General features: G+C 36.7%; 4 protein-coding genes across 8 annotated transcripts in view; 2 read left to right on the top strand and 2 right to left on the bottom strand.

Moving 5' to 3' along the window:
* The first annotated feature begins 32,191 nt into the window (after positions 1 to 32,191).
* Positions 32,192 to 43,814, top strand: LOC136201294 (kinesin-like protein KIN-7N). Of its 2 annotated transcripts, none has more exons than XM_065991926.1 (18): positions 32,192 to 32,399; positions 32,517 to 32,606; positions 32,742 to 32,860; positions 32,956 to 33,069; positions 33,150 to 33,231; positions 33,317 to 33,384; positions 33,464 to 33,541; positions 33,634 to 33,776; positions 33,900 to 34,005; positions 34,126 to 34,206; positions 34,436 to 34,504; positions 34,582 to 34,641; positions 34,751 to 34,903; positions 40,858 to 41,145; positions 41,530 to 41,613; positions 42,140 to 42,298; positions 42,388 to 42,654; positions 43,256 to 43,814. In XM_065991926.1, the coding sequence occupies exons 1-18, from the start codon at positions 32,249 to 32,251 to the stop codon at positions 43,658 to 43,660; spliced, it is 2,517 nt and encodes an 838-aa protein (XP_065847998.1). In that variant the 5' UTR covers positions 32,192 to 32,248; the 3' UTR covers positions 43,661 to 43,814. The 2 variants fall into 2 exon arrangements, with proteins under 2 accessions (XP_065847998.1, XP_065847997.1); XM_065991925.1 differs by having other exon boundaries at positions 40,852 to 41,145.
* LOC136201295 (uncharacterized) lies at positions 37,282 to 40,693 on the bottom strand. The gene is made up of 2 exons (XM_065991927.1): positions 38,488 to 40,693; positions 37,282 to 38,251 (listed from the first exon to the last, which is right to left on the bottom strand). Exons 1-2 carry the CDS (start codon positions 38,999 to 39,001, stop codon positions 38,217 to 38,219), a joined length of 549 nt encoding a protein of 182 aa, XP_065847999.1. The 5' UTR covers positions 39,002 to 40,693; the 3' UTR covers positions 37,282 to 38,216.
* An 18,213-nt stretch (positions 43,815 to 62,027) lies between the features above and the next one.
* On the top strand, positions 62,028 to 63,783 carry LOC136200602 (uncharacterized). The gene is made up of 3 exons (XM_065990991.1): positions 62,028 to 62,808; positions 62,892 to 63,009; positions 63,102 to 63,783. The coding sequence occupies exons 1-3, from the start codon at positions 62,500 to 62,502 to the stop codon at positions 63,611 to 63,613; spliced, it is 939 nt and encodes a 312-aa protein (XP_065847063.1). The 5' UTR covers positions 62,028 to 62,499; the 3' UTR covers positions 63,614 to 63,783.
* A 729-nt stretch (positions 63,784 to 64,512) lies between these two features.
* Positions 64,513 to 71,818, bottom strand: part of LOC136200652 (pre-mRNA-processing protein 40A) — a 14,958-nt gene continuing 7,652 nt past the window's right edge. For 3 of the 4 annotated variants that reach the window (XM_065991074.1, XM_065991077.1, XM_065991075.1), the window contains 22 exons: positions 71,050 to 71,102; positions 70,881 to 70,938; positions 70,448 to 70,794; positions 70,285 to 70,357; positions 69,924 to 70,022; positions 69,675 to 69,743; positions 69,522 to 69,599; positions 69,324 to 69,410; positions 69,173 to 69,207; positions 68,936 to 69,041; positions 68,307 to 68,387; positions 68,141 to 68,233; positions 68,022 to 68,075; positions 67,833 to 67,949; positions 67,601 to 67,699; positions 67,290 to 67,337; positions 67,131 to 67,223; positions 65,838 to 65,945; positions 65,616 to 65,680; positions 65,413 to 65,515; positions 64,938 to 65,246; positions 64,513 to 64,863 (listed from right to left, as the gene is read on the bottom strand). In XM_065991074.1, coding sequence (XP_065847146.1) covers positions 64,726 to 64,863; positions 64,938 to 65,246; positions 65,413 to 65,515; positions 65,616 to 65,680; positions 65,838 to 65,945; positions 67,131 to 67,223; positions 67,290 to 67,337; positions 67,601 to 67,699; positions 67,833 to 67,949; positions 68,022 to 68,075; positions 68,141 to 68,233; positions 68,307 to 68,387; positions 68,936 to 69,041; positions 69,173 to 69,207; positions 69,324 to 69,410; positions 69,522 to 69,599; positions 69,675 to 69,743; positions 69,924 to 70,022; positions 70,285 to 70,357; positions 70,448 to 70,794; positions 70,881 to 70,938; positions 71,050 to 71,102 — 2,313 coding nt within the window. In that variant the 3' untranslated portion in view covers positions 64,513 to 64,725. The remainder of the gene's footprint in view (positions 64,864 to 64,937; positions 65,247 to 65,412; positions 65,516 to 65,615; positions 65,681 to 65,837; positions 65,946 to 67,130; positions 67,224 to 67,289; positions 67,338 to 67,600; positions 67,700 to 67,832; positions 67,950 to 68,021; positions 68,076 to 68,140; positions 68,234 to 68,306; positions 68,388 to 68,935; positions 69,042 to 69,172; positions 69,208 to 69,323; positions 69,411 to 69,521; positions 69,600 to 69,674; positions 69,744 to 69,923; positions 70,023 to 70,284; positions 70,358 to 70,447; positions 70,795 to 70,880; positions 70,939 to 71,049; positions 71,103 to 71,818) is intronic. The other variant, XM_065991076.1, reaches the window with a different exon arrangement.

Here is a 71,818-nt window from a genome sequence, read left to right as displayed (position 1 = left end):
TTTATTTATAGAAAAAATCCAAATTGAGTCCAATATGATTTTGTAATCGTTTCTGATTTTTACTAACCCCCTCTCCCCGTTCGTATCGGAACGTGCATCTAAACGATAAATTTTTATGTCAATCGGCACTAAATAAAGTTGGCTCGGGTCTATTTTATAAAATAGAGTCAACATGGGTCTATTTTAATTAAAAATATAGCTGTGGGAACGAAATATTCATAGTGGTTGAAAAAAATTCGAAAAAAACTAAAATAAATTGTAAATTCTTATTCATGATGAATTACATGGAATGTCAGTTTAGTTTTTTTTAAAAATGATTTAAAAATTTCCGAGTTCGTTAAATATAGTGTTTCAGAACTTATCAGAAAAAAATAGAAAAATCCATAAAAATATAGTGCGGAGATATTAAGTAATATCTCCTCAAAATAAAATATGTAAAATATTAATATAACTTTTGAGATGGATTCTGAATATGAAATTTTGGTGAGAATTTGGTGATGCGGGGCATCTCCTTCTAGGATCGGGCCCGTACGAAGGAAGTCGGAGGAAGAACCAAGCACGAGCAACAAGCGAGTAAAGAGGCCCAAAACAGTGCCACACAACACACCAGCAGCTCAGGCACGCTCCACGTGGGTTAATGCACGCTCCGCGTGGGTTAATGCACGCTCCGCTTGAAGGAAGGTTTGATCCGGAGAAAAGTTCAGCAGCCAATCTACGCTCCGCGTAGATTTGGGCACGCACAGCGTAGAATGAATACTGATCCGGAGAGAAGTCCAGGAGGTCACATACGCACCGCGTAGAATTAGGCACGCTCCGCGTACCTTCATTTTAAGGAACTTGCTCCTTACTCCAGCTTCCTACTTAATTACAATCTTGCCACTCCTTATTTACAACCCATGCCACTCCCTATTTACCATCCATGCCACCCCTTTATATTTAACCCAATTTACCCTTATCTTGGTATTTTAATTAGTTGTGTACTTTACCCTTTATTGTAATTTAGCAATTAGGTTTTAGGTGATATAAATTCATCTCTTTCATTGTAATTCCTTAACCTTTATCAATACAAAATATATCTTCTTCTTCATTGAAGCTTGTTAAGGTTTGAAACCTTCAACAACGGGGAATCATTGATTTCTTACGGATTTAGTCCATAAAACCCGGGATTCACTCCTTCTAGTTTAGCTAGAGAAGAACATCTTTGTTAGTTTACGATTAAAACTAACACGTCCCGAAACCGATCCGTATCAGTTGTTATCAGAGCCGATTGTTTTCCTTAACAGAGACTTCTTTCGACTATGGTTCAACCAAGTTCATCTCATAGATCTGAAGACACCTTCAATAAGGGGTTGGAAAATCTCGAAGCCATCGTGAGAAGGTAGCACGCGAGTTGTAAGGAGGATTTTCGGGTGATAAACGAGGAAGTTTGTGGCATCTTTAGAGAGTCGCAAGCAAGGATACCGAAATGATTGCCAACCCACTGTTGGGGTTTAATGTCCTATAGACAATTGTTCCAGGATACAAACCTAATGTAAATGAATTGTTCTTTATATCATTTGTTTTAATAAGATATGGTTTCATAACTGTATAAAGGCAACCTCCTTTAAAGAACTAAATAAGTCTAATAAAAGGAAATCCCTAAGTTTATTTAAAGTGATTATAAAGTGTTCATACAAGCATGAAGTGAGACGAAACATTATAATAAACTAATAAACTTAAAGCCACCCCAAGTCAAGTGATATGTTTTGAATAGGGATTGACATAACACTATTGAGACTTGCATGTAACAATGTTTTCTGTCGAGACAGAGAGCTGATCTCACAAGCTTCAGATATGCAGATATCTGGACAGTTACATGGATCCAATGAATGGAGTTCATTAGGATTGGGGACCCGACTTGAGATAACGGGATGGGTAGATTTATCCTTGTCACTTGTTCATCTCATTGGTATTAATAGGTATAAGTAATCCTAAGACTCAAAGGAATGTTAATTAGTGATTCTGGATTATGGAATGTGATACTTTGATCCTGTTGTAACACGATCCATAACAGGGATGACTCTGGGGTGTGTACGGCAGACGTTGGGTATCACAGGAAGTAATTGCAGGATAGTTATACATTGCATTGAGCATTTGTCACTCCTGATAAATGGGAGATACGTCCAAGGATCGCTTGTGGAAGACTTAACTCTAAATCTTTGCAAGGTGATAGCTTAAGACTTGAAATGCAGATTTCACTTAACCTATCTAATTGGAGTTAACTCGGCCTGTACAAGTAAAACGAACGTCTCGCTATATGTGACTTGACATTGCCAATAGTCATAAGATTCAGTTCAAGGATGTAGTTGACAAAGGATCGAATTATACTGTAACTAATACGGAAAGGTCAACGACGGAATCAACCTGTCTTCTTATAGCTCTAGGGGAATGTTTCGGAACTGTCAATCACAGTTCGTGCACTCATTCCGTTATACAAAGATTAAATATAATTCTGAGAAAATTAATTTAATAGTTGTAAACGACTAGAAGCAATAAGAACCTAATGGGTCACACATAAGACTTGGAACCAAAAGAGGAATGAATGTTAATTAATAGATGGAAGCCCAATATAAAGGCCCAAATAATAAAAGGGGAAATACATGTATTATATATATACATGTGAGAATTAATTTATTTTAGTCAATTATGATTAGATTATAATTGTGGATAAATTAATTATGGAATAATTAAGTTAGAAGATTTAAAGTGATTAAATTGCTTCTAAATATTTTTTTTTTTTTGAAAGTAAACTTTTATTAATTAATGATCCAAAGACCGACAAAAAGCCATAACAGAATGAGGAATAAAATCAGGTAAAACATCAAAAGTGAAAGGGCTAGCATGTTGTGAAGCCGCTCGAGCCAAGGCATGAGCTAAGCTATTTGCTTGCCGGTAAATAAAACGGACTGAAAACCCGTTGTTGAGAGCTAAGAGGTCTCGGCATTGCTGAATAAGATCACCAAACTCCGAATGATCATCAGGATTGGAGTGAATAGCATTTACTGAAAGGAGCGAATCTGTCTCAAAAGTTACTGTTGTGTATCCCAAATTTCGTACCCACTGCATTGCTTGGATTAGTGCCCATGTTTCACCTTCCCGAATGTCCATCAGACCCTCTGCAGTATTTGTTCTTGCTGCTATGAGCTCTCCCTCTGCGTTCCGCAATGCCACTGCACAACCCGATTTACCTAGAATCGTGAATTGACTCACGTCTGTACAGCACGAAATCATCCCTGCAGGCGGTCGGTGCCATCTCTTCCGACATGGCGAATAAACATCAGCAGCATCTGTTCTCCGTTTCAATTGCGCCTGCTGCCATTCTTCGAGATTCCTACCAGCTTCGCTTACGATCACCGAGCATGGAATTATCTGTTGCTTCCATAGTTTTGCATTTCTTGCTCTCCACCAACTCCATGGAAACATCATCACCTTCTCTTTCTGTTCCTTTCTGCCTGACCTGCAAATAAAATTGAAGAAGAACAGAAAATTTTCTGCATTTTCTCCAGCTCTGTTAATTAAATCGGTCAGTCCCGCTTCTCTCCATACTTCCTGTACTTTTGGGCAGAGCACAAAAAGGTGCCAGATATCTTCCATATCCAAGTCACATACAACACATGAGCTCGGCATGTTAATTCCTTTATTACAGAGTCGGTGTCTCGTCGGAATGCAATTACGGACGAGCCTCCAGCAGAAAAATCTGACCTTATGCTATACAGCAGCCTCCCAAATACTCAACCACTCTTAGCTCATTGCGATCGGCTATCACCTCTGTCACAATCCAATAGGCGCTTTTGACAGTATAACTTCCATTCCTCGATCCTCCCCATATAAGCTGATCATGAATCCTTTCCGTCCTCACCGCGGACCTGGCAATTGCGGCTATGTCCTGTTCGACAAACAACTCTTCTAACATCTCCATATCCCAGTCTCTAGAATTTGGGATAAACAAGTCACAAACTCTGAGTTCCTCCAACCCAGCGATCACAGGAGTTGAGATTCTCTGAATGTGCGGGTCTCTCAGCCAGGTGTCTGTCCAAACATTGATTGAAGCACCATCTCCAATTTTCCATCTACCTCCCTTACTTAGAAATAGCTGTGATCCCCAAATGCTTCGCCAAATAAAGCTGGGCGAGGAGCCCAATCTCGCTTTTAAAAAATCCCCCTCTGGGTAGTATTTAGCTTTGAAAATTCTACTGACCAGCGATTCAGGAGATGACTGTAGCCGCCATCCTTGTTTTCCCAGCATTGCTAAGTTAAAGGCAGTGAGGTCTCTGAACCCCAATCCTCCACCATCCCTCGACACACATAGCTTCTCCCATGACATCCAGTTAATGCCTCAACCTCCATCTCTTTTATTTCCCCACCAGAAAGAATTGAGCATCCTTTGTATCTCCTCCGCCGTTGAGATAGGGATCATAAAGACACTCATATAATACAGTGGTAGAGCTTGCCCAGCAGCTTTAATCAGAGTTGCCTTTCCTGCTTTAGATAATGGTCTCGCTCGCCACGTCTGAAGCTTATTCCACAGTCTGTCTTTCAACTGAGAAAAAATAGCTATTTTCTTTCTACCAACAAGTGACGGTAGCCCCAGATAGCGTCCTGTGTTCAGTGGTTGATTGATCTCCATGATGCTGGAAATCCCTTCTGCTAATTGAGGATGCGTGTTACTGCTGCACAGGATACCAGACTTAGTAAAATTCACCGCTTGCCCTGATGCCACCTCATAAACCTTCAGAATCCGCTTAAGCTCCCTACACTCATCTATATTCGCTTGACAGAAGAGAAATGCATCATCTGCAAATAGCAAGTGAGACACCGGCGGTGCTCTTTTGCAAGCTCTCACCCCGTGAATACTTCCTTTTTGCTCAGAATCAGAGATTAGAGCTGACAGACCTTCCACACACAACAGGAAAAGGTACGGAGATAAAGGGTCACCTTGTCTCAACCCTCTTTGTGGAGAGAAAGGGCCTATGATTCTGTCATTTACTTTGATCGAGTATTTTACTGAAGAAACACATAGCATAATGTATTTAATCCATCCCTCCGCAAACCCCATTTTCCCCATTAGAGCTGCCAAATAGTTCCAGTTCACCCTATCATAGGCCTTGCTCATATCAATTTTAAGGGCAACCTCACCCTTCTTTTTATTAACATTCTTCTTCATACTGTGGATTAGTTCAAAAGCAATGAGAACATTGTCATGAATTGATCGTCCTTTGATAAAGGCGGATTGGGTCTCGGATATGACATTTGGAAGGAGTTTCATCAGTCTATTGGCGAGCACTTTCGAGATAATTTTATAAATAACATTACACAGGGCGATAGGGCGTAAGTCTTTCATTGTGGCAGGTTCCTCACATTTGGGAATAAGAGCAATAATTGAATTATTTAGATCTGGGGGAAAATTACCTTCCTGCAACCATTGTTGGCCTGCTTGAAATATTTCCATTCCCAATAGTGACCAGAATTTCTGAAAGAACCTCGGATTAAACCCGTCCGGCCCCGGGGCTTTATCCGGATGCATCTCGAATAGAGCACGCCTAAATTCCTCAATTGTAAATGGCGCCATCAGTCCTTCATTATCTTCTGCACTAACCTTAGGTGATATCAGTGCAATTACAGGATCAAAGTTGTTTATATCAGCAGCAAACAGCTCCTTGAAATACTCCTGCGCTATATCACAAATTTCCTCACTGTATGATGTCCATACTCCATCAGCTCTTCGCAGCTTCCTGATTGTATTCCGCTTGCGTCTTCCATTTGCAATTGCATGGAAAATCTTAGTGTTTGAGTCCCCATCCTGAAGCCACTGTACTTTCGCTCTTTGCTTCCAATGATCCTCAATCTTCAAGAGGCCATCAATTAGTTTTTGACGGATCAGCTCGTATTCTGTAGCCTGCTGACCTGAATTCGAGCTTCTTAAGAACTCCAATCTCTCCGTGCAGTATTTTATATCCTCCCTTTCTTTCGTTATCAGTCCTCGACCCCAACAGCTTAATGAATTGGCTATATAGCTCAAGCGGTCCAACACCGGCAGCGTCTGCGTGTCGTCCCACGTCTGCTGAACCTTTCCCTCCAAAGCTTCCTCGCGCAACCACTTATTTTCGAAAACGAATCTTCTTGCTGTTTTGGAACAAACTTCCGGTGATGTTCTGAGGAGTATTGGGCTATGGTCTGATACCAGAGCCATGATATTATCGCACACAACATGAGGGAACCTCTGTCTCCAGTCAGAATTAGCAAAGACCCTGTCCAGTTTCTCCTGAACTTCCTCTTCTTTCCCTCTATGTCGAATCCAAGTGAATGGGTGCCCCATCATTGGAATGTCAAAGAGCCCACAATCCCCAATTGCTTTTCTGAAACCATTAAGGCACCAGTTTGGATGATCATGGATCCTTTGCTTTTCACTAGGTGATAGGATATCGTTGAAATCACCTAAAATCGCCCATGGAAGGTTAGATGCACCAGCAATTGAGCGTAACAGATCCCATGAGTCTCTTCTTCTCCCTCTTTTCGGATAGCCATAGAAGCCTGTTATTCTCCATTTACCCTGCTGACAGTCATCAACCTCCATATCAATGTGGTTGATCGAATATGTTAGTAAAGAACATAACTGCGCTTCCCTCCAGAAAACGCATAAACCCCCGTTATGGCCTTGGCTGTCAATGTTAAAACAACAATCAAATTTAATTTTTCCTTTCAAAAACTCAATACGTGACTTGCAAACCAATGTCTCACACAAGAAAATTATGTCCGGTTTGTGAGCTCGCACCAGCTCACACAAGATAGGAACTGCCCTGGCATTCCCCAGCGCTCGGCAGTTCCAGCTTAAGATTCTCATACTAATGGGCAGACCCCTCCCTTTGGGCCTGCCTGTTCTCCGTGTTTTGGAACGGACTCCATGTTATTCTCCTGGTTATCATTCTCTCCACCTTCCCTCTCCCCTCCTACATTATCACAAAACGCTGCATTTCTACTGTTCTCTCCAACCTTTTCAACTCGGCGTCGTTTTTTAATCTCCGGACCGACAGTTAATCCTTCACTGTTCACCCCCTCCATCTGTTTCTCAACTGTTTCTGATGTTCCAGTCATCCCCAGGTTTGCGAATAGGAAGTTAAGATTGGTCGGTCCTGTCATCTGCTTACTCATCTTTTCTTGCCATAATTCTGTAATCTCATCCTCCTCTCTAAGCCATCTCTCCCCTCCTAGTGTGTTATTCCTTCTGTTCGGTGCTCGGATACTTGCATCCCATCGTCGAACTATGGCCTCTAATGGTTGTTCAAAGTATCTAGCGCAGTGTCGGTCTATGTGTCCGATCAGTCCACATATAAAGCAGAATGTCGGAAGTTTCTCGTACTTGAAAGCTGCTGTAATCCACTGTCCTCCCGCTCTTCTGACCCTCTTTTCTTTCTTCAGAAGCTGCCTGATATCCACACACACATGGATTCTCAGAATAGTTTTATCAATCATCCCTTTGTTCCTTGTATCTCCCAGAATAAAGGATCCAATAAAATCTCCAATCGCTTGTCCAACTGTTTTCGTGTGAAAAGCAGATGGTAGTCCATGTATCTGAACCCAGAAGTTTGTCTTATATAGTGGGATGTTGCTTGGATCAGCTCCTGGTGCAATTGCTTGTAGTGCAAGTAGGCTATTATCAAACGACCAGGGGCAACCTTCTAACACCCAGGTGAGATCGTGTTGATGGTAGAAACGAAAAAGGATTAGTTTTCCCCCGAGTTCCGTTATTGTTAGGCCCCATCCTGGCATCCAGATGCTTGCCATTCTGCTTTTAAAGATGTTGAAGTTGAAAGCTTTATCCGTGATTAACGATCCTACCAGGCATAGCTCGAAATTATCCCTTCCTTGCTGAAGACCTTCTTCCTGAAATTCCAACCCCTCTTCTTCGTTACGTTGATTGTCTGTCTCTTCGTCCATGGTTTATCGATCAGGAGCAATCAAACCCTACCGCCGGTGACTCTTGTGTTTTCGTGTAGAAGAAAAAACCCTAAACCCTTAACTTAGAAGGGGCGGCTCTCAACAGGAGCAAAAAAATTGTATTATGCTTATGAAGATATCAAAACTATTATATCGTTGCAGGATGCAAGAGGGCACATCTGGGATGACACATTGTGTCAAGATGATAGGCTATATTACCAAGCTTTCTAGTATTGGATTCGCGATGGATCATGAGCTAAGTGTTGACTTAGTCCTTCAATCCTTCCTAGAGAGTTATTCACAGTTCATAATGAACTACCAGATGAATGACTTGCAAACCTCTCTTGAAGAGCTTGCAAACATGCTCAAGACAGTTGAGCCCAATATGAAGAAAGACAAGGCAATACCAGCTCTTGTCATAGAGGGATCAAAGAAGTGGAAGGGGAATTTTCCCAATCCTAAACATCCCAAGAAATGCAAGAGGGTCGTGCCCGCAAAGGGGAAGCAAGTGAAGAAGCCCAAATGAGAGTGCCACTTCTGTGGTGAAGACGGGCATTGGAAAAGAAACTGTTTGGTGTACCTAGCCACCCTCAAGAAGGGAAAAGTTGGGACTTCAACATCTGTTATGTTCTATATTGAAATAAATACAATTTCACAGTCTGAATCTTGGGTACTTGATACCGGATGTGGATCTCATATTTGTATGAATATGCAGGAACTAAATCGGACTAAGGAATTGAAGAAAGGAAGCATAAACTTGCGAGTAGGAAATGCAGCAAGAGTTGCCGCACTCGCCATTGGAGATTATGCTTTGAGTTTGCCCTCTGGGCTTGTAATAGAATTAAGGAACTGTTTGTATGTTCCAGAAATGTCCAGAAACATTATTTCTATCAGCTGTCTTGTTGACGACGACTTTAATATTTCAATAAAGAACAAACATTGTGAGTTTTGTAAAGATGGGATTTTCTATTTTTCTGGGATATCACTAAATGGGATTTATGTGTTAGATGATAAAATTCTGTATTCGCAATTGATACCAAAAGACATAAGCTAGATAATTCAACTTACTTGTGGCATTGTCGTTTAGGCCATATAAACAAAAGACGCATGCTTAAGCTACATCAAGATGGGCTTATAGATTCAATTGATTGTGAATCATTGGAAACATACGAAGCCTGTTTAAAAGGTAAAATGACAAAGACACCCTTTAGCAATAAAGGCGAGCGTGTATCAGACACTCTAGGATTAATACATTCAGATGTATGCGGTCCTATGTTAGTCCAAGCAAGAGGAGGATTCAGATACTTCATAAGCTTCATAGACGACCATACCAGATATGGTTATATTTACTTGATGAAGCACAAGTCTGAAGCTTTTGAGAAATTCAAATGCTTCAAGAATGAAGTAGAAAATCAAATAGGAAAGAAAATAAAGATACTTCGATCCGATCGAGGTGGTGAATATCTTTCAGATGATTTTCTGAATTATCTAACTGAATGTGGGATATGCTCACAATGGACACCTCCTTATACAGCACAACACAATGGTGTATCCGAAAGGAGGAACCGTACCCTACTAGATATGGTACGATCTATGATGAGCATAGCATTACTTCCAAAGACATTCTAGGGCTATGCCTTAGGAACTTCCCTCTTCACCTTAAATCGAGTACCAACTAAATCCGCCAGTTCCACGACATATGAACTGTTCATTGGTAGGAAACCTACTTTCTCATTTATGAGAATATGGGGTTGTTCAGCATTTGTAAAATGAATAGCATCAGATAAACTAGATTCAAAATCTGATAAATGTTTCTTCATAGGATACCCTAAGGAAACTATGGGGTATTACTTCTATCATCCAGATGATCAGAAAGTAATAGTATCTAAGCACGCAACCTTCTTAGAGAAAGAGTTTCTCGAAGAAACAGAAAAGGGAAGCACGATTGAACTTGATGAAGTTCAAGAAGAAGAAACACCTGCTGAAACAACAAAGGCGGTTGAGGAACCCGAATCAGTCCCATTAGATGAGACTGAAGTGCCACCACCTACTCATAGATCACAAAGAGTTTGTGAACTCCCAGTTAGATACGGTTTTCTAGTAGGAGATGATGATGAGGTTCCCGTGTTAGACGACGAACCCAAAAACTACGAAGAGGCTCTCACCAGTCCAGATTTTAAAGCATGGCTTGAGGCCATGAATTCTGAGATGGATTCCATGTACACTAACCAAGTGTGGACTTTGGTTGATCCACCCGAAGGGATAAAACCCATTGGGTGCAGGTGGATCTTCAAGAAGAAGACCGACATAGATGGAAAGGTTAGTACCTACAAAGCTAGGTTAGTAGCGAAAGGATATCGTTAGAAGCAAGGAATTGATTATGACGAAACTTTCTCTCCTATAGCCATGTCCAAATCAATCAGAATAATGCTTGCTATTGCCGCTCACTACGATTACGAGATTTGGCAAATGGATGTGAAAACAGCTTTCCTAAACGGAAACCTGCTTTAGGATGTATATATGATGCAACCTGAAGGTTTCACATCAAAGGATGCAACCAAGGTTTGCAAACCTCAGAGATCCATTTATGGACTCAAGCAAGCATCTAGAAGCTGGAACAAGCGTTTTGACGAAACCATAAAACAGTTTGGATTCGAACAAAATTGCGAAGAAGCTTGCATTTACAAAAAAAAGCAAGTGGGAGCTCAGTTGCATTTCTCATATTATATGTGGACGATATATTACTAATGGGAAATGACATAGCTCTACTACAGTCGGTGAAAGTATGGTTATCAGGTAACTTCTCCATGAAAGACCTTGGTGAAGCAGCTTATATACTTGGTATAAAGATCTACAAAGATAGATCAAGAAGACTGTTTGGTCTTTCATAGGCTACATACATTGAAAAGGTGCTAAAGCGGTTTATCATGCTTGAATCGAAACGAGGTAACTTGCCCATGGTACATGGGATAAAGTTAAACAATCATCAATGTCCTAAAACCGAAGATGATAAGAAACGCATGGTTGTAATTCCATATGCCAGCGCAATCGGTTCGATTATGTATGCTATGCTTTGCACTAGACCTGACATAGCGTTCGCGTTAAGCATAACGAGTCGTTATCAAGGTAATCCGGGTGACGAGCATTGGAATGCCGTCAAGAACATTCTTAAGTACTTGAGAAGGACTAAAGATATGTTCCTAGTGTACAGAGAAGGGGATCTGAAAATAGAAGGATTTTCAGATGCCAGTCATCTCGTGGATGAGAACGATTTTAGATCCCAATCAGGATACTTGTTTATCTTGAATGGGGGCGCGGTCAGTTGGAAGAGTTCCAAGCAGGGAAGTGTTGCTTGTTCCACGACCGAGTCAGAGTACATCGCTATTGCGGAAGCGGCAAAGGAAGCAGTTTGGATTAAGAAGTTCATTACAGAACTTGGTGTGGTGCCTGACATTGTGAATCTCATTACTATGTACTATGATAACAATGGAGCCATTACACAAGCAAAGGAACCACGGTCTCATAATGCATCCAAGCATTACCTTAAGCGATACCACCTTATAAGAGAGATTGTTGCAAGAGGAGATGTGAGAATAGAAAGAGTACCTACAGAGGACAACGTTGCAGATCCGTTAACAAAGCCCTTAACCCAGAAAGTACATGATCATCATCTAAGTTCTACTGGGATAAGCTGTAGAAACAATTGGCTTTAGTCCAAGTGGGAGTATGTTGGGGTTTAGTGTCCTATAGACAATTGTTCCAGGATATAAACCTAATGTAAATGAATTGTTCTTTATATCATTTATTTTAATAAGATATGGTTTCATAACTATATAAAGGCAACCTCCTTTAAAGAACTAAATAAGTCTAATAAAAGGAAATCCCTGAGTTTATTTAAAGTGATTATAAAGTGTTCATACAAGCATGAAGTGAGATGAAACATTATAATAAACTAATAAACTTAAAGCCACCCCAAGTCAAGTGATATGTTTTGAATAGGGATTGACATAACACTGTTGAGACTTGCATATAACAATGTTTTCTGTCGAGACAGAGAGCTGATCTCACAAGCTTCAGATATGCAGATATCTGAACAGTTACATGGATCCAATAAATGGAGTTTATTAGGATTGGGGACCCGACTTGAGATAACGGGATGGGTAGATTTATCCTTGTCACTTGTTCATCTCATTGGTATTAATAGGTATAAGTAATCCTAAGAGTCAAAGGAATGTTAATTAGTGATTCTGGATTATGGAATGTGATACTTTGATCCTGTTGTAACACGATCCATAACAGGGATGACTCTGGGGTGTGTACGGCAGACGTTGGGTATCACAAGAAGTAATTGCAGGATAGTTATACATTGGATTGAGCATTTGTCACTCCTGATAAATGGGAGATACGTCCAAAGATCGCTTGTGGAAGACTTAACTCTAAATCCTTGCAAGGTGATAGCTTAAGACTTGAAATGCAGATTTTACTTACCCTATCTAATTGGAGTTAACTTGGCCTGTACAAGTAAAACGAACGTCTCGCTATATGTGACTTGACATTGCCCATAGTCATAAGATTCAGTTCAAGGATGTAGTTGACAAAGGATCGAATTATACTGTAACTAATACGGAAAGGTCAACGACGGAATCAACCTGTCTTCTTATAGCTCTAGGGGAATGTTTCGGATCTGCCAATCACAGTTCGCGCACTCATTCCGTTATACAAAGATTAAATATAATTCTGAGAAAATTAATTTAATAGTTGTATACGGCTAGAAGCAATAAGAACCTAATGGGTCACACATAAGACTTGGAACCAAAAGAGGAATGGATGTTAATTAATAGATGGAAGCCCAATATAAAGGCCCAAATAATAAAAGGGGAAATACATGTATTATATATATATACATGTGAGAATTAATTTATTTTAGTCAATTATGATTAGATTATAATTGTGAATAAATTAATTATGGAATAATTAAGTTAGAAGATTTAAAGTGATTAAATTGCTTCTAAATATTATTCTACCAAACAACCTAATATTATCTTTATATTTAAATATAACTTTAGATAATATTTATGAAGTTTTTATTTTAGAATAAAACTGTAAAGAAGTTATCTAAAACTATAGATAATATTTATGAAGTTTTATTTTAGAATAAAATTGTAAAGAAGTTATCTAAAACTATAGATAATATTTATGAAGTTTTTATTTTGGAATAAAATTCTAAAGAAGTTATCTAAAAACCATAGATAATATTTATGGAGTTTTATTTTATAATAAAACTCAAAAAGAAGTAACATAATTCTATCTAACTAAAGTTTAGATACAAGAGGCTATATATATCCCTCTTTATAGGTGTACTTTGTTAATCCCTAACAGAGAGAGAATTTCAACCAGTCTATTGTAGAGGAAGAAATTGCTCCGCTCGCTTCCATTCTATTGATTTCATCTCTTTCTCTTTATCCTTGATCTTGTGTTGATTTGTTAGAGCCAATCTATTTTGGTTGCTATTCATTGGTTGAGATTCTAACTTGTTTGATCTTGTTTTTGTTTTGTGCTCGTGAACTCGGATCTAGAGTTGAGGGCACTTCGCTTGCAACGGTAGATAGTTCGTCAAAAGGTATTTCCTTCTATCCCTCTTTATATGAAATAACGATTAACGGATCTTGGTTTAAGGAAATAGGTTAAAATTTTTATATTTCCCCTGCCAAACGTTTGCCTATTTTCCTTCACCCACCATAGAAGTTCCTCCTAAAGATCCATCACCAATCGTTTCTCCATCACCTATTGTAAAGGTAAATCCTCAACTTTCAAATTCTAATGTTGAAGTTATGGATAGTCCTATTGCTAGGGAGAAGTTGGATGTTTGTGATGTTGTTTGTAGTGTTGAGGTGGATTTAGATTCTCATTGTGGGTTATTTGATAATTATGTTGTGAATGAGAATGTGGATTCATGTGTGGATGAGGAGGAAGGGAAGTTTGATGAAATACCCCTTAAGCATAACCTTATTTGTATGATTGAGGAAAGTGGGGGTATTATTCTTGAGAATGGGGAGAATGGCTTGGGACTTGAAAGCCTCTTTGTGGAGGATGAAGGAACCACTTGTTGTGTGGAGGTTGATGACTATGGAGATGGGAGAGATGTTGGTGGTTCTACCATGTTGGGGTATAGTGTGTCTTTCGAGTCAGATAACTTGTCAAAAGGTTTAGCCGGCTTGAACTATGGAGAGAAGCCAATAGGAACGATAGGTCATGGGAGAGAACGGATTGAGGACTAAGAGGGAAGCGAAATGGCAAATGGTCAAGAAGAAGAAGAAGATGAGCTAGGAGAGGAGATTGATAGGGAAGGGAACTTCGACATTGAGCTAGTTAACGATGATGAACTTGACTATTATGAGCGAGAGTTCCGGAAGGGAATTGAGGAAAGTGGTGATGTGGGACCAACGTCCAAAGATGGGAAGTATGTGTTCTTCAATGGACAACCACAGGGCATTCTACCTTTGGGGAAGATACCGCGTGACATTGTATGGGATCCCGGAGGTCGTATGCTATGTCTTCCTCATAGTCGCATGAGCTTCAAGGAAACGGATAAAGAGTACTTTGTGACACCTCTAGGAAGAAATGAGATTCCTAACACATACACATTAGGAATGAACCGAGCCTCCAACTTGGTAAATTCGGGACTTGTTATTATGTTTTTGATTGAGATGTATGTGTTGGGATATATGTTGTGTTTGTTAAGGGGACATCAACCCTATGAGGAGTCAATGAGAAGTGATTTTATGGTGAAGAGAGTGAGCTTCATAAAGTATCGGGTGAATGGGAATGGTCGTCCAGGTGATGTAGAGAAAATAGGAGGAACTCAAGCATGGCGGGATAGTAGCCAAGTTAGTGAAGCGGAAACTCTAGAAGTCAGGAGATTGTTAACCCAAGGCAAAGAAGGAGTCGATACAAGTGTCCTTGGGATCACTATGGAGTGGGTTGACAAGCGCCGTCAGGATATTCCGTTTGATGTGGGCCATGAGCAAGGAGTGATTGAGCATGGTGGTCGGGTTAGTGAAGTGAGTGAAAGCAAAGGCCGGGCATATTCAACTCAAAACCATGTTTGGGGTGTGAAGAGTATTCAAGGGATAGCTCCAATTTGGGTTGATATGTGGCACCGGTACATGCCATTGGAGGTCGACTATGAGCAAGTGGAGGTTGAACCTAGCATCCGGGTTGATGACGTAAGGTATATTGGGGTCCGAGCATATTCGACTCAAGGCCATATTGGGGTTTTGAAGAGCCTTTGTGGGGTTGATCCTACTTGGGTTGATATGTGTCGTCGGGACATCCCATTTGATGTCGGTTATGAGCGGAATGAAGTTGTGACCAATGTCCATGTTCGTGAAGTGGAGATTAAGGAGGTCCGGGGTTGGTCGATTCAACATGTCGTGGGAGTGTGGAGGAGCTTCCAAGACATTATGGAGGATTGGTTTGACCAACTTCGTCAAGATATTTCGTTCGATGTCGGTCGGAGATTGTGGCAAGTATTACGGAGGATGAGCACCGAGGGCAAGACACTAGTTGATATGTGGGTAGAGTGCATGAAGAGAGGGACAAGCGACAATATACGGATTGGATAACACCTACCAAGTACCATCCTTATTCTATAGTTGAGTTGGGGACCAACTCTTTTAAAGAAGAGGTGTATGATACGGGGCATCTCCCTCTGGGATCGGGCCCGTACGAAGGAAGTCGGAGGAAGAACCAAGCACGAGCAACAAGCGAGTAAAGAGGCCCAAAACAGTGCCACACAACACACCAGCAGCTCGGGCACGCTCCACGTGGGTTAAAGCACGCTCCGCGTGAAGGAAGGTTTGATCCGGAGAAAAGTTCAGCAGCCAATCTACGCTCCGCGTAGATTTGGGCACGCACCGCGTAGAATGAATACTGATCCGGAGAGAAGTCCAGGAGGTCACATACGCACCGCGTAGAATTAGGCACTCTCCGCGTACCTTCATTTTAAGAAACTTGCTCCTTACTCCAGCTTCCTACTTAATTACAATCCTGCCACTCCTTATTTACAACCCATGTCACTCCCTATTTACCATCCATGCCACCCCTTTATATTTAACCCAATTTACCCTTATCTTGGTATTTTAATTAGTTGTGTGTTTTACCCTTTATTGTAATTTAGCAATTAGGTTTTAGATGATATAAATTCATCTCTTTCATTGTAATTCCTTAACTTTTATCAATACAAAATATATCTTCTTCTTCATTGAAGCTTGTTAAGGTTTGAAACCTTCAACAATGGGGAATCATTGATTTCCTACGGATTTAGTCCGTAAAACCCGGGATTCACTCCTTCTAGTTTAGCTAGAAAAGAACATCTTTGTTAGTTTACGATTAAAACTAATACGTCCCGAAACCGATCCGTATCATTTGGATTTTGGTCTGTTTGATTAGATTGGTCGTTATAGGATGATTATATTCATTATAGAAACCAAATAAAAATTCATGCTTGGCTATCCCAAAAAATTCTTAATTAGAATAGAACCGGATTATTGTAATCAGCAATAAATATATATATATATATATATTCTTCAAGCTTCCTTTCATAAATACGAAACATCCGGTCAGTTAATGAGTTGACAGACCATTTAACTTCAAGCACCTTCTTAATTTCCTGCATCTATACTATAGTTGTATAGATTTTAAAAGGGTGTTGTTAAACCCAGCCCCAAATTCCCACCCCTAGCCCCGTGAAATGACGAAAATACCCTTTCATGGATTTTGGGGAGGAAAAAGCTATTTTTTTTGCTCTCCCGACACGCGGGCGTGTGCCTATCACGCCTCACCTTGTGGTCGGGCGTGATCACTACACGTCCGACCACACGGTGAGACGTGGGGCTATCACGCCCGACCACAAGGTGAGGCGTGATAGGCACACGCCCGCGTGTCGGGAGAGCAAAAAAAAATAGCTAGTCCGCTATTGAATTAAATCCGTAAATACCTGTTACGTAAAAAAATTAGTCCGCTGTTGAATTAAACCCGGAAAAAAATTAGTCCGCTATTGAATTTAACCCGTAAATACCTGAATTAACAAAATAAAAATTTAACTAAAATTAACAAAATAAAGATTTAGTTAAACTAAATTAAACAAAATAAAATTTACAACAACTAAAATTTACAACATAAAAATTTAGTTAAACTAAATTAAACAAACTAAAAATTACAAAAAATTAATTAAATTAATTAAAACCCCTCGGGCGTATGAACATCACACCCGAACCATAGGTCGGGCGTATGAACATCACGCCCGACCTATGGTGCGGGCGTATGAACATCACGCCCGAACCATAGGTCGGGCGTGATAGCCTCACGCCCGAACCACAGGTCGGGCGTGATATTCATACGCCGGAACCGTAGGTCGGGCGTGATGTTCATACGCCCGACTGCGATTCCGGCGTTTTTAAAAAATCACCCACAGATTCAATTTTTAAGCTTAAATCAAAAAACAAAAACGGTAAATCTTATTATTTTCGCTTTCCCTTTACGGTTGTTGTTACACTCCATGTTTTGGTTCATAAATTAGTCCGGATTTGATCAAAAAGTGTATAGGGTATTTGAGAGGTTTTGTGTTTTTCCAAATTTTGGGTAAAGGGTAGTTTGGTCTTTTCATGGGGCTAGAGGTGGAATTCATGGCTGGGTTTAGTAATCCAATATGGACCATTTAACTTTGGAAAGCCTTCCTTCCATCCTTAATTATTTCGTAATTAACAGTATGTAAATGAACAATTACTTATCAATAAAAATTAGAAAGGAACCGATAAAGGCAGCTTCTTTTCACTTATTTTCATGGATAAGTATACAGTTACACATTAATGTGATAAGCAAAGAAAAGTCTTTATCACTTTTTCTTTTTTTTTTTCTTTTACTTTCTAGAAAAGGGGACACACGTTTTCTCCAAACTGTAACTAGAAAATTCAATAAACGTACACAGAAAATTCTCTATATTAAATATAGAGAATTCAAGTTCAGGATCCAATAAGTTTTTATCATCAAATATGGACCTATATATACTCCTCTCCTCACAATCCTACTTCTACTCGCATATATTCATATATATTATGGGTAATTACATATTCCACACACATTAATATGTAATGTTAAAGTTAATCAGCTTCTCGCTTTTTCTATTTCTATTTCTAGGAACACTAATCCATGTTTTTAAGTAAATTCGCCATAATTTTGCAATTCTATTTTACATTTTTTTTAAAGATCTAGAAACTATTTTAAGACAATTATTTCATATGGTAATTTTTCAAAGTCCAAACAATTAGAACTAGTTAAAAAAAATTTAGCTTTCAACATGCTAAAATTTTATTGTTTTGATGTGTTTGTTAAAAAATTAAAAGACATGTAATTTTATAAGTTTGTTTTTATAAGTACTAACTCTAAGCGGTGATATTGAATAATAAAACTTCATATGTAATGGTTTAAGCGCTGTTGAATAATAAAACTTCATTTGATTTCAAAAAAAAAACTCTAATTTTTTTTTTAAAATTATAATATTTTTACATCTTTTATTATAATTTTCATAAATTAAAATTTAATTCAGAAATGAAGTTATAAAATTAGATTTATATTAAAAAAAATTAGATTTATAAAATTTGAATCCATTGCCTGCATTAAAAGATTCATCTTAAACCAATATATATGAAGGAAAGCTACAAAAAAATGGAACTACTGCTACTCAAAGGTGGAGCGGTGGTCGGAGGGCTTTAGCCCTCCGGGCTCTAGGCTAGTTCCGCCCTTATATGTGTGTGTGTGAGAGAGAGATAATGTGCAAATTTGTTCCCAACATTTTTTGGGAAGTGCAGAGTGACCCCCTAACGTATAAAATGATGCAATTTTACCTCTAATATTGTCAAGCAAGATCAATTTTATCCTTATCTAACAGAAAATTTGAACAATATATTTTATTGTTATTTAATTATCACATCAAACCTTGCAAACATCAATTATGTCTAAAATATTTATAACACGGTTATAAATAACCTGCCGAAATGACAATATTTAAGTTTGTCGGGTACAAGTTAATCACAAAAAAAACTGCATAAAATGTTTATTGGGTTATTAAAACATGTATAAGCAACCCGTCAAAATACACATAACTGTTTTATTTTATCGACAAACTTGTTTAGAAGATTCAACGTGATGATCAAATAACTATCAAATCAGTCAGTTCAAATTTTTTGTTATGTATGATAAGGATAATATAATAAATAGACACATAATTAAGATAACTGTAGACTTGGCGTTTAAACTTGGTCTTCCTTAATTTGAATATTGAATATCTCTGTAATCTTTTGTTGTAACAAACATATTTGTACCCATTATTTATACTTTAATCAATAGAAATTATTCATTGAGAATCAAATCCTTTATGGTGTATAAGAGCTTACTATGGTTTAATAACTTTGTTTCTCTCTTTCCTTTTTGTTGATCTTCCCTCTCTTTCTATTTTTTTACGCAAGTTTTATCTCTGCACTCTTAATTCTGAAACAACCATGTCTATAAATTGTGGTACCTCAAATTCTAATATTGCTTCCTCCAATTCTTTTCTTCCATTCACAACTCTTACTTTTCAAATCTCTCAAAAACTCACTCCAATTTTCTCATCTGGAAAATGCAAATTCTCCCAATTCTCAAAGGTCGGGAATTAACCCGTTATATTGACTCTACACACAGTGCTCCCCCAAAACAATTGTCATCTAGTGCTGATAATCCTGAATTTGATAGTTGGGAACAAAAGGATCACCAGGTCCTCACTCTAATAATTTCCTCTCTCTCACCTGCTGTTATGCCACAGATCGTTGGTGCAGAAACGGCTTCCGTCGTATGGAGCAAGCTCACAAAGCATATTCTGTTGGTTCTCGATCACAGATACGTGATCTCAAACACCGTCTTCATTAGGGGTGCACATGGTCGGTTAATCAGTCCATTCACAAAAACCATTAACCAGTCCATTTAATTCGGTTAGCTTATTACTTCGATCGGTTAACCTATATTTTGATCGGTTAACCATTAGTCACTTTTCGTAGCAAATATCACTTTAAATCTATAATTATTCACTTTAAAATAAAGGCCTAATGCTTCCCCAGCCCCCTTAACTTGTCCAAATTGGTCATTTTACCCCTCAACTCATCGAATATCCTATTTACCCCCTTAACTCCATAAAAGTGGTATTTCTCACCCCCTCAATTTGTCCATTTATCCCCCCAACTCATAGAATGTTCTATTTACCCCTTTAACTCCATAAAAGTGGTATTTTTCACCCCTTACAATTCGTTATCGAAGCCTAAATTGATAACTTTTTTTAAACGTTAAACCTATATTTATGTTATTTTGTAAGTGGAACCTAAATTGATAATAACAATATGATAAAGTGGGGAAAACGATAGAAATAACGTAGAATAACCATTTCTTTGATGGTAACAAGAAGAAAGAAACCAAGTAACGAGCAGAAACAGGAAGATGAAGAACCATGGCTTCGTTTTCTAGGATTAGGAAGTTGCAGAATCAAGAGATGAAGAGGGGAAAAAGAGAAATACATTGTGATTTGGAGAAATGGTGCAGATTTCGTGTAATTTAAAGGAAGATAGGAAGATCAAAAGACTTGGAATCATTAATGGAGGAGCCAACAGCCGTTTCGCGCACCCAAGGAGAAGAGGGGAGAGAACGTTCGTGTAAGGGGAAATGGGAAGGTTAGGGGTATTACGGGAAAGTTATACAAAAACAGTCTAGATATGTAGTGGGTTGAGTAAATGGGTTAAATATGTAAATGGATCTCCCATTTGATCCATTTTTGTAATTTTTCCTTACAGATATTGAATATACATTTTAAGTGGCTAATTACAAATCTAGCCCAACTAAAAGAGGTCATTTACATATCTCACCCACTTTGCTTCCATCTCACCAAATTAGACACTTTCATCCACTTTGGACAAAATTACCCTTAGTTCTATTTGATCAATCGATCTGCTCCTGCTTCTTCTTCTTCCGCTTCTTCTTCTTCTTCTTCTTCTTCTTCTTCTTCTTCTTCTTCTTCGGTTCATCTTCTTCAATTTCTGATACCAAACGTTAGCGATTATTGAAGTATTATATTCAGTTTCCTGTAGAAATGGTATATTTTTAGCTTATACGCATGCTTTTCTCGCTGGTCTTGTCTCTTTCTTCATCTGTAATGGTATCGTATCAATTTCCTCTATTTTCCACCATTTTTCTCCATTTTCCTCCATTGTTGTCGCATTTGTGACGAAATTTATCGCATTTCGTCACAAATGCGATAATAGATGTCGCATTTCGTCGCAAATGCGACAATAACTATTGTATTTCGTCGCAAATGCGACAATTGTTGTCGCATTTGTGACCAATTCGTCACAAATACGATATCACAGCAATTCAATTGTTATATTTTTTTTTTCTTTCTCATTTTTTGAGCTTTCCATCCTAATCCTCTTCCACAGACACTAATTCTTCAAAGTTTGAACGAAACGTAATCTCTTCTCTCTATATCACCGTCTTTTTGTCGGTTTGGGATGGTGAAGAAGACGTTGAGAGTATGAGGAAGTAGGTGAATTGAAATAAGGGTATTCTTGTCAAAAGTGGATGAAAGTGTCTAATTTAGTGAGATGGAAGTAAAGTGGGTTAAATATATAAATGGACCCTTTTAATTAGGCTAGATTTGTAATTAGCCCATATAAATTTTAATATTTTAAGACAAAAATTGTTCTAGCTTGGAAAGAATTTATATGATTACGTCTGATCAATAACTTTAACATTATGTCCTACCCAAAAAAAAAAAACTTTAACATTATGGGCTTGACCGATAATAATCAATGTTATCAGAACCGGACCGGACATCAAACCGGATTGATGACTGGGTCACGGGTCACTTGGTCGGACCGGATGGCTCGGATTGGTCGAACCGGATGACGTAATAAATAAATAAATAAATAATATTTATATACATTAAATATATATAATTAATTTAAAATTATTTTTATACATTATATATATCCAAAATAAATTATAAACAACTTTTGGTTTGTTATTTTTTGTTAATTTGAGTGTTAAATATATAACGAATAAATTAAAATCAGAATAAATTAAAATATATCAACGTATTCTATGCCATAAGATCTTTTTAAAAATATATTATAAACTCAAAACGGACAAATGATGAATGAGAAATTGATGCTCAAAGTGAACCATTTGAAATGGTTTGGAAGAAGATAAAATGAAATTAAACATTTACATCCCACATAGGAAAGAAAGGAGAAACTTAACTAGTTTATAAGTAAATGGGCTTTACAAGCCTTTTAACGAATTACTAGGGAAAATGCTCTCTCACGCGCAGGGGTGCAATCGATTAACCATCGGGTTAGGGACGCACCCGCACGACGTGAGCGACGCGAATGCCACACCAAAATAGGTCCCATGACTTGACATAAAATGAATTAATTCTACCTTTTGTTTATTAGGTCCTGCCTAAACAAATACAGCCCGCCCTACATTTCCAGCCCGCTAGAATTTGAAATTCCAAACCCGCCCGTCAACTTTCAGCGCTTAAATTTTTTTTAGTCTAAGACCCGGGGTCACACCGGGTCTCGGGCCAACCCCGGGTCATTCCGGTTATTTTAACTTTGAAATAACCGGACAGGCTCGGACCGGCTTTCTCGCTGGTTCCTGGTCGGACCGGCTGGTCCGGTCCGAGCCTGATAATATTGGTAATAATGTGTTTTAGAACAAAAATGTTGTATCCTGAAACAATTCGAAGGGTCTAGATGTATATACACATGGTCAGAGTTAGTGGAATAGTTGTTTTTTTTAAGAGTGGAATCGAATAGTTAATCAGAAAAGAATCATATTATTTTATTATACAATTAGATAAACACTGACATCATTACTCCTCGAAGAAATTAAGAAATTGCTTATAACTACGATAATTGATTAATAAAAGTTTAAAAAAAGTACAAAAGAAAATATGTGTGGTTTGGTTTGTGTTCAGAATTTTGAAAATTATGGAATATTTTGTAACAATGTCATCATATTCTTTATTTTATTTTAAGATTAATTTTAAAAGAAAATAACGTGATTACAATTTTTTTTTTTTTTGCGGAAAGAAAACTGTTGTATTTTTTCTTTTTCATTTTTGTTAAATCGAGGACTTTTAAATTAAAATTGTCAAATTTAACTGTTAACTATCTTAAAAAAAAATTCAAAAATTAAAATTGTTTAGTATCATATTTACCATATAACCACATTTTTTATCTTTCTCTTTCAAAACATTAATTTTCTATCTTCTTACCTCAAAATTCAAAACTAAAAAAGGAATTAAAGTTTTTTAAAATATAATTAAAATTTTGAAATTTTTCATTTTGAGGTCATTAAATGCCAAATTCGATATTGTCATCACAAAAGTTTTCGATTTACAAATGTGAAGCACAATCCTCGTTTTAACAAAAATATTACCACAACCCTTCATTTGCAAAACAATATAACACAAAGTTTTTTTTTAGAATTAACCTTTATTTTATGTTAGAAAAAATATTGGTAACAATATATAAAAATATGAGAACATTTTTATCTAGTTATTTTTATTTATTTAGATATTTTATTTTGTTAATTCTCCATATAATCTAAACTATTTCAATTCGTAATCTTTAACAAAAATTATACTGATTGAAAATATATATTGAAATTTATCTTGGATATATTATTTTGAAATTATTGGTAAAAATATATTATATGTTGCCTTATTAAATTCAACGTGATATAAAAAGTCTTTCGATTTCAATAGTTTTATAAAAAAATAAAATTCTTTTTCTTTTGTGATAAGTTTTCTTCATACTAAAAAACTATTGCGAGTTGGTCTTTTACTAAGTCCACGTATGATTTGGATTTCTTGGCACCCTCCTAATCCGGGATGGATGAAGCTGAATGCTAATGGTACTTGTACAGGAAATCCTGAGATGACATCAGTAGGTGAGCTCTTGAGGAATGAGTAAGGGCACTGGTGTGGGGGGTTTGGATATTGGCTTCTGTACATCTTCTGTTGCGAAATTATAGGACTTGTACTTAAGGCTCCAGTTAGCCTGTGATCGAGGGATAAAAAGCTCATCATAGAATTGGATTCAAAAGTAGTGGTACAATTCATGATAAGTCGTATGCGGGCACATCACTCCTTTTCCTAGCTCATCCATAAGTGCGCCAGCCTCAAAGATAGAGAATACAATATCATTTCGCTTAATACTTCTCCAACCCCTTTAATTTGTCCAAATTGGTCATTTTACCCCTCCAACTCATCGAATGTCCTATTTACCCCCTTAACTCCATAAAAATGCTATTTCTCACCCCCTTAACTTGTCCAAATTTGTCATTTTACCCATTCTCAACTCATCGAATATCCTATTTACCCCCTTAACTATATAAAAGTGGTATTTCTCACCACTTATGATCCTATTTATTTTCTTAACTCCATAAAAATGATATTTCTTATCCCTTTATAGTAGTAAAAAAAATTGAAAAGAGAAAGAACGAATAAAAATATAAATAACAAGAACATTAATATAAACAAGTTAAATACATTATATGTAGGATAATGTACCAAAATAGGCATATGATTTTTGGAAAAGTATCAATTTAGGTTCCACTTACAAAATAGCATAAATATAGGTTTAACGTTTAAAAAAAGTTATCAATTTAGGCTTCGATAACGGATTGTAAGGGGTGAAAAATACCACTTTTATGAAGTTAAGGGGGTAAATAGAACATTCTATGAGTTGGAGGGATAAATGGACAAGTTGAGGGGGTGAGAAATACCACTTTTATGGAGTTAAGAGGGTAAATAGGACATTCGATGAGTTGAGGGGGTAAAATGACAAATTTGGACAAGTTAAAGGGGCTGGGGAAGCATTAGGCCATATCCTTTTGTAAATACTTATCAGGAAGATAACATGACAACTGGCTGATTGACGAATTTTATAGGTCCTTATCTTTTGAATCACCATAAATTTGATATATCTCCATAAAACCCTTGCAACTAATTACCAAGGTCAGTTCTTATATCTATTTTTTTTTTTTTTTCGTTTTTTGTTTCCTTGCGTTTAGCCTTTGCTTGTACTTTTTTTTTGGTAGGGAAAGGAAAGAAAAAACAAAACACCAACAACGCCCTAGTCCGAGATTAGCCTAGGAAAGCTAACCCCCACATTATCTTCAAAAAGCAAAGACAGCAGGAACTCAATGGGGAAAGAGAAAATAGACACGCCCATGGCCCTCTTATGGTCATCCGCAGCAAGCCGATCCGCCACCCGATTGTTCTCTGTAAATATGGCAAAAAGTGATAGTATCGAAAGAGGAGCAAATCCTTCTAATTGCTTTAATTAAATTCTGGCTCCCTAAACAAAGAGCTCTTCTATTTGCAATCATATTAACTGCTTCGAGATTGTCTGACTCCACGAATAGCTTTCTAATCCCTAGATCATCTGCCATCTTAAGCTCTGAAAAAATAACACAGAGCTCAACAGTAAAAGAAGAGCCCAAAAACTACATGTATAATAAATTTCACAATTCTCGAACTATAAACAGTGAAACCACGTAATAGTTTTTTAGTTTTTGACAAAAATAATAGAGTATTGTTAATTTGAAACTAGTTACGTCCCAAATTAAGACATGCATGCACAACAAGTAGTGGGGAGGAATGGAGTAGACAAAGTGGAAAGAGGTGTCTATGAACAGGTGCAAGGATTTTGTTTGGATAATTTGATTTTGTAGCCCCCATCATATCACCAAAAGTAACAAAAGCAACTTCTTCTTTTTTTTTTTTCTTTAAAGAAACTTTGAATTGATTGACTTATCAAAACCGCACACAAATATATGTCGACCAAATATAAAATACTCCTATATCAATTTGGAATTTTAATCATATGAAGGAAGATCAATCTTTATTCTTTAGCGAATAACCTCTGTTTTGTTGACTCGGTCATGTCTCTCTATTTCTTCATTTGCAAGTTCCTACTCATAATACATGCATGCATGTGTTGTGTTCAAAACATTGTACGTGCTGCTCATCAATTTTAATCAAAAGTTAGACATTTCTTTTTGACTATATAACCCATTTAAGCATTCACTTTCAACTTCTTAGCTAATATTTCTAATTCTAAATATTTCCACTACATTATATTTTATTAATAACAATACTTAAATTCTCACCCCCAAATCATAATGAGAGTCGACAAAAAAAAAAAAAAAAAAAAAACTCATATTTTCTGCGATAAATTTTGAAGCTATAGTAGCCAAGGCATTATATACCGCCTAGGAATATAAACAGTAGAGATTCTTCGTCAATTCCCAATTAGAATTTTCATGGAACAGGGAGGTTGATTGTTTTGTTCCTTGCAATCACAGAAAGAATGGTGATGGGAATAGATATCTCTATCCTATAAGGATCTCCGTCTGGTACACATCTCTGAATCTGAATCTAAAATGGATTTTTTTTTGTTTTTTTATTTAGTATGTTCAGCTCGATACATGCTATGTCACTAGAAACCAAATAAAGAGACAATTAAACAAAAAAATTGACCTATATAAGAAATTAAAATGCGAGATGAAAAATGGGCTTCTTTGCTTTTCCATTATAAGTCGTGACCTCCCTCTTTGCATGGTACTCTCAAATGATGATATGTGGTTTCTTCATTTTATTCCAATTATTTTAAGTAGGTCTAGTACATTCCCTTCTTCTAAAGTTGTGCAAAAACTGCAACACTAATCTTGAACTTTAAAACATTATAACTAATCATATCAATTTGTTTATTTGGAACAAATAATCCTCAAGTTGTTTATTGGGAACAAATAGCCCTTAAACAAAAAAAAAAACATTCAACATAATATTACAATAGAAATAGAAGAAGTCCAAAACATTTGGACTTACATCTAACTAATTTACTAATACATATAACAAAAGGCTAAAAAAACTCTCAAAATCATAGATATTAACCTATTTGAGGGGTTATTTATTCCAAATAAGCAAATTGAAGGGGTTAGTTGTAATATTTTGAAGTGCAAAAAGTCAATTGTAATTTTTGAACAACTTGACGAACTAAAGATGTATCACGCATTTTAAGTAATTTTGGGTTTTTCGATAATGTGTCATCGAATTTATTGGGTTTTTGTTTTGTGGGTTTGAAGCTCTTTATATGGCTGAATGAAGAGGTAATTCAGTGAACAGAAATCACGAAATAAAAAATCACGGAGTTAAAAGATAAAACTAAGATGGAGGAGATTGTATAAGGGAAATTACATAGTCAAAAATTGTTTGGCTGAGGTGAAAATACCCGAATAATTCAAAATTCCACGTTTTTTTCCCAATAGTCAAAAGCGTATCATATTTTTTTATTACAGGGAGGAGCTGAGGCTCCAAAGTAGAAAGGAAAAGAAAAAGAAAGAAAAAGAGAAGGCTTATAGCAAAACATCAAGACCTAATTAACTAAGGGGTGCACCCCTTTGGTCAGAGTATCCTAGATGTTAGCAAGAGGTACATCACACTCATGATAGCCAAAGGCAAAAGTCTTATGTAGTTTGTCATCCAATCAGCTGTCTTATTACCCTCTCGATAAGTATATAGAAGTCGTATCTTCCAGGGTGCTCCAATCAGTTCCCGACACTTCTCCACTAACCAGGTGAAACAGTGACTAGTAGACATGTTGTCTCTAAGTATTTTAACCAGAAATTGAGAATCAAGCACCACAAGAACCCTTATGTGACCTTTGCCCCATGCTACATGCAAGCCATAATAAAGCCCCCATAGTTCTGCCAAGATTGAGGAGTAGATTCCAATGTTATAGGCAAAACCCCACAACCACTCCCCTCCCGAATCGCGGATCAAACCTCCTGCTGAGGCCAATCCTGGCTTGCCTTTACAGGCACCATCACAATTTACCTTTATCCAACCCCCTACCGGACACTGCCAAGCGATCTAGATTTTCTGATTGAGTCTGCCATATGAAATCCTTCAGGCCGCGAACGCTCGGGTGAAATCTGCAGCCTGCGTTAGCACAAAACGAACCTGGTCTGATGGCGCTAACTTCTTCGGATAAAAAGCTGTAGGTAGTGCCATCGCCATAACCACCAACAACCCGTCGTGAAGATCACATCCCATGGCAACCCGTGGTGCAGCTCCTGCATCCCCAATTTTTTTTCCCACCTAGCAAGACCTATTAGTCGTGATGAAAGACTGCCAATCCAACGATGGCACTAATAATCTCCAAAAAGAACGGGCAGTTTGGCAATCTCCTCTTACTATTGGTTAGGGATGGCAGCGGGCAGGGTACTCGCGGGTAGTGTCAATCCTAAACTCTTACCTTTTATTTTTTTAAGGGTTAATTACAAAAATGGGTCAAATAGGAGGCCCATTTACATATTTAAACCATTTACTCAACCTACTACATATCTAGACTGATTTTATGTGACTTTCCCATAATACCCTCAATATAGGAAATGGTGAGAGAAAAAAGAGAAATTCATTGTGATTTAGCGAAATGGTGCAGATTTCGTGCAATTTAAAGGAAGAAAGGAAGATCAAAAGTCTTGAAATCATTAATGGAGGAGCCAACTTTTTGCATAACCAAGGAGATGGGGGGAGCGGTCGTTCGCGTTGTGGGAAGTGGGAAGGTTATGGGTATTATGGGAAAGTCACACAAAATCAGTCTGGATATGTAGTATGTTAAGTAAATGGGTTAAATATGTAAATGGGCCTCCCATTTGACCTAGTTTTGTAATTTTCCCATTTTTTAATTATATGTATCCGTCTCATTATCCTAGCGGATATATTTTTTGCATCTCATACCCGTCCCATTTAATTCGCTGGTACCCTTACCCGTTAAGAATCAATAAATAAAACAACAAATATTACAAATTAAAGTATAAATTTAATAAATCATCCATCTAAAAGTTGAACAAATTGAACCTTAAGGCTTAATACATCATTTGACCTTTAAACTTTCAAAGTGTCCCGCTAGCCCCCTGAACTTGCATAAAATGCAATCAATTAATCACTCGGTTGTAAAAAAAAAAGTTAAAACCAAACTATGTGTTGTATGTGCTTTAGAATGTTATTACATAACTCACAAAATATATTAAAACATATTAAAAATGAAGTTCTTACTTGTTCAACTATAAAACTTTTTCTTATCTAATATTAGAATCGCATACCATAACCTTGGTCGTTTTACTTTTTTTTTATATACATGCAACACATCTTCTGCGTTTAATTAATTACATTTTACGCAAGTTTAGGAAGCTAACTGAACATTTTATGCAAGTTCAGAAGGCTATCGAGACACTTTGAAAGTTCAAAGGGCCAACCAATCTTTTAGGACAAGTTTAGGGGGCAAATGATGTATTAAGCCGAACCTTAATCAATAAGAATAAAGTAGTTTAGTGATATTACTCAATGGTTGAAGAACAAATGGTTGAGGTTTAAATCTCATCTTTACATCTAAAAAACAATAATATCTTTTAATATATAAAAGAGTGATGACGGGTAATGGGTATCGGGTACCCTGAGAGGTATTTCCATATCCGTCCCATTACCCTAAGGGGTAATGAGTTTGATCTCATACCCATCTCATACTTTTTTATCCAGGGTACGGGTAGGCCCATTAGAGTCGGGTAGTGTCGGGTATCCACGAGCACTGCATCCGTTGTCATCCCTACTATTGGTAAATATAATAATACTTACTAATTTAATGATAAAATAATAAATAAGGAGTGAATATGAAGAGTATTATTGGAGATAACATGTCTTAGTCACTCCTCAAATCACGGAGTCAATTGAGTAATTAATTGATCTTCGATCCTCCAAACAAAGCCATTATGACCATTTCAATAAAAAAAGAAACTTGATCATTGATAATGGTAAAATAAAGAGTCATTTAAATTCATTAATAATGGGACATATTTTTATAATTATTGAAAAATAAAGTTAAAATAAATAAAAACTTTCTAAAATAAAATGAGATTGGTGGAAGTCGAACCTATGACATTTTAAATAAAAACATGCATCTTCAACAATCTCATTTAGCTTTAAACACTAGAATAATATTACGTAGAATCTATATACACTAATATCAGGGAGGCTACAAGGGACAAAACAACCCGTACTCAAGGGTGGAGCCAGTGGCCGGAAGGCTCGGGTCCCCGGTAGTGGCGAATACATGATTATTCGGTTGGAGGGGCTGATTTTACACGTGGTGTATAAATTGTTGGGCTTTGGAGACTAATAGATCGACCCAATTTAAGCGATAGACCCAACTTCATCGATCCAACTCGTAAAAAATTTTGGGCGATTAGGGTTTCTTGAGGAGTATAAATATAGCCTCTTTCTTTGTAATCCGGATCTCGAAAATCATAGTGAAATATCCTGGCTTGATAGTGCCCCCAGACGTAGTCATTCAAATTGAGTGGTGAACTGGGTAAACAATTCTTGCGTGTTTGTTTGTGTTTCGTTTATCGTAATTGCATTAGTTCCTAACATAATTTTTTTTTTTTGCTAAATCGGTGTGTAATAGAAAAAAATTCGGATTTAAAGAGGTCTAATAGGCCAAAAAAATTAGAAATTTAGGTTTAAGAAATGAAAAATTTGGATTTAATGAGTGTCTAATAAGTCAAAAAAAAATTTGAATTTTGGATTTAGAGAGGATCTGTGCCAATTTTTGGGTGCTAATTCAAGATTGATCTAAATTTTTTGGAAACATGAGGACCGGAACACCACAACACATCAAATTTTTTGGAGACAAGAGGACCGAAACTACTCGTAACCACATTGGTTCCGACGGCCGAAAGGGCCGGGACCCCCTTTCTCCGCCCCCGCCCCCGGGCCTGGATTGGCTCCACCACTGTTGATCAACCAGATACTTGTGTTCCTTATAAACAAAGGATTTAGCCTTCATCACCGGTCGCCATTTCTCTATTCCAGGAACTCGTACTTATCCCAATAACCGTGACCAAACCTGCAACAAGTTTCATCTGTTTACCAAATTTAATCACAAAAGAAGATTACCGGATTTTTTCTTGTACACAAATATTAACTACATCGATATAAAATGCAATTCTAATATCTTGTGAGATAATTAAAAAAACTGTTACAGTCCAAGATCATGTAATATTTCAAGCTTTTGCACCTTGATAATTTTGTGGGATGAGAAGTTAAAATAAAATATCAAGATGATTTTTTTTTTTTTTTTTTTTGATAAAAATATCAAGATGATATTTATCATCTCAGAGTATGCATTCTTCCATATACTTCATCTACTCACGCTGGTAATATAAATAATATAAAATATTTCAAAGAAAAAATAATTCCACCAATAGACCATATAGAAAACTAATGTTCTGAATATATATATATATATATAGTAGAAAATTCTCAAAGCAGTCCAACTAAATATGACATTAACAAATCATGCGGATTATCAACTAAAATCCAAGAAAAACATCAGGTGTATTTTAAATTGGCAGATCCCTAACGCATATATTAAGAGGGAAAGAGAGGTGAAAGTAAACTCTGCAGAAATTTAATATGCGCGAGGAGAAGTGGAAGTGAAAGAGAAGAATTTTGGTATTTTGGGAATATTTAAAATATAAATTTAGATCCGTTTGTTTGTCAAAAAATATTATACATAGAAATATTTTTTTTGATTTTCTGATATTTGTTTGCGTAAAAAAATAAATTAATAAATTTTTTTAGATTAATTAACTAAAAAATATATGGAAAAATTGAAAAAGGTGTTTTACCTTTTTATAAAACATTTCTTAAACTTCTTAAAAATTTATTTCATTTCCTCTTAACTTTTGAAAATAATAACCACTCATGAAAAACAATTTTTGTTTTTAATGTCTGATAGTTTTCCCACAAACAAACATTGTCTGAGGAAAGATGATTATGATTTTATGGATAAAATGTGGGTTTTTATGCGTAAAATCCACTTGTAAAAATGGCCCAGTTCAATTGAGGAGGGTTTTGGGCCCAATATTCATACTTCTTGGGCCACTGACTTGGGTCTCAACTTGAAGGGACATTTGCGTAATTACATACAGTTTTTGAATTGGAAAGGCTGCAATCAATCAATAATCAATAATCAATAATTAAAAACAGTAATATCCCGCCCAGAATAACTCAGACAGCGGCATTCAAAATCAGGAAAAGTTTCAAAATCCGATCGAGATGGAGAAGATCTGTGTAGCCGTTAGAGTGAGACCGCCTGTGCCTTCGTCTACTGACTTCTCAAATGGAAATTACTGGACTGTCGAAGATAATCATATCTCTCTTCGCAAATCTGATAGCACCCCTATCAACACTGTCTCTTACGCTTTTGGTATTTTCATAATCTATTTTCTTATTCCATTCCATTATTCTAAAATTTTACCTGGAACAGTTTATTCACAGTGAAATTTAGTTCATCTCTGTCTCAATTTAATTTTCTTATTGGCAGATCATGTGTTTGATGAAAAATGCACAAATGCTAGTGTTTATGGGCTTCTTACCAAGGATATCATCCATGCAGCTGTCGAGGGTTTTAACGGTATGCCTTTTTTCTTTCTTGTCTGGTTAGAATGTACGCTTTTGTCTTCAATTGCTGATTTGGATGATCAATTATGCATTACGAACTGTGCAGTTCAAAGTGTTGATTTTATGATAACCATCAAAATGTTTACAGGCACTGCATTTGCTTATGGACAAACAAGTAGTGGCAAAACTTTCACCATGAATGGTTCTGAGGATGATCCAGGAATTATTCATCGAGCTGTGAAAGATATATTTGAAAAAATTGAGACAGTAAGCTCTCTCCACTATGGCTTCTTTCAAATTGTTCATTATTTGCTTACAAAAATGTGGTTTTGACTTGACTTTACTCTCTCTCTTTTCTCCAGATATCTGACAGGGAATTTCTAATACGGGTTTCCTATATGGAGATCTATAATGAAGAAATTAATGATCTTTTTGCAGTGGAGAACCAAAAATTGCCAATACATGAGAGTTTGGAGGTTCGATACTGACAGAGTTTGTTACCTTTTCATTATGTGTTTGGAACGTGCAATTCAATTACAAATTTTTCTTTTTCCAGCGTGGCATATTTGTTGCAGGCCTCAGGGAGGAAATTGTAAATAATGCAGAACAAGTGCTCAAGCTCATGGCATCAGGAGAAGGTTTATATATGGTCGTAACTTTCTTTTGTGTTCGTCTCTAGGGATGATGATGATGTGCTTATATATGCTTCAAAAAAATTCTTAGTCAATAGGCACTTTGGAGAGACAAACATGAACGTTCGCAGCAGTAGATCTCACACAATATTCAGAATGGTATGGTATTTCATACGTTGAAGCAACAATCCTCTGATAAGTATCCGGTCATTTTGATTTTGCTTACTCTATATGCCAGGTTATTGAAAGCAAAGGGCGAGATATCAACTCTTCTACTGCTTATTCGAGCGGTGATGCTGTTCGTGTCTCAGTCTTGGTACGTGGTCTCTTAACATGTCTACATTATTGCTTTCTGTTTGGTATTTGATTCATTAAATTTAATATACCGGATTTCTATGTGGGAAGTAGAACTTGGTAGATTTAGCTGGGTCAGAAAGGATCGCCAAAACTGGAGCTGGTGGAGTACGTTTGAAAGAAGGAAAGCATATCAACAAGAGTTTGATGGCTCTTGGTAACGTGATCAACAAACTTAGTGATGGTGCAAAACAGAGGTAATTATTTCTCTTGCAGTTTATTTGTTGAATTTGATACAGAACTATGCATGAGTTTAGTAAATTCCAGGGATGCATTTGCATTGTACGCAACTGTTTTAATTTGTAAACTTATAAATGCAGGGGAGGACATATTCCTTATCGTGACAGCAAGCTAACTCGTATACTTCAACCTGCTCTTGGTGGCAATGCTAAAACATCTATTATATGTACAGTAGCCCCAGAGGAGGTAGACAGTTATTTGTTAAAGTTCTTGTCACTATCTTACTTTGCATTCTTCGCTATCATCTAATAATTTGTCAAGTTAAGAATTTTCAGTGAAAGATATCTTCTTCTTATGAACCTTTAGGTTCACATTGAGGAAACAAAAGGAACTCTCCAGTTTGCTAGCCGAGCTAAGCGCATAACCAATTGCGCGCAAGTGAATGAGGTCCGTGTCTTACTTTGTATAGCAAATTAACCTTTTAACACTTTAACTTTACTAACTATCCAATTATACTTGTGTGAACACGCTTGGCTTACAACTTGCCAGTTTGGTTCTTAGTGTGAGTTTTGTGTATGATGTAGATTTGTCAGTTTTTTCCATGAAGCTTTTTTTTTTTCTAATACTCACTTAGACTGGAATATATAATTTGCTAATCAAAGTTAAAATGTCATAGATTTTGACAGATGCAGCCTTATTAAAGCGGCAGAAGCTAGAAATAGAAGAGCTTCGCCAAAAACTTCAGGTGATGGTTATCTCTGATTTATGTTATGCTACAAAATTAGGAGAAACGAGTTTCAAGGTTGTTGAACTCTTGTTTAGGGATCTCGAGCTGAAACATTGGAGCAAGAGATCTTAAAGTTGAGAAATGAAATGCTGAAGGTAGATTCTACCGTTATTTGATGTTTAAAATTATCGAGTTCTATTACCTCTTCTCTTATATTCTATCAGTTCTATATCATTCATTTTCCGGTCACTTGCCTATTTCCAGTACGAATTGGAGCGAGAGAAGCTTGAAATGCAACTGGAAGAGGAGAGGAAATCACACAAGGAGCGTGACCTATGCATCAGGGAGCAGCAAATGAAAATTGACAATCTCAGCAGTTGTGCCAACTTTCAGGAGTTTGATGCAGATGCTGGTCAGGTATAACTCAAGGAGGCTGGTTAAATTATAGATACACCTATTTTTTTTTTGTATTTACTGCATCAGTGTGCTGGTCCATGTTTGTTTTTGCGTTAGTACCTGAAGGAGTGTAATTCTCTGTGTTTGTTATTGATATCAATCGAAGTATTTATACAGAATACAGTTCACTCAGTTCACTCTGTGGTGAACAACTATAGTCAACAACTGAACCTATATTCTAGGCTAGAGATAAGTAACCGAATAATACAGATAAATAATAACTAAATACATAGTCTAATACACCCCCCGTAGTCGAAGGGTTCGGAGGGCGAACATTGAGACTATTGCGAAAATCTTCAAATAGTGTTGACGGAAGACCTTTGGTGAAGATGTCAGCGATTTGATAGCGAGATGACACGTGAAGGACACAGACTTCTCCTTTTGCAACTCGTTCTCGGACAAAGTGAATGTCCATTTCCACATGCTTAGTGCGGTGATGCTGAACCGGGTTGCCTGTGAGATACACGGCGCTGATATTGTCACAGTACACTATTGAAGATTTCTGAATCAGACAGCCAAGTTCTAAAAGCAGATTGCGTATCCAGCATGTTTTTGACACGACGTTGGCAACGCCGCGATATTCGGCCTCTACGCTGGATCGGGACAGTGTTGGCTGTCGTTTGGCGGACCAAGAGATTAGATTGTCCCCTAGGAATACACAGTAGCCTGATGTTGATCGGCGAGTGTCGGGACAGCCTGCCCAATCGGCATCCGTGTAGGAGACCAATTGATTGGGAGAGGATGCTAGAAGTGTGAGGCCAAAGTCAAGAGTGCCCTGAACATACCTGAGGATGCGTTTAAGAGCAGCCATGTGTGTAGTTTTTGGGTTGTGCATGAACAAGCATATCTGTTAAACTGCGTATGAAATATCGGGTCGGGTAAGAGTGAGATATTGAAGAGCACCAGCCAATCTTCTGTATTCGGTGGGGTCATGGTAAGCAGAACCAGAAGAGATACTGAGCTTTTGTTTGGTGTCAACAGGAGTGGTGACCGGATTGCACGAGCTGAGTCCGGCCTTTGCAATTATTTCAGAAGCATATTTCCGCTGAGATAGGAAGAGAGAGCCAGGAGAGTGAGTCACTGATATGCCCAAAAAATAGTTCAGAGGGCCCAAATCTTTCATTGCAAATTCGGAGTTCAATTTTGACATTACTGAAGCCTGAAGTGTGTCAGAAGAGGTGATTAGCACTATATCGTCGACATACAGAAGGATATATGCCGTGTCAGAGCCTTGTTTGTAGATAAATAATGAGCTGTCAGAGATGCTATTGGAGAAACCAATTTGAATGACAAAATTAGCAAACCGCTGATACCAGGCCCGAGGTGCCTGCTTGAGACCGTATAATGATTTCTGTAGCAGACATACATGATCGGGATACCTGGAATCCCGGAACCCCAGTGGTTGATGCATGTAGACGGTTTCAGTAAGATCACCATGCAGGAAGGCATTTTTGACGTCTAATTGCCGAATTTTCCAATGTTTAGACAGTGCTATGCTGAGGACAGCACGAATAGTGGCTGGTTTAACCACAGGGCTAAACGTTTCACCACAATCAACTCCTGCCAACTGTCCGGAACCATTCCCAACCAGTCTTGCTTTATATCGCTCAAAGGAGCCATCTGACTTTGTTTTGTGCCTAAAAATCCACCAACTATGAATAATATTAGCACATTTTGGACGGGGTACAAGTACCCACGTCTTATTTGCAATAAGAGCCTGAAATTCATCAGTCATGGCTTGTATCCAGTTTGGATCACTTAATGCATGAGAAGGTGTTTTTGGAAGCGGAGATATGGTAGGTTTTGTTAAGGCAGATAGATTTAACATTCGACGCGGTTTATGGATGCCATGCTGAGCTCTCGTGGCCATTTTGTGAGTGCTAATAACTTGTAATTGAGGGGAAGATATAGAAGTATCAGAAGAAGTTTGTGAAGTATTAGGGGAGGAGATCGAAGACGAGACAGGAGACGAATCGGACTGCGTTTGCGCTGTGCGCGCAGACGAGGAGGCGGACGGACTGTTATTTGAGGACGAGACGGGAGACGAATCGGACGATCTGTCTGGATTTGACGGAACAGCAGATGACACGGACGAGCGGACAGGACTGGATTGGAGGTGAGACGACGCGGACGACTCGATTGGGCTGGACGGAGTGACGGGTGATGCGGACTGCGATACAGACACAACAGAAATGGGGGAGGCGACAGACTCGGGACGGACGGAATTGGAACGGGGAGTATGAGTTCGAAATTGGACAGCAGGTAGGAATGTACTGTCTGACTCGGCAGAAGTTTGTGAGGGAGACGCGCAATTAGGAGGCGCGGTTGAAAACGGAAGAGTTGATTCGTCAAAAATGACATGACGGGATATGATTATCTTATTTTTAGACATGTCCAGACACTTATATCCTCTATGATTAGATGGATACCCTAAGAAAACACATGGAGAAGAGCGAGATTCAAGCTTATTTCGTGTTTGGGATGGAATTAGAGGGAAGCAAAGGCATCCGAAGACACGTAAGTGGGAATAGGTGGGTTCCTGTTTATACAGAATTTTGGTGGTGATTGGTATCCTAGAACTTTGTGAGGATATATATTTAGGAGATATGTTGCTAATTCGAGAGCATGTTGCCAGAATTTAAAAGGGATAGAGGCATGATGCATTACTGTTCTAATCAGATTATTAATGGTGCGAATGGTGCGTTCCGATTTCACATTTTGAGGTGAAGTATACGGACAAGAGAACCGAAATTGCATTCCGTTTGTTTGACAAAATTGTTTAAAGGAATTATTATTGAATTCACCCTCATTGTCACACTGAAAAACTTTAATTTCTCTTTCAAATTGAGTGCGAACATATGACCTAAAAATTAGAAAGGCGGAATAGACTTGAGATTTGTGGGCTAACGGAAATGTCCAAAGAAAATTTGTGTATGAATCTAAAAATAGAACATAGAATCGATGGCCACCCGAGCTAAGAACGGGTGAAGTCCAAATATCACTGTGAATTAAATCGAAAGGCATACAAGCAAAATTGTTGGAGGACTGAAAAGATAATTTTACCTATTTTCCATTAATACATGAAGAACAAACAGAAGGATCCTTAACTTTATTACAAGAAATCAACTTTTTATTGAGCAGGGCGTTCAAAACAGGAAGCCCTGGATGTCCTAATCTATTGTGCCAAACGGCGGAAGACAAAGCAGTAAAGACAGAATGAGATGACGCGGAATTGTGGGAGCTAGAGGTGACTGGATATAGGGCGCCGGAACTCTTACATCTCATGATAATATTGCCCGTCCGTAAATCCTTCACAGAAAAACCCAAAGGATCAAATTCCACAGAAACTTGGTTATCTTTAGTAAATTGACGGACAGAAATTAGATTTTTGATAAGATGAGGTGCATGCAAGACATTGGTTAACTTTAAACGGTGATAATTAGACTCTAGATATGCATTACCAGATCCACAAACAGGCATACAATGACCATTACCAACAATTATATTTTCATTGAGGTTCGAATTGAAATAAGAGGTGAGTGTACCTTTGTCAGCTGTCATGTGTGAAGTAGCTCCTGTGTCCATGTGCCATTGATCAGGAGGTGGAGCAAGTGTCATGGTGTGCATAGCTTCTGCAATATCTGTAGGCACATATGATGGTGATTCCATATGAAGGTGTGCTTGCTGCATGTGTGGACGAGGTCCCAAAATACCAGATTGTGACAGCTGCCTGCCTGAAGTGGGATAAGGGCATGGAGGAGTAGCCCATTGTTGCGGTGGTGCCCATGGGTAGGTATATCCCCAAGGAGGAAGGGCAGCAGGTCGATAGTGCGGTGGCTGAGACGACCGATAGTGGTGTCGACCGCCTCTGCCGCGATTTGAACGACCACCGTGTCTGCCGCCGCGGTAGGAGGAGGAGCCGCGATAATTCGGAAGGCGCGGTGAGTAGTGCGACGGCGCAGCCGTAGCTTCAGCGGATGACACGGTCAATGCAACTGGTTCAGACGGAGTAGGGTTCTTGTGGATCCCCATGTCTAATTTGAGTACCAACAGTATCATAAGCCTCAGTCAGACCGGATATAAGCTATAACACCATCTGATCATTGGTAACCGGACAATCCACATTTGACAATTGATCAGACAAGGATTTGAGATGCTGACAATAGGTTGAGATGTCAGAATAGTCACTAAGTTTGGTTTTGGAGAACTCTTGCTGGAGAAAAAGAGCTCGGGAATTCTTGTTATCCGAAAAAATTTCCTGTAGACGACTCCAGGCCCTGGCGGCTGTGGAGTCAGCTTCAATTATAGTATGGAGAAGGTCGAGGGAGATGGTGCTATAGATCCATTGAAGCACAACAGCATCAATGCGAGACCAGAGATTGGGGTTGGATTGTTGAGGAGTATTGGCGGAAGGGTTTGTGGGTGATGGAGGAAATATATGGTCCAGGACCTCAAATGCTGTGGCATGGAGCTTGAACAGAGCAGCCCAAGTAGGATAATGCCCTTTTTCGACGTCTAGGGTTATTTTGATGAAGGTAGAAATATTGGAGACGGTGAGGGACGGATGGTGATTTGGGTTCGAGTCTGTGTTGTTCATGGTCGAATTTGTTTTGGGCGGGGTACCGGTGGAGGAGTTTTCTGTGTTGGTGCTCATTATCGTCGACGGGAAGGATAAGGAAGGGGTTGCGATTTGGGCGTTGATTCGGCAAGGGAAGGTTGGCCGGAATGAAAAACGGCGGCGGCGGCCGTGAGGTTAGTGACGGTGTCGCGGCGGCGGCGACGGTAAGGAAAGAGGAGGGTTAGGGTTAGGGTCTCAGATACCATGAAGGAGTGTAATTCTCTGTGTTTGTTATGTTGGGAATTTTTCTTGATTGCGACAATTTAGCGGAAGCGATAAAACAATTTTATTGAATTTATGAGGTTTACAAGAGGGTGTTCTCTAGAAACTTTCTAGAGTTACAATGAGATAAAACAAAAATAGTAGCACTCGGGTGTTTCCCAAAAATACCCAAAATAATTATCTTTACTATTTTTATCTCTCCCCAAAATAATTAGACTATCCTCTAAAATAAACTCTCAAAATTCACAAGACACAATTGTACCTCCTCTCATTACATTTTTCTTCCACCCTAACTCCCCTTCTCTTCTTTTATTTTTTTCCCACTATACTCTCTCCCTCAATCTATTTTTTCCTTATTCTACCCACACCTATTTATGAGAATTGACATTAGCTTTTATAAGCCAAGAGGAAGACTTCATGTAATTAATTGTGCCAGCAAATTTTGCTGGCACAATTAATGTTGCCATTGACCACCGAAATTAGGTGGTCAACATTTTTTTTTCTTTTAATTACAAATTACATAAACAATCCCCTATTAATACAAATTATAAAAAAGTCTCTCATTAATTGAAACTTCACAATAATTCCATTTTTTATTTAATTGTTTTAAATTAATAGTTAATTTTCTCAACATGTTATTGATATCAATTGAAGTATTTATACAGAATACAGTTCACTCTGTGGTGAACAACTATAGTCAACAACTGAACCTATATTCTAGGCTAGAGATAAGTAACCGAATAATATAGATAAATAATAACTAAATACATAGTCTAATAGTACCAGTCCCATAAAGCTTTTCTGATAGCAAGTGTATGCAGTATGGAGTAAGCTTAGTCATGTGAAAATCGGCTCAAACATTTATATTTTTTGACTGGAGAGAAACAGGTTCTCTACACTTGTATGCAGCAAACACGTATTCTCATATTGTTTTTCTCTATAATTTTTGTACACTGCTTTTAATAAATTGATATTGTCTTCCATTTAAGTGTGATACTGTTATTACCATCCCTTTTTATATTCTACTAATGTTCTTGACAACATTTGCTTCTAAAATAACCATTGGTAGGGACAGAATTCTGGGAGGCGAAGTAGCAGGGGAGGATCAAATGAAAACAAGAGTATATGCCGTGAAGATAGTTTTGGAACTCCTTGTTTTAGAGCAGCTCAAAATACTTTTGTTGCCAAACGATCCAATTATACCAATCTCTCTGGTTGTAGTCCTCTTCCAGATACTCTCAGCAATGTGGCTGATGAAGACACATGGTTGAAATTGAACAAAGGATACATAGCTGACCTTGATTTAATTCAAATGACTCCAGCAAGAAAATTTCAATCCTTTCCGTCAAGTGATACTACTCCTGTGAGTTTACTGTTTCAAATATTTTCTGCAATAAATTTTGTTGTGCAATAATTATAATATTATTATTATTTCCTCTTTTCTTTTCTTTTTTGAAAAGAATTATATATTATTTCTTTGCTGATATATCTTTAATCAAATAGTCTCTCCAAGGTTAATTAACTTCGTAGAAGTTAGAACCAAGGAAAAGACCGGAACAAAAAAATGAAGCACTTTTTGACAAGTTTTCATGTAATTTTTTCTGTACGAAACTTAGACATGATTTATGATCTTATGCAAACGATTTTTGCAGTAATACCTTCTTTCATTGAATTGGTTGATGTTATACGAAACTTCAGATGCATAATACATGTAGTATTTTTAATAGGACTACATATAATTTGTCAGGCGATTCCAAGTAACAACGACATACAGGTTGAGGATCTCAAAAGACAACTAGAATTCATAACTGAAGAGAGGAACGAACTCCAGGTTAGTATTCATTCACGTAATTTCAAATTTCCAATTGTATAAGTGGTCAATCCTTGTGCCAACAAGAAGTTGGTGGACTTCAAGACAATTCTCTAGCTATGTTCCGGTGATTCATAATTAGTTTTCAAAAATCGTTTAGAATTTTGAAATTTGGTTTCGGGATTTTGCATTGAGGGTGTAGCCCTGGAGTCGCAAGACATAGGTCACATAATGGAAATCTCAAGTATATGAGTGTCGTACTAGTACCGAATATCTGCATACAATCTGTTGCTTGTAACTTCTGACAAATGTATTAGTTATTCTATCCATTTCCAATAGTTGCTGGAGTCGCCAGTTCTGTATTCAGGTGTCCCTTTATTGCCTGTATATTTCACATTACAATCCATGCCATCTGTAAAACTTCTGGTGCTCGTTTAAATTGCATGGAGTGAAATCATATTCTTTTGCTACTCTTGAAGGTCTTTGTGGTGGATTCTATTGCCATGTCCATTTACACTTTTCATATGTTGGATGTATGTGTTCACAGAAGAAGCACTCTGAACAATTATTGTTAAATGATCGTTTGATGGAGGAGATATCAGAACTTAAACAAAAAGCATCAGCTATTCAAGAAATGCCTCAGAGATTAAGCAAATCCATGACCAGTTTTAAGGACATGTACACAGATCTTTTGCAAATGTTGCAGGTAAATTTATGCTATGTATGATTTCTCTTTCAAATCATATTTGTCAATGTTAAATTGGTAAGATTTGCATTCTTTCAATGTCTGGACAGGGTTTAATACCTGATGGGGAATCTCCTACTGCAAAATTACTGTCAAGCACAAATGAAATTGGCACAAGCCTTTTCTCAAACTTGGAATCTTATTTGTGTACGGGAAAGTCTAATCAGGAGTCTTTCCTGGGAAATGATTCTATACTCCAAGAGCAATGCAAAGTGCTTTCTGAGAGGTTAAAAGGAACCATTACATCCTTGTTTGCATCAGAGAAATTAGCTATTCAGAACAAAGAAGCAAATAAAATATGCAACTGCAACTATAAGGTAGCTGCCTGGTCACAGTCATCAAGTTTGTCAATCATGTTTTTCATTTTGGTCCTAATACTTGGATATGCTGTGTACTTCCTTAGGATTTGATGATCAAATATTTGATTGTTCTTTCCCATACACGTATATAGATTACGATGATCATGAATCACAAGTTAAAACCACAATTAAAGAGATTATAGAATTCCTTCTTTTTTTTGTGTTTAATATTGCAGAATACTGTTCTGCACTTGATTTTTTTTTTTTGTGGAAGTTGACCTTAGAAGTTGAAATTTGCTGACTTTAATTTATTTGCAGAATATTATAATCTGTTATCAAGTGTTATGATAACGTAAATCATTTAGAATATTAGATGGAAATTAAACTTGGGACCATAGTTTTGCTAAAAATGTGTTTCATTTTTCCACTTTGAGTGTTGTAGTATGTGCGTGCATTCATATTCACAGAACTATATTATCTGTCCTAATCATGCTATAAGTCATATTTCTTTCCAAGGGGGCAAGGTTTTAAAGATCTGAGAGTCTAGTTATTGAAGATTGATAGAACTATGTGAGGTTGTTTCTCTCTTTTTGAGATGTAGCTTTAATATGTGATGAAGGATTCCAGTTTGGGAGGGGAAACTGCTGCTTCAAGCTACGATCATGACAGTATCAAGGAAAAATACCAGGAATCCTGGAGGATTCTGGAGGATTCCAGAGAAGAATATAGGTGCTTGGAAAGAAATTTTCATGTATTGAAAGAAGAAAGGGAATCTTTGGTGGAAAGAGTTATAGAATTATCTGAAAAGCTGAACCTAGTTACTGAGCAGAAGGAAAGTATGTTAAAAGATTTGAGTGCAGAAGCACAAAGAAGGAAACATCTTCAACAAGAGATTGAAGAATTCAGAATTGCTTTCGCTAGCCGGCAGAGCTCATTTCTATCTTTTGAAACTGAATTTAGATCCAAAGTTGAGCAACTGGGAGCCTTAAATCATGTATCAGTATCCAAATCTCTTGGGTGTTGAACTGACCCTGGAATTTATTATTATTTTTGTTTATTTGTTAATTTATCCATGTATTTACTTGAATTGCTTCAAATGTAATTCTCACACACTGGCGATCAAGAACAAGATTATTTTCCCATAATCTTGGAGTGTTAATCCCATGTTCTATTATTTATGTAAGATAACTGCATCAGCATTAAGCACTAAATATTCCAAGTTAGGTTTCTGCTTCGGTTTTTACATATTTTGTTATGTGGAATTTTAATTGTTAGTCGTTTTAGTTGTTTAGCTGTGTTTTGATGTTTTCTGTCTGTTAGTGAGTTTGTTATTTTCTGCAAAACATGTGATGCCTGCGTGAGTGTCTATCCCTAGGTCTAACGGTTATTTAGCATCTTTTCTGTAATGAGTCTTGCTTTATGAAATGAATTTGCAGATTTCTCTCTATTTAGATTCTTCTTCCTTCATTCTTCTTTCTGAATATACTCTCTGTATCATTTGGTATCAGAGCTCTTTCCTTACCTGTGATTTCACCCGCCACATCCAAACATCACCATGGCTGAAACACGATCCCAAGAACTCAAAAAGATAGAAGAAAATCTCAAATTGTTGGTTAAAGGGATGGTTATCGAGAGCAACAAGAAGCAAGGACAGTTATTCACGGAGCTCATGGTGAAACAACAAATTTCCATTGTTACTGAACTGCAAACCTCTATTGTTGCAGATCTCAAATCCTACATCTCTTCCTTAAATCTCACTGATAGCACTTCCACCTCAAATTTTCATTCCTCTGTTAACCTGAACTCTCAGAACTCCGATCAACCCCCATATCAACCTTCTACTCGTTTTACTAAAGTGGAATTTCCACGATTTAATGGTACAGACCTTGAAGGGTGGCTATTTCGCTGCGATCGTTTTTTCCAAATCGATCTTACTCCGTTGAACTCCAGAGTCAGGCTAGCTTCACTTCACTTGGAAGGACGAGCTCTTGAATGGCACCAAGCGTACTTGAAGGGTAGAGGACGATTAGGGGATCCCCTATGGGATGAATATGTGAAGGCGGTGACTGGACGATTTGGGCAGCGGATTTATGAAGATCCCATGGCAGATCTTAAGAGGTTAACCCAAACCGGCTCATTACTGGAATACATGGAAGCATTTGACGTTTGCTCCCACAAGGTAACCTTATCAGAAGAAAAGACACTGAGTTGCTTCCTTAGTGGACTAAAAGATGAAGTGAGCTATCCTTTGCAAATGTTGGGACCAAAAACCTTACAACAAGCATATGCATTAGCCCATATGCAAGATGCTTATCTTAGTGCTACTAAGTATGGTAAGACACATCAGAACATGGCATTTTCCTCTTATTCTACACCTTTTACAACACCTATGCACAAAACACCTCCCCTGTTACCTACACCCCCAAATGCTGCCAAGTTACCTGTAACTGCCAAAACCTATGTTCAGCCTTTCCCTAAATTAAATAACCCCCCAAGAACTAGGAGGCTCACTGATGCGGAGTTAGCAGATAAAAGGGCTAAAAACCTGTGTTTTTGGTGTGATGAAAGGTTTACTCCGGGTCATCAGTGTAAGAAAAAGTATTTACTCATGATCATGGTGTAAGAGTGTCTGGATGAGGAAGATACAGAAATAGACTTTGGAGCAATGGAAGGCTCAATAGAGTCCCCTTCGATATCTCTTTGTGCTATGGGAGGAATGCAAGCTTCTGCACCTCAAACCATGAGGCTTACTGGCAACCACAAACGTAAGACTCTGCAGATTCTAGTTGATTCAGGTAGTACTCACAATTTTATCGACTTGACTATTGCTAAAGGGTTGGGATGTCAGTTGAAGGTTATTGATCCCGTTAGAATCACTATAGCTAATGGGCAGCAATTGATATGTGAGTATTTGTGTGAGTTGTTTGAATGGAAAATGCAAGAACAATTGTTTGTTTCTTCCTTTTTGGTTATGAACCTAGGAGGGTGTGAGATGGTCTTGGGAACTCAATGGCTCATGACATTAGGGGATATAATTTGGAACTTTAACACCCTTAATATGTCATTTAAGATTGAAACCCATCAGTACCAATTACAAGGTATTAATAATTCCTCAGTCAAAGTTATTAGTGAGAGCAACATGTTAAGAATGCTTCACCATGGTTGCACAGCCTTCCTTGCCCAAATACAGTCAACTGACAATGTACAACTTCCACTTCCAGCCTGTCCACCTCAATTAGCCCTACTCCTTGATGAATTCAACTCCCTGTTCAATAAAATAACTAGCCTCCCTCCATAAAGAACACATGATCATCATATTCCTCTTGTAGAAGGAACTTCACCTGTCAATGTTAGACCATATAAGCATTCCTTTCTGTAGAAGGACGTAATTGAGAAAATGGTGTATGAACTATTGGAAAACGGAACAATACAACATAGTGTAAGCCCTTATTCCTCTCTAGTGGTGTTGGTTAAAAAGAAATACAATACTTGGAGAATGTGTATTGATTATAGAGAGCTCAATAGTAAGACAATTAAGGATAGGTTTCCTAGGAGTCTGTTACGCATTTGCTTAACTTCCTATCTACTCACGAAGATCAAACTAATGATTTGTATGCCTCAATTAAAAATTTATGCATACAAAAAGGGATCCTAGTTGATTCAACCGCAGGCGAATCAATTAAAGAACCCAATTTGGTAGGTCAGGTTGATAAGGTAATATCTTTTCCCATTAACAATGAAGAACTAATCCCTAATTATGAGAAACCAAAAGTTTCAATATTAATTGAGGAATCAGTTGAAATTGAGTCTCTAGAGAAGAATCTAAAAATAGAAGAGTTCGGGTTTGCTCAATGTCCAGAAATTTTCATTCTCTTTGATTTACCTGGAGAATCAAAAAGGGAGCAAACTAAACTTTTTCATAATTTATTTAAATTTCATCCTTTTCTTTCATTAAAATTCTTTGAAACTGATAATCCGTTTTGCAGGTACAGATTATTTATTCAGGAATTTGAATTCCTAACGCGAATGTCAGCATACACCTAGGAGGGAATTCTATGTCGAGCTCACCGACTATAACGTAGCGCTTCTTGGAAGACAACCCAAGTTTTAATAAAACTTTTCAGGTTTATTTTATTTAGATTATACATTTGTGTTTTTAGTTTAGTTCCTTAGTTTTCTTTTTCGTTTTTTTCTTTTTCTTTTTTTTCTTCCCTTTCAATGTTCGGGTTTCTAAAATATATATATTTTTTTTTTCGGACCTTCTGCCTGCCAACTCGCTTCGAGCTGGGAAAAAAAATTTCCCGAAAAAATAAATTCTCGGGTACTGCCCTCCAGCTCGCCGAGCTGACTCTTTTTTTAAAATAATTAAATAAATTGTGTTGCATTGTGTTTCGTTTTTAGTTTGTTTTAGTATGTTATAATCCCAAAAATTGTACACTCTATCCGAAGTTAAAGTTTCGTTATTTGTTTCTGGGGACTGAGAACCGAATCTAAAATTGCATGACAACTAGTTTAGGTGTAGGACACAATCCTTGTATCTGTAAGCGCATGAGCTAAAGATTGCATTTAGACTCTACTTTTGAAGAAATGCTAATATCAGTACTTAGGTAGATAACTTAAGAATTGAAGACATGTGATATTGAAATTGAGCTTGGGGAGAACTAATAAACACAAAATTGAAACCCAAGAATTGTGAGTTGAATTTGAGCCCAAGAGCGAACATCAAAAAGCTCTTTTTCTTGACATTTTTGTGTGAATGCTTTGACTTGTGGAAAGATTACAGATTTTGCACCTAATACTGAGTTGAACCTGCATGCAATGATTTGAGATGATAAACGACGAATCAGCCTCATTAGAACTAACCTTTTTCTTTACCTTATTTTCTCCTTTTCATCTACTCTATGAAGCCCCTTTGAGCTTGTATTTTGTATCTTGTAGATTTTCTTTCGTTCTAACCCAATTTTTGCAAACTATCACTTAGTTTGTTACCTAACCCGAGTTTTTGCAAAGCTCACATTGAGTCTTTGTTTTCTTCTAGCGCTTTCTCTTTGTTTATGGCATTATAGTAGCAAGCCAAAAGACTAAGAAGTGAATGAGCATCATTATTCAAAAGAAAAAGAAAAAAAACGAACAAAAAGGGAAGGACTTCATTCCCTAGTTCTTAAAATTAGAACGTCTCAGAAAAAAAAAATATCTATTTATAAAGAAATAAAAAGCTCAATCACTTCATATTTGCTAAAGCCATTTTTAAACTTTGTTTTTCTAGCGCTTGAACTCCTAACCCTTGTTGTACCTTTAACCCTCTAACCACATTACAACCCCAATATGAGGCTGTTTTTTATATCATCGGAGTCATGTAGCATACTAAAGGAACTCGGATGAATGTGCAAAGTCAACGTAATCCTAAGTAAGAACATAAGCCGAGAGTAAATACTTTAGCCACTAAAATTGTGTGAATTGAGACCTATGGTGAGGTGTTTTACTTAGTTATCCTCTTAAGCTCGTTTAATTGAACATGTATCCTTTTCTTAAGAATATGACCTGTAATAATTGAAATGCGGCTTTTGGATATCGTGTCTCTACTTTGTACTTCCGAATACATGTAATTATATATTCTCGAAATTGTGTCAAGCACCTAGTAAAACCAGGAGATTTTCTAGCTTGGCTTGTGATTGCGGGTTTAGTTTTTTTAGTTTACTTGGGGACAAGTAAAGCTTTAAAGTGTGATGAGGTTTGATAAGGGTCAAAAACCCCTATCTTTTAGTATGGTTTTAGGGACTATTTTGTATCTTTTTTTTTATTATTTACTTTAATAGCAATTTATTATTGTTTTGTCAATTTTAGGTTTTTAAATTACTTTTTAGCTTTTTATTAAATATTCGTAACTTTTGTCAAGTATTTTATCACTTTTAATAAATTAATCTCTATATGTTATTTTGAGCTTTATCTGTACCCAAAATTAAGAAATTAACCTACCAAAAATAAATCAAATTTGACTTGGTAATTAAAAAGGATTTTTGGTAGGATAATTAATTAATTTTGGGTGAATTATCTAAATAATACTTTATGAGATTATGTGCAGATTTTTAGAGATAAATGTGGAGATTTTTAAGGATCGGAATCAAGGACCCACTCGGCGCATCAAATTCAAATAAAAATCATGTAGAATATTTTGGCAGATTTTTAGGAATTATCTTTAGGTTTTTTGTATTTAATAATTAGATTTTTATCCCCAAAGATAAATTATTTTTATTAGATGATATTTGGAGAGTTATTTTTCCATTAGAATAGCTTTTTATTAATTAGTCTTTCATTAGGAAAGCTTTTTATTAATTAGTCTTTTATTAGGAATAGGTTTTATTAATTAGTTTTTCATTAGGAATAGGTTTTAGTTTTTTCATTATAAATAGTTCCATTTATTAGGAACTATTTTATCTTTTATCTTTGTAAAATCCTAGCTTCCACCTTGAGAAATCCTCTCCACCTCCTCCATCTCCTTCAACCTCCACTGAAGACACCTCCGAAGCTCCATTCACCGAGGATTGCTCAAGTTCCATCCTTAAGTCCTAGGAAGACGCCTGCATTGGTAGACAGGTTCCCTGAAAGGGATTTTCCTTCTCTTTTTATATTATGTCTAACCTCTGATCCATGCTATGAATCCTAGACTCATTATATCTTCGTGATAATACTCTTCATCTTTAATATATATATTATAGTTTTGTTCTATTCAATTGTTTTATTGCTTAAATCTTTGTCTTACGCTTTGTCTGATTGGTTTAACTCATTCGATAATCCAAATATTAAGTTGGCACATATTGCGAGCTGAATCTGACCTAGTTAGTGCCTATGGGATTGACGACCCTATAGATGATTAAGCCCAAATTGTTGAGCCTTAGAGCTAGTTTCAGCCTTACAAGGGAATCACGAACTACCTCAGAAGGATAGGTAGGGTTAATCGCCTCGGACACAAGTGACTTAGATTAGGTTTTAAATCCGTTGTCTAAATAATCTATTTTCATTATTATCGTATCACCTCATGTCCCTTCAGGCAATTACATTGGTAAAAGATCACTTAGGAGTAGAATAATTTGGATAGGAGTAGAGTAACTGAACTAGGAGTAGTTTAATTTAATCAAACCAAACTCAAACCCCCCAATGCCTAGATAACACCTGAGACTGAGTAGATCGGTACTTGCAGGAATAAATCCTGTGGATTCGATACCTAGACTTGTCCAGATTTTATTACTTGATAACGACGGGGTACATTTATCCCTTAGTGAGCCTTCTACGGAGGCGCATCAGTATCCTTCCAATGTAGCTACATAAAATTACACTTTAGAACAAGTTAAAGGACCTAAGGATAAACTCGTAAAACCATCATTTTTACAATGTGAGTCTCATACTAGGGAAATGTGAGATTGTATATTTTCCATCTCAAGGTCGCTAAGCACACATGATAAAAAAATCATGAGTAAGGCGTTCTATCCTTTCCTCTTGAAAGAAACTCATGTCCCTCATTAACACCATACGAAAGCATCAGTTGTGATGTGTCCAAATATCCAACATTTGTCCACTTCAGTTTAGAGATTACTTTCAGCTATAAAGACAATCGTAAGTTATCTTCAACCTTTCAATTAAATTACACGTAATCTTTATATACAAGTGCTATGAAAAATGTATATTCATCTTTCTCCTTAATGAAATCGATTTCATAGTTCATGCAAGGCGACTTCAATATTGAACAGGTTCTCGATTTGTTCAAGAACAACCTCATCATTCTGTTTTTCATAATTTGGCATATTAAAGGAAAAAACTCGTGTCAATGAGCTACTATTTTATCTGGCATGCTCAATTATATAGCACCAAATATTTGGAAAAGATTCGCACTTATGTATTGAAAAAATCCAAATTTTATTGGATAATCATGTTCAACATTATATGAAACAACAATATGTTTAGATACGACACAAACCCTGAGACATAACATATTTTACTTCAACATTTCTCGTGACAGGTTTAGTTTGAGGATCTACAACCATATTATGAGTGGATACATATAGGGATGGCAATGTGTACCATATATGTGGTTACCCGACACTACCCGCTCTTAATGGCATTACCCGTACCATCTATAAAAGGGTATGAGACGGGTATAGGCTCAAATAATTTACCCGTGACGTGTATAGGAATACCCCATCGAGTACCCACTACCCGGTACACGCCATATATTTTACTTTTATCCATTGACTTTAACCACTAAGGTAATTTATTTTTATTGATTAAGGTTGATTTAGAATTTGAGAATTTGGAATATTTGTTAAATTTGTAGATGAATTATTTATGGATGGTTTATTAAATTTATCTTTTGTTAAATTTGTAGTATTTTTTGTTTTATGTATTGATTCTTAACGGATAAGGCCATGGGTACCCGTAATTTAAATGGGAAGAGTGTGAGATTCATGAAGTATACCCATTAGGATAATGGGACGGGTACGAGTAATGAAAAGTAAATGGGTAAAGGTTTGGGATTGGCACTACATGCGGGTACCCTATTGCTAAACCCAAATACATACTTTATACTAACTTCTTTTCATGCAACTAAATCTTTTAAAAAATGATACTTAATCTCTATATATTTTGATTTGCTATAGAATCTCTAAGCTTTAGCAAAAGCAACAACGGATTGGCTATCATTGTTAATAACTATATGAACGTTTGAGATAGTAACGTTCAAATCAGTTATGAATCCATTCAACCATACTACCTCTTGAACCACATACGAGTATCATACATACTCTGCTTCCATGGTGGATAAAGCTACACAAGTTTTGATAACTTGTGAAAAAATCCTTGATCGAAGCACTTCCCTGTGAGGCACCGTTGGGATCGACCGGGGACACTCCGATGCTAAAGTCAGTAATATTCTTAACAGAATAATCAGTAATCACAAAATAAGGTTAGAATAATGTGTACTTTTGATCCTAGGAAGCTGGGATATTTATATAGGTTTCTGTAACCTTCAATATTAATGGGGAAGTAGGTGAAGAGTCATGCCATTACTCATCTTTAATTGCTATCAATTCTCCATTAATCCCAGCATTTATCCTTGAAAATCTCAGAGTTGGGGTATTCGAATAGTCAAGTCTTTATTCCCCTTAATGGCTATTAATTGCCATTTAATTGTATTTATTCTCATTCATGGATGGTTATACATGCGCCTTTTGGTATTTTTAGAACCGTCGATGCGTATGTACGCTCTCCTTGAGAACTATGGCGAGTCTCCATTACTCGCTCTCATTGGGCGTATCTTGTTATGGTGTGTCTCGTCATGGTCCATGTGGCGTGGCATAATGCTAGAGACTCCTTCCTTTTTCTTCATTATTTGCATATTCACCTATGTATTAATCCTGCATTAATTATCATTAGTTCCATATTAATCATGCATAAATCCCGTTTTTAAAAGGAATAATGGTTTGTCATTATTTCTATTAATTTTCCCTTATTTCTCTTCTAGAATAATTTGGGTTGTTATCAAGTTTGTTTCTTGCTACTCCATGATATTGCACCATTTCCTAGCAAGAAATCGTAGAATGGTGTGGATTTCCTTTCATCTAAGTCTCCTGCTCAATTTTGTATCTGTGTATCCTCTTAGTTGAAGATCTTTTCCTTTATAACATGTAAAGTAATCTATAGTAGCTTTAAGATACCTTAGTATCCTTTTCACATCCCTCCAATATGCTTCTCCAAAATTAGACTGATATCTACTCAACATCCCAATAGCGTGAGAGATATCAGGTCTAGTAGACAACATATCATACATGAGACTACCTATAACACTAGCATTGGGAACTCATAAGATCACTTTTTTATTGTGTTTTAGGACATATGTCAGTGCTAAGGATCATGTCTTTTGACATTGGGTTATCAATGGACTTGCAATTTTGCATATTGAATCGATCAAGGACGTTGTTGACGTATGTCTATTGAGACAAGACCATCAATTTCTTTGAAAGATCTCTCAAAATATTAACTCCAAGAATATACACTGATTATCCCATATCTTTCATTTCAAAACTTGAGCATAGCCAAGATTTGACCTGGTTCATGTATCCAATGTCATTTCCAACTATCAAAATGTCATCAACATATAATGACAAGATGACAAATTTTCTTTTAGGGTGTTTGTATAGATATAATGGTCTTCTTCAGTTATCTTGAAGTCATTCGTTATCATATCATTATGAAATTGAATGTACCATTATCTAGAAGACTACTTGAGGCCATAAATTGATTTATTCAACTTGCAAACCTTTTGTTCACAACCTTGTTTGATGAAGCCTACAGGTTGTTTTATGCAAATTTCTTTGTCCAATTATCTATCAAGAAAACCAGTCTTTACATCCATTTGATGTAGCTATAACTTGAAACTTTCTATGATGTCTGGAATCAATCTAATTGGTGCAAACCTTGCAACATGTGAGAAGGTTTCCTCAGAATCTAGCCCTTAGTTTAACTTTGAGAACTCATTTGATCCCAATAACTTTGCGTCCTTTTGGTGATCAAATAGTTGCCAAACTTGGTTCGATCTCATGGAAGTCATCTCTTTTTCCATTGCCTTAATCTGTTTCTCCTTATTTGGGCATGAGAGAGCCTCATTGATATTACTTGGTATACGTCATCTTAAGGTGTAACTAAAATATTTATGCCTTCGATACTGATTGTCGATGTTTGAATTTTTTAATTTTAGTATGACGTGGCTCTGAATCTTGATAAACATGTCGCATATATTCATCATAATTAGAAATGCTCCAACTCAGACCAGGTTCCATATTCCTATACGAGTCAGGAAGCACACTCCCACTTAAGGTAGGATCTAGATCATTAGTAACATATTAAGGTGTTCCATCATAATCTTGTTCCTCAACATTCTCCCATTCGAACAAAGAGATCTGTTCTAATTTAATTCCTAATATAAAATGAGACCTTGGTCCACTTTCCATATCTTAGAGAACTCATTCTCAAAGAAGATGACACCATGTGATTCAAGTTTTGTTATCTGTCCTTCCTCGTTCTCTACTACTAGGACATATCCTTTTGATACATCTGAGTTTCTTATAAACATGCACTTTTGCCTCTCGAACCTAGTTTCCCGAACTTTATCAATGTGTCGTGGGTGGAAACAGTGTAACCCCATGGTTTGAGCATACTTAAATCGGGTTTGCGGCCTATCAATAACTCGTATGGAGTAGGGGTGATAGACTTAGAGGGAAATCAGTTTATGACATAAGCAGCTATTAGCAAGACATCTCCCTAATAGGAAATGGGTATGCTTGCTTTATCCATCATTGACATAACCATATCGAGAAGAGTTTTATTTTTCCTCTCGGCAACTCCAATTTAATACGGAGTGTACGACATGGACAACTGGTGTTCAATTCCCATCTCATCACACAAGGCTCTGAATTCCTTTGAACGATATTCCCAACCATGGTTGGTGCTTGAAAAGTGTATACGTGCAACTAAGGGCAAGTTCACCCTATCGTGATCAAGTAATAAAGAGAAGTAAAGTTTGTTCACATGAGGATTGTGCCTATAGTTCTTGACCCATTTGTGAAATTTCTATAAAGGGGGTGGCAACGACGAGAATAAGGAGAGGAGAGAAATAGCTTTCTAATTATCATAATTAGGTTTAGCTTGTTACATTCTTTATTGTTAAGGGTTTTATAAGTATATTTATATATTAATTACATGGGTTAACCTAATCGTTAACTTTAACCCATATTCGTTATATACGGATTGTTTAGGCGTAATGCCAAATTTACTAAAGTAATTTACTTTTAAAAATGCTTTCAACTATTGAAAATGATATAGTAAATGAGAAGATGTATAGTCCAATAGTAATATAATCTTAAAATGATTGCATAAAAACAAGTAGTAATAAGAAATGTTGATGCAGTTGAGTGAGAATTAAGGCTAATAATCACTTGTGGTCCTGAATTGCATATATCCATAAATGGCCATAACTTGAGTTCCTGAATGCTAACTCTATTATGTTAAATTTGTTCCTCAATTACATCAACTCATCCTTTGTACATAAAGCCAAAACAACTGATTAAATATATAGTAAAACAAGTGGATGAAATTGAGAGAATAATAATAAATATCATTAATCATGTGTGGTCCTAAATTGAATTGAAGGTGTGGCAAACTTGTTTTGTTCCTTCAAATTTGTGGGCTCGAGAATGAAACTTATAAGAAGAAGAAAAACCTCACTACTCTTTATTCAAATTGATGTTTGAGCATACATGCATGTGAATCTACAAATAACTCTCTTATGTGGAACCATTTGCTTAAGTTTAAATAATTACTATCTTTTTAATAAAAATTATCCAAAATCCTAAAAAACAATTCTTTTATTTGTTTTCTTAAAAAAAACTAAAATTTGAGGATTTGGAATAATTTTATCATGGGATAAGGTGCAAAAATACCTCTAACGTTTATAGTCATGATCAATTTTATCTCTGATGTTGGCATCCAATATCAATTTTACCTCTAACGTTATCAATTTGGGTCAATTTGAGAAATAATTCCTCAAAAAAAATTCTCGGTCATGAATTTTGTCATCTACACCTCACATGTGAGTCATTTTATCGGTCATTTAGTAACAGATCATAAACATATGATTATACGTGGAAAAAATTAAAAAATACAATGTCTATTGTATGAGTAAGAAAAAAAATTCAAAATTTTCAAATTTATAAATATTAATCTCCAATTCTATTATTAAATCACAGAAAATATGAAATCTTTTTTTAAACGAACTGATATGCAATTGGTGCAGAATAAAGAACAAAATACGTGTGCTCTATAGTAATGTCTGAAATTGACCCAACTTGCCAATGTTAGGAGTAAAATTGCTCTTGACTGCCAACTAAGGTAATTGCATCATTTGAGACCTTAGGAGTAAAATTACTCCTACCACTAAATATTAGAGGTATTCTTGCACCTTATCTTTTATCATTAAAGATTTGTGAGAAGAGTCATATATATATATATATATAGCTTATATGAGAAGAGTCTCATGTGATAATATGATATCAATTTTTTTGGAAAAATTATAAAATTGGGTAAAATGGGAGACTCATTTACATATTTAACTCATTTACTCAACCTACTACATATCTAGACTATTTTTGTGTGACTTTCCCATAATACCCTCAATATTTACGGTGCGGCTATCTTCCTCCCGTCTGAATTCGCAGATTCCAGAATATGTGAAGCCTGTGAAGCTAATGTTTGGTTTAGTTGATGATTTTAATTAGCATATGCGAAGTCTGGTTGTGTTTTTAACAAAATTCGCTAAGTGGTATATAACAAAAAATGGCAAACAACAACGGATTATAACATTAAAATCATAACATTATCAAAATTTACAACAAGATTTCCACAATAAACTCCTAACAAATCACTTCATAATATATAGGCTCTTATTCACTACCGATGGATGGATGTGTCTCACGGTACAGAACAAGATTGCCACAATCAACTCCTAACAAATCACTTCATTATACATATGCTCACCACCGATGGATGGTTGTCTCACGATACATAGGCTCTTATTCACCACTGAGGGATGGACGTGCCCCACGGTGTAAGCTCCTATTCACCACCGATGGTTGGAAGTCCAGGCCTTTTGGAATGGATGTCTCTCATGGCACCCCAGCACGCCGGCTTCCAGGAATGAATATTATGTATTCAATCACCTTCAAAAAAAAATTAATCGTGTTAGGTAGAAAAAAATGAAGATTTGGCTTCGCGAAATGAGGATTCAAGTATGAAAATAAATGTGCAGGGTGATTTTACTTAGCGAAACGATGATTTTGTGATGTCTGCGAGAAAAATGTGACGCTCTGACTTTGCAAAGCCATGATTACGCGGAGTCTGCGGGAGAAATTTATCGAATTACCTCGCAAACTTCGCGTAATCATCGTTTCGCGAAGTTAAATCGATAAATTTCTTCCCACAGACTTCATGAAAACGGCATATGCTAAGTGAATTTATGGGAAAAAACGCAGAGAAAACAGTATATACTTATATTTTTTGATGAAAACAATATGATAATTAAACTGGAAAAAACGATGAAAATAACGTAGAATCACCATTTCTTCGATGGTCACAAGAAGAAAGAAACTAAGAAACGAGCAGGAAATGGAAGATGAAGAACCATGACTTCGTTTTCTAGAATTATGAATATGAAGAATCAAGAGAAAGAAGAGAAATACATGGTGATTTGTAGAAATTGTGCAGATTTCGTGCAATTTAAAGGAAGATAGGAAGATTAAAAGTCTTGGAATCATTAATGGAGGAGCTGCCAACCGTTTCGCGTAACCAAGGAGAAGGGGGGAGAGACCGTTCGCGTAAGGGGGAAGTGGAAAGGTTAGGGGTATTATGGGAAAGTCACACACAAACAGTTTAGATATGTAGTACGTTGAGTAAATGGGTTAAATATGTAAATGGATCTCCCATTTTACCCAATTTTGTAATTTTCCCAATTTTTTTTAGTAAAAATAAAAAAAAAGCTCAAACATCCCAACTAGATTGACATTCTTAAAAAAAATTATATTTACATGCCTAATATAATTTAAAAAAAAAGTTTATAAAAAAAAAAGTTTATACAAACAACCCTAAACTCGTCAATTAACAAAAACGATAATGTTAAACAATGAACTAATCTATTAGCATCATTTGCTTAGGAAAGATTACTCGTGGAAGTTTGTATGTTTCTTCTTATTTCATTAAATTTCATAATTGTCAATTTTTCTTCTCAGATGCTTCTACTAGTGGCTCCACTGTGAGACGCCGTTGGGTGTGTCGGGGGCATTCTAATGATAAAGTCAATAATATCATAGAAGTATAATCAGTATCGAAAGTTGTTAACTTACTAGTATTATACACTAACTGGGGTATATATACTCGCTTTTGCATCCTTTTAGCATTAATGGTGTTCTAATTGAACAGTCATGTCTTAATGATCATTAATTTTCATTTAATTAGATTCATTCTCTTAGAAGAAGATGAAAATGGGTCCTTTGATTTTCTCTAAATCCGTTAAGATGGGATACGATGGTGGATCTCTTGGTTCCAACTACTTTCGTCGCATCTTAGTTGTATGGCGTATCTTTCACGGTTCGATCCAGATGGCGTGGTATAGTGTTTGAAGGCTCATTCTTTTTCTTCATTATTGCACATTTACCCATGCATTAATTATCATTAGCTCTATATTAATCATGCATTTATCGTCATTAATTCTACATTAATCATGTATTATTTCTATTAATTTCCCCGTATTCCTCACTTTAGAATGAATAATTTGGGATGTTATCAGAAGCCTCGTTTAAAAGTCCAAAAGGCTCCTTAGGGCTGTCCAAAGCGTGTCTTGCATTTAATGCTTTTCTATTAAACATATTTTCTCATACCAGTAGGAATGGGACACGTCATTTAAGTTTTCCTGCTTCTCTAACCATCATGTTTAACCTGAAACGTCTTCTAACTCAAAGAACTTTCCCTTCTCGACTTGTCAAAATATACCAATCGTTTTGGCTTGGACTTGATAATTTTTTATTATCAAGCTTCCTACGTACCTCATCAATTCTTTTGAGAATCAATGCCACGTAATTCTACCGTCATTCTAGATATTTGTCACTTTAGGCTTTGTTCACCATTTTAAGGTTTATTCGCCCTTCTAGGGTTTTGGCACTCTAGGCACTAGCCTTTCTAGCCTTTACTCAATTTCCAAAATGTCTTACTTTGTTTTTGGGAAAATTTCATTTTCCATTCGCCATTCAAATTTGGATGGCGCAAGTTTCTATTCAAGGATATAAATAGGTGGCCAGCCCTGTATCCACAGTTATTGCTTTTAGCATGCGCTTTCTATTTGCAATTCTAGGTTTTATTCATTTTTCAAAGTATCTCTTTATGAAAATGTCACTCTTCATTTGTCATTCTTGGCATTCGCCACGTATGGCTTTATTTTAGGCGCTCTTTTCTCTATTTCAAGGTATTCGCCGTTCAATAGGCTTTATCTAGGCGCTCTTTTTGCCATTTAAGGTTTTCATCATTAAATTGGCTTTATCTAGGCGTTGTTTTTTCCATTTCAAGGTACTCGCATTCAATAGGCATTATTTAGGGCGCTCTTTTCACCATTCAAGGTATTCGCCATTAAATTGGCTTTATCTATGCGCTTTTCGCCATTCAAGGGATTCGTCATTCAATAGGATTTATTTAGGCGCTCGTTTCACCATTCAAGGTATTCACCATTAAATAGACTTTATTTATGCGCTCTTTTCGCCATTCAAGGTATTCGACATTCAATAGGATATATTTAGGCGCTCTTTTCGCCATTCAAGGTATTCGCCATTAAATTTCTTTATCTAGGCGCTCTTTTCGCCATTTCAAGGCATTCGCCATTCAATAGGCTTTATTTAGGCACTTTTTTCGCCATTCAAGGTATTCGCCATTAAATTGGTTTTACCTTCATTTGGCACGTCGGGCTTTTTTTTATTTGTCACGTCAGGCTTTTTCTTCATTCGCCACATCGGGCTTTATTTTCGTGCCAATGTTTGGTGATGGTTACAATATTGGTGTTTCCCTTGCACTCATGGGTAATTACTGAAACAACTCCAAAAGTGGGTCCATACCATGTCCATCATTAAAAAATTGTGATAAGGCATAAAAGTTATATTCACTTACCTTAGGGATCAATGGTTTGATACATGGAACAAACTTTCTAGCGAAGACGTTGTTCGCATTACCTTGGGGATCATTATGGATGCTCATGTTCCTAGCAATCCTATGGGGTTCAAAATCATCAAACACATCCCTGTCACTATCAATGTCGGCATTCCGAACAATAACTTGGTTAGGATGTCTTACCTCTTGAACCCGAGGGTCCATTGGCTGTTGCATTGCATTTCTCATAGGTGGTGGTGAGTGTGGTTGGGGTTGAGGCCGATTAGCCTCGTCTTGTCTCCGATGAGGATCTTCGGCGGGTTGTACTTGAATATTTCGACCCTCTAGATGAAGTATTTCAAGGGCGAGAGTTAGCTCTTGTGTACTTGTTTGATGCCTTTCATCGAGCTCTTGAAACTTATCACCCAACGTCTTCAAAGTTGCTTATATCGCTTCAAATCTTTGATGATTAGATACCATAGCTTCATTTTGAGGATGTCATTGGACCATTTCCGAGAAGAAGTCTCTAGGAAGGAAAACGACTCGGCTCTGATATCAAATGTTATTGATTAAATCGATGTGGAGGTTTTAATCTTAAACCAACAAAGAATACAAACTTCTCAAGCTAAACTTGAATGATGAATAACCCCAAATTGATAAATCCAAGCTCTCAATGGAGGCTAAAATATTTGATTTCATAAAAGTTTCTCTTCCTTACAAAATAAGGAGCATATACACCCCTCTCTAAGTTAAGCAAATGGACCAAACTGCCTTACTAGGGCTATAAACTTATATCTAATAGTAGGGATAAGATAGGAAGAGATAAATAGAGTGGTAGTATGGTAAATAGGGGAAGTGACACAATAGTAATAATCTTAGTGGTAAACAGTAAACAGATGGTGGCAGTTCTTGTCTCCTCATGGATCAACTTGGCGGAGAAGGCAACTTAAAGGACTTGACACGTCGTGCCATATGACTCACACAACGTGCAAGTCCAGTGCTGGATTTTCGAAGTTCTTCGCCCCTCCTTCCCACGACGAGCTATGTGGCACGTCGTGCAAAATATGACTCGGCGTGCCATGTTGTTCCTGGTCATTCCTCCTTTCGGGTCCATTGGTGGCACGCTATGTGGCATCTGGCTCGGCGTGCCACATTGAGTCTGCCCCATACACGGTCTCTGCTCCCTTGGTTGCATTGGTGGTAGAGATGTATGTACCAATGTAAAGCTTTAACGGTGTGTTTTGTTATTATTTGAATTAATTTTTATTGTTTGTTGTTATTTGAATTGTTTAATCTTTTAGAAATATAACTTTTGAAAGAAAGCTCAATTTTATTTTAATTGTTTGTTCTATTTATCCCTGTGGATGATACTTGATTTACTCATCATTTTGTGTAGTATTGAAATGTATTGCATTTGGTGAAGTTCATCACCTAAAATAACAAATAAAATATTGTACAAAGCACAAAGATGATTTTACAAACCTTAATGATGATGAGTTAGGTAGATAAAGTTATAATCCAAACAACATTATGGAAGACCCTCAAAATACCATATTACTAAATTCCTGAATATGAATTAGACTTGTTTGCCATTGTACTAATTAATACCAATCCAACACCAAATATTCTTTTGGTGTCTACACATTTTTATTTCTTTTTTTTTGGGGGGGATGGATGGGTCCTAAATCAAGACAACTTTTTTTCTGTTTTCCATGTTTTCGGGGGCCATAATAATATCTTGGGGAAGCTCTGCTTTTAAGATCCATATACCCTTCTCCTTTTCCAGGGTGTGTTGTGGTGTGGGACTCTAAAATCATGTAAAAAAATAATCACTCCTCCGACCACATTGAGAAAAAATATGTTCTCCTTTTAACTTTAAAGCAAAGCAATTGATGTTGAATGTGTTTTCCACTATCACTATGGAAACAGAAAGCTATTCCACTCTTTACTCTATCTATATACTTCTCAAAAATTGGTTTATGGGACTTTCAATTATGAATTACCAAGTAAATGGCAGATACTGAGACTTTAGAAGTAAAAATTACTTTTTTTTTTTTTATTACGCTTAACCAATGATCTAATAAAAACATCCGATTTTGTATGAAAGAATATATATTTTATTTCGTTTAACTACAAAACACTGTTTACAAGTATTTCTATATTTAAAATCATTATATATGTTCTAAAAGTAACATTTCTATATTATTTTGTTAATAAAATTATTATTTTTAGGCCCCTCTCTTCCTTGAGTCGTGGATGTGTACTTCGATTGTTTAGATCCGGGATTATTTTCATTGCATCTTTTGAAATTTAATTTCTACATCTTTTTTAATAAAAAAAAAAAGTGACTTTTGAGCCTCTCTCTCCTTGACCCTAGACAGACGTCCTTCCTACCTAGACCCAGGAACTGGGTACACTCACTTTGTAGGGATAAAGACAAATTTAGTTGTATGGTTATTGGTGGAGAGTGGATTAGTCCATAAGTACATAACAATGCAATTTTAAACCTAATATTCATACAAGACCTGGTTAATAGAATTAAGTTTCTTTTTTATTAATAGAAAATGTACAATTGCCGGTTTTGACCACCCTCCAAACTTCACCCTTATAAGGTTTGAAATTACAGAATATGGTAAAGGTTGGACTTCATATATATTATGCATGTGTTGTCCTCCCATAAGCATATATGTATCTTATCTCATTTTGAAGTAGGAGACAATATAATTTTAACTCTAGCTTAGTAATTTGAGATGCACGTGAAATACTAGTATATTGATTAAAAGCTAGATTTGTATTTTATGCACAACTAAGACAAAAATACTGTTAGGACCAACACAAGTAGACGTGTTTGTGTGTAAATATGAGAGAGAAATAAAGACAACAAATAACTAACAGCAAACAAAACCTGGAATTGAGCATGTATGGGCAAGATGAAGAGAAGAAGAGGGTTAACACCAACCCACTTAAAGACCATATGGCCTAGATCCTACTCTCTTTCCAACCCTTAAATACCCAATCTTCTTCATCTGACAGATATCTATCCTCTCTCATATTTAATTCAGTTATCTTACCAATCTATATCCCTTACAACTCAACTCAACTCAATCCTCTTCATTTTCAAATTATACTCCATTAATGGCCAAACAACTAAAACAACTTCTTCAAGAGAAGCAAGAACCTTTCGTATTAGAGCTTTACCTCTTGGAAAAAGGGTATTTGAGAAACACTTTTAACTCAATTGATCTTAAGAGAACCCAAAAGGATATTCCCAAATGTTCCAAGCTACTAAGAGCTGTGTATAATCAGCTTATTTCCTTAAACGACAGACTCAAGATCAAGACCTCAAATCCTAGAGATGTTGCAGAGACACCAGACTTAGGTAGGCTTTCTTCTCAAGAAACCTCCACTTCACAGCAGAGAAAGATGACAATCAGAGTGACAGAGGTTTTAATCTTCCCCTCTTTAGAATTAATCATATTTCATACTTAGTTGTTTAGCTTCAATTTACTCATAAAGCTAATTAACAGGTTGTTACAGATAGAAAGCTCCCATGTCAATGGTTAGATGAAAGTAGGCAGCTCAGCCCTGTTTCAGTACTCGAAGAGGTAGTTTCAAACAGAGACTCACCCTCTCCAGCTCCTAACAGTAAGTATTTTTGTCTGCTATTATATATATAGTAACTGCTTAATTAGTATCAGCTCTACATATAATTTCCATTCTTATATAATTTAACGCAGATGGAAGGAGGAAGTTGAGTTCAATAAAACAAAAGAAAGTGACTGAAGACTCCATTTTATCAGCTTCTCTATGGAAGATACTATACCAGTCAGGAAGACAAAAATCAACTTTACCAGGAGGTCCTGCTGAGATACAGGAGCTTGTCCATTCCGAGGGGAACTCAAAATCTGAGAAAGATCTGCAGCAAACAAGACAACTTCTTTTCGATTGCGTGAGGGAGATAGTAGAAACCCAAGAAAATAAAAGGCAGCAACAGCAACAGCAGACACAATATTTGGCAACACAAGAGTTTGGGAAGCTTATTGAAGAGAAAATCAAGTGCTGGGGAAAGCAACATGGAGAAGAATCAAGGCTAGCCTGCCTGTTTGAATTGGAATTCCGGAATTCAGCACATGAATGGATTGGTTATAAACCGCATGCAAGGAAAATAGGACGTGACACTGGCGATGCCATTTTGGACGAAATAATGAATGAAATTGTAATGGACATGCTTGATTTCACCGCTTGTTGATACTGTCTATAGGTTATGTTAATTATACCTCGCCTATTCTATGTTCTTCTATCGACCACCAATTTTCTATGTATAAGGACCATTACCATATTTCACAATTTTGGTATGTGAACAATATATAACCTGCTCGGGAGGATGCAAAGTAACTCTTCATCAAGATACTAATTTGAGTTCAACTTTATCAAGCAACATCACTTAGTCTAGTATACTCCAATTCAGCTGATAGAATTAACATTTAGTCTTTAAAGCTCATTAAATTTGTTGCCCACCTGATGTGGATTTTAGACAGCAGTGCAGATAAATATTCAGCTGTCATCTTCAAATGCAAATGGTACACCCTTCAACATGTGCAACTATTGCATATCATATGGTCCAACGCAAACTCAGCTTTCAAAACAATCACATTCATTTTATTTCTTTATTAAGGAAAGGAAAGCAAAAGAAATTGTACAAATTTAGCCTCACCTATAACTTTAAGCCTAAAGTTTACTAGCTGCAATTTCAAACCTAATCGATAAAACATGAGCTTCTTTTCATTAGCACGAAATGTACAATTTCAAACTTAATTAGACGGTCAAAACATTGGAAGTTGAAGGGTGACCAGAACATGAAATCACACGTGAAAGATGGTAGGCGTTGGATTTATAATTATACTGTTTTCTACCTAAATCCCCATCATGATTGTACTGTTTATTTCTAATTCTAACTAAGGATTATTGGGGTTCCGGCAGATCCAGCTACAGGAAAACAGGAATGCTATCCCTTTCTTTTAACTACATTATTTCCACATGAATCCCCAAGAATTGTAAGTCATCTATTTCCAGTAACAACCTGTTCCATTTCACCCCTCACAGTTGGTTCCAGTTTAACCACAACAATTACTTCAACTACGACACCAGTTCCCTACCAAATTGGCACTTCCTATTCGAAGAATAATACAAATTTACACATAGCAGCAAAAGCATCAGTTCTTAAGCAAACTACTTCCAAAATCTACAACAGTACCACTTTCGGGTTTGTTGTAACAAAGAAAATGCAAGAGGTGGCTCTACAATTTATACATCCTGTCAAAGATCTAAAGTTGGCATCTGAGAAATTAGAATGGGATTGTACTACTTTATTTCCCCATCCTCGCCTAGTTCCCCATCTTCTAGCTCCTCATGCCCACCATTTCGACGGGAACTATCACGGTGATCTCTCTTATGCCTTTTATGCCGGCTTTCACTATCAGAGTCAGGTGTGTACGAATGCTGCCAACAAATATTAGAGAAAACATATAGACATCTTTCACATTTTAACCACCAACACACAGATAAATTCATACCTTTCTTGATTTTTTACGGTCACTGCCATGTCTGCGTGACTTTTTGCCTTCCTCTTTCTCATCCTTGTCGGAACTTGCATCATCACCACTTTGGTGCCTTTTCCGATGTTTCCTATCCTTGTCTTTTTCCTTTCTCTTATCCTCCTTATAGCCATAACTGTCAGTTCCATCAATGTTCTCACTATCTGTTTCATCCTTTTTTGTTCGTTCCTTCCCTTTTTCCCTCTCACGTTCCTTTTCCTTCTCCTTCTCCTTTCTCTCTTTCTCTTTCCGCTTTTCTTTTTCCTCCTTCTCTTTCTCCTTTTTGGCCTGATAGAAGGAAAACAGAAATTAATATAACTTATAAGCATGCAAAAACCTAACTCAACAATGACAGATGTGTGCACCCGTTAAATACAAATCCACAAACACTTCAGTAAGCAGCACAATCCAGCCAGACTCTGATAGATTCAAGTACAAGGTAAAACGTAGGTACCTTTTCCTCCTCCCGCTTGCGTTCTTTTTCTTTTGCCTTTTCCTGTAAATGCGTAACATATTCCTCAAAAATATCTCTGCTAAAATTCTCTTCCCCAATTGATCTACAGAAGATAAATGAGAGGTGGACAACCATCAGGAAAAATATTTGAAAAAGAAAGGGTAAAAGATATCAGGTTCATTGACGTTAGTAAGAAACCAGACCTGTACTCCTGGCTTTCTTCAACGAGCAGTTTGCAATCTTCCCAGCTAGAGGATGCGGTTATTTCCTGCAAGACAGAAACTAGTGGGCTAAGGAACAGATAATACTTTGATCACCGTGCATAGTTAAACTGGACTACATATAGCATTTAAATGAAAATCACACATATTTCAGCAGCAGACAGCATTATTATTTTGTATATTTCCACAACAGCATTGCCATACCTTGTAAGTATGCAATAGTTTAGTGAAGTCATCAGCCAGACGTTGACGCTTTTTAGCTTCTTTCTCCTCCTTTTCCTTGGCTCTCTCAATTAACTCATCATATACAAGCTTCAAAGAACATAGGATAATCAGAGTCTAATATGTTATATGCACTGTACTCACATTTCAAGTGCTTTAAGATAATATTAATTTGAATATTGTGGCTGCAGAAACAGCAGTGGGGATTCACAATGCTAGATACACCTGAAATGGATAATTATGAGCAGCTAATAGAGCAGTAAAAGGAATATGGCTTAACAATATCAGACCCTATGCTGGCAAGGAGCGCTGGTAAAATTGGCCCAAAAAAATATAAGGCACTCAGAAAAAAAAAATGTTTAAATAATTTTCATTCAAGGCATATCAGCATCATTTATGTCTAGTATAAAAACTAAGTGTTACTTGAGAGTTTTCATGTGTTTGTTGCTTCACATACTAAGAACTTGTAATCCCGAAAGGATTAGTGAAAACATTTTCAATGGAAGTCATTATCTGAGCAAACTAGTTATTTTCCTAGCTTTGAAGATGAAATATGATGGCATGTCCAGCTAGTGAGTAGTGATTTCACTTTCCCTGTATCATCTCTCTCTTTATTGTTTTTTTCCAGGGCCTGCCTGCAGCAGTAGTCTGACTTATTTTCACAGCTAGAAAAATGGCAGCCGCATCTTCCTGTTCCTCACACCCAAACCATATAACCTCCCTTTGAAAAATCAATTCATAAATACATGCCCACCATAAAAGCAGTCATTGATCAACTTTAATGCATAAACAGGTTCTAATAGTCTGTTGGAAACACTCCTAATAACCACAACTATATGATGTATAAACAACAGATTACAATTTACATAACCACCAGGTCGAGCCAAATGAAAAATTTGATGAGCTAGCTTTTATCTTTCCCCATCAGAAAAACCTTCAGTCAGGTTTACAATGAATATATGTGTATGTGTTCAACTTCTTTTGTACGAGATTTTATACTTTAATGGCTTTTGTAGAATAAGTTTATTTCATATAGAACATAAGATTTACATCAATCAGGCTAACAGGATCAATCAAGCTAACAGGTGCTCTAGTAAGCATAACCCTAACAATTCTCACAAAATGCCTTCATCCATGCACCAATGGAATAGTTACTTCTGAACACATCTAAATTCAAAACTTTACAGAGACTCTATTGAGGGCAAACAATAAAATAAGTTAAAAAAAGAATTTCTAGACAGAAATGAAAGGACATGTCCAAATAAGGCAATACACCTTTAAGTTTATATCTGAGACGGCTGAGAAATTAACATCAGCAGAAATAGCAGTCTTGAACTCTTCAAATGTCCATGTAGGTGACATGGTAATCTGAAAATAAAAGCATTAGCAATTTTAAAGAAAAAATAAAGCAAAGATGGGGATGTGATATCTTACCTTCTCTGACTTCATAGCATCCTTTATACAAGTTCTGTCATCATGATACTATCAATGCAGAGAGAGAGAGGCATCATGGATCGATCAAAAAAGTCTCAGAAAAAGGTAAGAAGAAAAAAAGAATAGAAGGGACTATATAGAACCAAGTGGAAACCACACACATACACTCAATGTAAACTAGCTAAAAGTCATTGAAAATTGGAAAAACATAAATAATTCCATATGGAACATGATTCAAGCCACAAAAACAAAAGACAATATTCAGAATAATTATGTTATTCATAAGGACAATTAGCTTATTATGATGTTACCTGTTTCTCTAGTTCTTCAGCAACATCCTCAAACAAATCTTTAGGTGTTGAACCGGAGGTGTTTGCTGCAACAGCGAGATATTGAGGCAACTCCTTAACCTGCACCATAAATAAATAGGCTACCCTTCAAATCAAATGAATTGACAAGATCTCAACCAACATTTAGATCCTTTCACTAGATTCAAGCTCTGCAAGACTTCAAATTTGTGTTCAGATAAAATAAAGACTCTACCTTCAAACAATAGTCAAGCCAGTGAGTTTTTGCTGTTAGAGAGCCATCAGCAACATGTTCTTCCAGCAACTTCCGGAACTGATCACGGTTTTTGCGCTCAGCCCGCCTAAGTTGTTCCTTTATGTAATAAAATCAAAGATGAGAAATCATACCTCAAGGGGCTTAGAGTCACCATCATACCAAATTTACCTTTTGTATCTTCTTTTGTTCCTCTTCTTCCTTCTCCAAATCACGAATATAGTCCTGCCACAAAAAGTCTCAGTATACAGCTCAAAATACCTGATGATTTTTTAAGTAAAAGAATATACCTGGAAAATAAGTAAGCGGTCAAGTTTTTCAAGACACAAGCATCTTTCGTCATCCTCCAAACGATCTTGAATCTTCCGCCATGGGCTATTTACCTGCAAGTATAATACTGATCATGAAAAGTTCCACAAACAAAACATAGATATATCTAGGTTTCCACAGAAATACCTTGATGAAGTCACAGGATGCCAGAAATTTTTTGTATTCTGCTACATTCCGTTTATGATCTTCTGCAGCCTTTTCTCTTTCCTGTAACATATAGGGAACACATAAATGACAAGACATTACAGGTAATTTTTCACCCTCATCCACAGGACAACAAGTCCACAATGTGAATCACGTCCGTACAAGACCGACTTGAATACCAGGCCAACAGGATGGAAGAAATTGTTGGTACCCCCAGACCCTTCAGCAGCCCGTTTGAATTGAGAACAAAAAACCAAGAGCAGAGAAGACGGATGAAGAAGTATGATTTCAACAGCTCCTAACTTCCAACGGCACCCATATGAACTATCAAATACAATTTTCTGTTTTGTCAAGTGTGGCTAGAGTATTTTCAAATTGCAAATCCACTAAATGAGATGTGGAGCCTTGTACTATTGTACATATTTAGACATTTTACTATTTCTTTGAGCTATTTAAAACGAAGAGATCGAAAAAGAAAAAAGATACATGGTCCAGAAAAAGTTTATCAAATGACAAGCAATTTTTGTGTAAATTTCAGATAGCAAAAAAAAACCATAGAATGGTTTTCATGTCTGAACAAAAAAAAATAGTGTAGCCATAGTAAATCATACCTTTCTCCCAAGTTCCACAATATAGTTCTCAAAAAGATCCTCCCGATCCCTGACTTTCTCAACAGCCTTGAACCGTTCATCGTTTTCCAACAAGCTTACAGCTTTGCTGATTACAGAATGTTCACCAAAACACTTATTTACAGGTAAATAATGCAAACTGCCTAGGTTCTGAAAGAAACTAAACTGTATAGGGGAGAGTATAGGAAATTCAAACTTCAAATAGGGAAAGATTTAAACCTCCATTTCATGGATGATGTGAGTTCCTTGGACTCCTGGAAGGAGATCAAGAGGACCAAAAAGTATTATACCAATCAGGGAAATAGAAAAGACCAGCACAGCAAAACGAATAAACAAAAAACAAAGACAGCCTCAGTTCCATAACACATACTTCTAACATCTTTGTGAATTCCTCCCTAGCTCTTTTCTGCCTCATGCGTCTCTCCTCAGCTTCTAGCTTTCTCCTTTGACCCAAGTACTAAAGCACAACAAAAAAAAAAAAGTTACATTGTTAATGCACACATGGAATCTTAATCAGAGACTAGAGAATAGTGGAGCAAATTTATATCAGTTTTCATGTAATGTTCACCTCATTGAATGCTTGCTTTCGTTCGCCAAGTGTTTTCAGAGCACTGTATCTCTTGTCATTAACGATCTCCCTCATAGTCTAAAATCGAATTTCACCATAGATGGCAATCAGTCAACAAATAAACAAATGCGAAGAAAGTTACAACTATGATACCTGCTCCCAAGTCCAATCAGACTGCACGTTAGCAAATTCCAAGAGAGCTTTGAATGCATTTTTTGCTTCCTAAATGTAGAAATAAAAATATATATATAAAAATAATTGCAAACCCAAAAATACAGATGCCAAAGAAGACTGTCATAAATGACCATCATCTTTTCCTAATTTTGCAGTCAACTTGAGTAAGTACAAAAATCAACAAAAATTGACGGCATATTTACTGGGCAAGATATTTTGAGTTTATACCAATTTATTGGCGAATACCAAAGGTTCATCGTCCAGGTTTTTCTCCTCTAAGGGATGTATATCACTTTTTCCTGCAACCATTGTACCTTTTTTCACTTCCTGCCAATGACATAGGGGACACATAAATAGAGCAAATAGATTTTATATTTATAATTCCAAAATAAGAAAGTTAATAGAGAATAATAACCAGGAGGAATGACAGACACATGAACCAATAAAAAGGTAAAAAAATGAAGGATTCGACAAGGAATCATCTGTCCTCAATTCTTTAAAATATCAGAAGCTTGAAATACATGTTGCTTTGAATAATCCAGATCCAATTTATAACTTCAAGAAACAGCCTTTGAAGAATTTACTATACCTGGGTATCCTGCACAGATGCTCCATCTGTAGAAGTTCCAGAACTTTGAGGGACAGGATTCTCAGAACCACTTCTGCAATCATTAAAGGTTATGCCTAAAGCATTCAGGATAAACTACAAGTCATTGAAGAACATGTATAAGCAGAGAAAGGGAAGTTCATACGTTGAAATTGTTTTGGCATTAACCGAAGTAGCAACATAGGTACTCCCTGAAACAGCAGTGGGTACAGGGGGCTGAACAATAGCAGCATTTGCTACGCTGGATTGCACACCAGGGGTTAGTGAACTGGAAACCACTACTGCAGGACTAGATGCAGACACAACAGGCGTAACTGGAACTGGGCTTAAAGCTACCCCAGATAATGCCAAAGAAGAGCTGGAGCCAACTGGAACAGCTGTTGCAGATGTTTCAGCCAAGGTAACACTAATAGCAGCTGTGCCATGAGAAGTTGTGTCAGCTTCCATTTGTGTTACCTGGCCAACTGTTTGTTGAGCCTGTTCACGAGCTAACTGCATGCAGATCTTTAAAAATGAGAGATCCCAGAATGAAGTACACTAATGGAAGAAAAAAGAAGTTACAGATCACAGTAGTGTACCTTCAGTTCCTCGGGTATTGACCACTTGGATTGTTTTGTAACCTTGTTATAGTAATACCTACAAATATTATGCCACAATTAGTAGTGCTCTCAGAAAGAGCAAGAACGTGATAAAAGATGTCAGCATTTTTCATAAATACTTATACTGATAAAAACATTCAAAATGTACTTTTTCCCATCTTGAGTCGTGAACTCCTTCCAGACAGTCGATGCATCAGCCCTCTGCCACCGCGATGTCAAGCGAACAAGCCAATTAACAAGAGAAACAGATTAAAAAGTGCATGAATAGCATAAAATGGTTAATGAACAACCCAGAAATGATAAGCAATTGCATACACTAAGAACAAAAGCTGGGGAGAAAAAAAAAACAATAGGTGGTTGTACTTATCAATTAATGGTAAAGTACATCTCTGCAATGATACATCCAACAAAACTAACAATTATAAACTGATAATCAACATAGGTAAAATATCAAAAATAAAAATGAATATACAATAACCACAAACAAGCAGGACCTAGACAATACGCAACTTATTCTACTTTTGTCAAAATATGAAGTAACAATATGAACATTTTGCTTCACAAAATGCATATCTTGCTTGCCTTTTTATACTGGTTCAGTACATTTTATTCTAGTTTTATATATTTAAAATTGAATATGCAAAATTAAGAATTGAAGTTGAATAAAAAGAAAAACTGAAAGAGTGTGATATGAAGTATAGGAAGCACCACTGATCCAGCAATCATGCCTCTTGAAATTAGGAGCACACCATACCTGTAGAACCCTTTAACAGATTACAGCCATCAAACCAATCATACACCAAAAAAGCAATACATGTGAAGTAAAATATTTCAAGTGGAGCAGAAAGAAAACAGATAGTGAATAATGCGAATTAAATAAGATTTAAGCAAATTTGCAGTTCCACATTAACATGTGA

This window comes from Euphorbia lathyris, chromosome 7, assembly GCF_963576675.1.
Source record: "Euphorbia lathyris chromosome 7, ddEupLath1.1, whole genome shotgun sequence".
In the NCBI taxonomy this organism is placed as follows: Eukaryota; Viridiplantae; Streptophyta; class Magnoliopsida; order Malpighiales; family Euphorbiaceae; genus Euphorbia; species Euphorbia lathyris.
The sequence above is the reverse complement of the archived record's forward strand: the minus strand, read 5'-3'. Positions and strand labels throughout refer to the sequence as shown.

Bases quoted from the DNA above. Each gene is read 5' to 3' on its own strand.
- LOC136201294 (XM_065991925.1), top strand. From the start codon at position 32,249: ATGGAGAAGATCTGTGTAGCCGTTAGAGTGAGACCGCCTGTGCCTTCG. The intron at 32,607-32,741 runs GTATGCCTTTTT...AAATGTTTACAG, and splicing joins AGCTGTCGAGGGTTTTAACG to GCACTGCATTTGCTTATGGA. The intron at 41,146-41,529 runs GTGAGTTTACTG...ATAATTTGTCAG, and splicing joins CGTCAAGTGATACTACTCCT to GCGATTCCAAGTAACAACGA.
- LOC136201295 (XM_065991927.1), bottom strand. From the start codon at position 39,001: ATGATACTGTTGGTACTCAAATTAGACATGGGGATCCACAAGAACCCT. The intron at 38,252-38,487 runs GTACACTCACCT...TTTTCTGTGAAG, and splicing joins ACACATGACAGCTGACAAAG to GATTTACGGACGGGCAATAT.
- LOC136200602 (XM_065990991.1), top strand. From the start codon at position 62,500: ATGGCCAAACAACTAAAACAACTTCTTCAAGAGAAGCAAGAACCTTTC. The intron at 62,809-62,891 runs GTTTTAATCTTC...GCTAATTAACAG, and splicing joins TGACAATCAGAGTGACAGAG to GTTGTTACAGATAGAAAGCT. The intron at 63,010-63,101 runs GTAAGTATTTTT...AATTTAACGCAG, and splicing joins ACCCTCTCCAGCTCCTAACA to ATGGAAGGAGGAAGTTGAGT.